Source organism: Heteronotia binoei, chromosome 4 (assembly GCF_032191835.1).
Source record: "Heteronotia binoei isolate CCM8104 ecotype False Entrance Well chromosome 4, APGP_CSIRO_Hbin_v1, whole genome shotgun sequence".
Lineage (NCBI taxonomy): Eukaryota > Metazoa > Chordata > Lepidosauria > Squamata > Gekkonidae > Heteronotia > Heteronotia binoei.
This window is the reverse complement of record NC_083226.1, coordinates 22,181,238-22,253,326: the sequence shown is the minus strand read 5'-3', so window position 1 is coordinate 22,253,326 and position 72,089 is coordinate 22,181,238. Positions and strand designations below refer to the sequence as shown.

General features: G+C 43.9%; 2 protein-coding genes across 2 annotated transcripts in view; both read right to left on the bottom strand.

Moving 5' to 3' along the window:
- Nucleotides 1-28,238: 28,238 nt before the first annotated feature.
- Nucleotides 28,239-46,774, bottom strand: CASP2 (caspase 2). The gene is made up of 11 exons (XM_060236929.1): nucleotides 46,667-46,774; nucleotides 46,265-46,415; nucleotides 44,960-45,127; nucleotides 43,009-43,090; nucleotides 39,057-39,151; nucleotides 37,820-37,996; nucleotides 35,220-35,348; nucleotides 34,927-35,017; nucleotides 31,738-31,887; nucleotides 31,539-31,648; nucleotides 28,239-31,205 (listed from the first exon to the last, which is right to left on the bottom strand). The coding sequence occupies exons 2-11, from the start codon at nucleotides 46,412-46,414 to the stop codon at nucleotides 31,071-31,073; spliced, it is 1,287 nt and encodes a 428-aa protein (XP_060092912.1). The 5' UTR covers nucleotide 46,415; nucleotides 46,667-46,774; the 3' UTR covers nucleotides 28,239-31,070.
- Nucleotides 46,775-63,781: 17,007 nt separating this feature from the next.
- The window catches only part of TMEM139 (transmembrane protein 139), a 10,765-nt gene continuing 2,457 nt past the window's right edge, over nucleotides 63,782-72,089 (bottom strand). The window contains exons 2-3 of the mRNA XM_060236353.1: nucleotides 65,570-65,866; nucleotides 63,782-64,903 (exon numbers count right to left, since the gene is read on the bottom strand). Of these exons, the coding sequence (XP_060092336.1) occupies nucleotides 64,495-64,903; nucleotides 65,570-65,823 (663 nt within the window). The 5' untranslated portion in view covers nucleotides 65,824-65,866 and the 3' untranslated portion in view covers nucleotides 63,782-64,494. The remainder of the gene's footprint in view (nucleotides 64,904-65,569; nucleotides 65,867-72,089) is intronic.

Here is a 72,089-nt window from a genome sequence, read left to right as displayed (position 1 = left end):
GATCCAGTCAGCCCAAGCAGGCCTAACTTGCCTGGGTCTCTCCTAGGCCGCCCCCACCCCCCACAGTCAAAAGGCCAGCGAGCCACCCAAAATCACGTAAGAAGTGGCAAAAGGATGGTGTGGGCTTTCTCCAGGGGTTAATGAGGGCTGCTGGGGGTGTGGCAAAGCTCCTGGTGGCTGGCTGGCTGCCCATTCTCCTAATCCAGGGATTGTTATGCAGCTTCAGCCATTATTCAAGGGACAAGGTAGGTGGGGAGGAGGAGGGCGAACCTTCAGAAAGGTCCAGGAGCTGTGCTCCTGTGAGCTCCTGCTGAATTCAAGGCCTGGACATCACACACACACACTTCAGGCATCATATGAACTTGAAAATCTCTGACCACCTTGCTTGGTTCTGCACTGTGGGTCAGATCCGGAGGATCCATTCAGCTAGAGGAGACATGCATGTCCAATGGAAGGGTCCTTCCATTGATGCAAGATGAGAAAGAAATGGGTGGGGCTGTTCGCTCTCTCTCATTTCAATATAAGGCAGCTTCGCATTCACCAAACCTAGGCTGTACCCTAGGAACATCAGCAGTGCAGGGGAAAGAAGACCCAACAAGATCTTTGTGTGGGTTTGGATACTGTGTATATGACCACTCCTCTGCCCACTCCGACACTCAGGTGGTCCACGTGGGAACATCACAAGCCTGCCTAGCTAAGGGACTATGTCAAGGCTTGCGAACTAGCGGGGGGGCGGGGGGAGGGAGGATGTTGTATATATGAACTAATGTTGTGGAACTGTAATGGTGTTCCTGCCTGGCTCCTTGGAGCCTTGAGGACTGAGCTTGGGGACTCAGGAACAATGGGCAGTAGGATCCAAATCCCTGCTGCCCTCCTCCAATCATGGGCCCCTGCTGGTTTGAATGATCCAATGGTGTCCCAGCGCGGGAGACCATTGGATCATTGTTGTGTATACCTTGATGTGTATATAGTTGGCCGAGTCCACCAGTCTTAGAGTTCAGCCATTGCCATGCTGTACTTAATAAAGCTAGAAAGAGTCCTGTGGGGCAGAGTGGTAAAGCTGCAGTACTGCAGTCGGAGCCCTCTGCTCACAGAAGCTGGTTCAGATAGCCGGCTCCAGGTTGACTCGCTCTTCCACCCTTCCAAGGTCGGTAAAATGAGTACCCAGCTTGCTGGGGGGAAAGTGTAGATCAGGGGTGGCCAACGTTAGCGCTCCAGATGTTTTTTTGCCTACAACTCCCATCAGCCCCAGCCAGCATGGCCAATGGCTGGGGCTGATGGGAGTTGTAGGCAAAAAAACATCTGGAGCGCTAACGTTGGCCACCCCTGGTGTAGATGACTGGGGAAGGCAAACCACCCCGTAAAAAGTCTGCCGTGAAAACGTGAAAGCAACGTCACCCGAGTCGGAAATGACTGGTGCTTGCACAGGGGACTGCCTTTACCTTTTACCTTTACTTAATAAAGAGCTATGATCACAACTACCTTGTCTCTTCCATGCGTTGAACCCGCTATAGTATAGTGGTGTTTCCTTGAAAGCAATTTCCAGCACTCTAATAACTCCCGGGCAATGTTTTATTTTCTTCCCTCTGGTCTTTAGCAAGCGGGGAGGGCAACGCACCGTCCTCTCTCCACTTCACTTGGCACTACCCGGAGCAAAGCACCTGGTATTTGTTTATTTCCCAGCTTGCATACTTTGGCCCCACATTCATCCGGCTGTGCTATATTCTCTCCAAGGCCAGAATTAGCGGTGGGATCCCCTGTCAGCGCTCGCCCTTGGCCTCCTTCCCTCCCTCGTGGCCTGCCTTCCCTACTCCCCGCCCCCCACCATGCTCAAACGCTATTATGTGGGGTTCAGAGAAAGAGGGAGCTGAGAGCCTGGAGCACCCCCGTGCACCTCTGGCACTGCCCAGAAGAAGAGCCGAACGACATATTTTTAGAACTGATTCTTGCAGCAGTGACGCAGGACGGGAGAAACACAGCAGTGAAACCTAACACTCGTCTATGCTGACACTTGGGCGGCCGGGTGCAGATGGAGAAAAGTCTTTAGGGAGAAAGTGGGAGAAGAAGGGAAAGATTAACAGACCATCTAGTGAGAAAGTGAAAGACAGATCACAACAGGATGAAAAAGAACCAGGCCCTGTGCTATGTCAATAATTAGGATCTCTTTCAGGACAGAGGACAAGAACAGATCAGCTGGCACAGTTCATTTCTTCCCATTGAGATTTTTCCTGGCACCTGACAGAAGCATCACACCCTTCCCTTCCACTGTCCCTCCTTCACAGTGGCATTCTCGGTGACCTGTTCTGCCCTCAGAATCACTTACTATTGCAAATTTGACACTTTGCAACATGCTCTGAAATGTCCAGGCAGTTGTAAATATGCACTTCAACAAGGTGCAACAACATTTTAAAGTACTGCAGCTGCCTTTAATATGTGCATGCTTTTCTCCCTAGACGCACAACAAGGCCCAGCTACATATTATGTTTTTCTTGCTTCCTTTCACTGCATGACCAGATGCGTGCCAGGTGTGCAATTCTCAGGTAGGCATGGGCCCAAACTGGGTTAGGACCACAAAACCTGGGCATAGAAAAAGAAGGCGACTGCAGATTTATACCTCATCCTTCCCTCTGAATCAGATATTCAGAGCGGCTTACAAACTCCAATATCTTCTCCCCCCACGACATCCTGTGAGGTGGGTGGGGCTGAGAGGGTTCTCACAGCAGCTGCCCTTTCAAGGACAACTTCTGCCAAAGCTATAGCTAACCCAAGGCCATTCCAGCAGGTGCAGGTGGAGGAGTGGGGAATCAAACGCAGTTCTCCCAGATACGAGTCCACACACTTAACCACTACACCAAACTGACTCTCCCAGTCAGTGTCCCTGTACTATTTTCAAAACAAAAGCAAAAAACCCATGGGTTAACCATCAACAATGTAAATGCTCTTCCCAATATTTATAAACAAATTATTGCATAAATACAGATATACAATAAAATGAACTGGATTGATGGTCACAATACCAGACACTAATGTATTGCAATAAGGTCTCCATTAATGCAATAAGCGAGAAAAGTCCACAAATATGAATAAAGGTACAACAAGATAAAGGGGGAATTCCTCCTACAATTGGCAGTGTCCAAAAGACCTCAGTAGCTCGTATATGTCTGAGGACATTCCCAAGATGACAGCAGCCAAAAATGCCCTTTCTTGGTGTTTCAAAACATCTCTTTCTCAGTAACGACTGTTTAATGGAACCTGATTTCACAAATGTGTAAGGCACAGCTCAAAATTACAAAGGAATCAATAGGTTTAGGACCCCAAAAATTTTCAGCAGATCATCTTGGAGGTACATTCCTGTTTGCCTGATTGGGGCATCATGTGCATTGATGGAATACACCTCAGGGGAGGGACGGTGGCTCAATGGTAGAGCATCTGCTTGGGAAGCAGAAGGTCTCATGTTCAATCCCTGGCATCTCCAAAAAAAGGTTCCAGGCAAATAGGTGTGAAAAAGCCTCAGCTTGAGACCCTGGAGAGCCGCTGCCAGTCTGAGAAGACAATACTGACTTTGATGGACCAAAGGTCTGATTCAGTATAAGGCAGCTTCATATGTTCATATGTACCTCAGTTTTCATATGGCTAGAGCTGCCAGCCTCCAGGTGGGGTCTGGAGATATCCTGGAATCACAGACGATCTCCAGGTGACATAAATCCATTTCTCCTGGAGAAAATGACTGCTTGGAAAGGTGAACTGCATGGCATTATACCTTACCAAGGTCCCTCCCCTCCCTAAACCCTGTTCTCCCAGGCTCTGCCCTCAAATCTCCAGGTATCTCCAAGCAAAGATTTGGCAACCCCACTTATGGGCTAAACCAGGGGTGTCGAACATTTGTTATGAGGGCTGGATCTGACATAAATGAAACCTTGTTGGGCCGGGCCATGTCGGGTTGGGCCAAGCCATGTCAGGCCGGGCCGTGTTTGTTTGTACCTATTTAAGATTAGGTAGCAGAGATATATGAGCCCTGTGGCACAAAGTAATAAGCTGGAGTACTGCAATCCAAAGCTCCACTCACAACCTGAGTTTGATCCCGGTGGAAGCTGGGTTCAGGTAGCTGGCTCGAGGTTGACTCAGCCTTCCATTTTCCGAGGTCGGTCAAATGAGTCCCCAGCTTGCTGGGGGGAAAGTGTAGATGACTGGTGAAGGCAATGGCAAACCACCCCGTTAAAAGTCTACCGTGAAATTAAATTAAAAACAACTAGAGAACAGGCCTTCTCTATAAAGGCTCCCCAATGGTGGAACCAGCTGCCGGAAGAGGTGCGGGCCCTACGGGATTTTAATCAATTCCGTAGGGCGTGCAAAACCGCCCTCTTCCAACTAGCCTTCTAAGATGGAACCTGGCATAAGCATCACGCCATCTTTAACACAACTGAGATAGAAGCACCACTAAATTATATTGTTTTAGACGGGTTTTAGATTATTTAATGTTAATTGTGAATTGCACTTAATTGTATTATCCTGTTTTTATTGTTATAACATGGCTTATGCCATGTCCTGTAAGCCGTCCTGAGCCTGCCTCGGCGGGGAGGGCAGGGTATAAATAAAATTTATTATTATTATTATTACCGTGAAAACGTCGTGATGAGATGTCACCCCAGAGTCAGAAACGAGTGGTGCTTGTACAGGGGGGACTACCTTTACCTTTTATAGCAGAGATATAAACTTTATACACAGATAAACACAAATATTTTTTTAAAAACTTAAAGCGTTGGCACTCATTGGTCTTAAAGATGCTTTCTTTGTATTTCTCCCATGGGATCCAGAGAACTGGGCAAAGGTAGCTCTGGCTCTTTCCTCCTTCCCCAGGGTAATGGGGAGGGGGAACCTCAGCCAATAGAAGGAAGAGAGGCTTGGGCTCAGTAGCTTTACTGTGCAATTGAGAGAGCCTGGCAAAGCAAGGTATTCCTCCCCAAGGGAGGAGCCTCAGCCAATGGAGCAAACAGAGGTTTTGCTCTGTAGCTCCCTGCAAAATAAGCTGTTATGCAGAAGGAAGCAAGATATAGGGAGAAGGAAGCAGATGACAGCCAGTTGCTCAGGGGCCTGATAGGAGCCCTTTGGGGGTCTGATTTGGCCCTGAACTGCATGTTTGACACCTCTGGGCTGTTTCAGGTCAGGAAACTGATGTGTGTGGAGGCAGGGGGGGGGGGGGGGGAAGAGGGTAGGTTGAAGCACTCTCTCCCAGCAGGCTGTTTTGCAGGTCGGTATATGCCTGGGAATTAAGTTCCAAACGCAGAATTTACGACATGTTAGATTGCACAAAACCAGAGAGCACATGAGGGAAAGGGGGGATGTAGTTTGACCCACCAAGAGTTCTCAACAAGCCGGTTCAGACCAATCTGAGAAAAACCAGGAACCCCTCTGAGTATCTCTGGCAAATGCTGGATTGAGGGTTGATTTTACATTGGTCACATTCCTATAGGCAAGTATCTATGAGGTTGCAAAGGCCAAGTTATCCCCCCCTTGCTGAAGCAGTATCACAATCCTACTGTTTTCTTAATAATAAAACCCATATATGCACATAAGGCATCAGTGCCTTTTTAATGAATTCCTGGAGAATTTTTTTTTAAAAAAGTATTTTATTCCAATGGCAAAATGCTTAGATTTCGGGGGTTTCTTTTTATCCCGTGAACTTTCTATTTACAGAAAGAAAACTGTAAGTGATAACTGGCTATACTTTGGGAACATTGTTTACTATTCTATAGATGACAATGTCCAAAGGGGGAAAGTTCCAGAAGTACCGTATTCTGTCCCCCCACCCCCCTCCCCTCTGCATGACCAGGGTAGGAAACACAACCTAAGTTTATTTCCAGGTTTAAAAAATGTACACAAAGTTACAGCCTTCTCACCCCCACAGCACTGTCCCACGACTTAAATATTACCAGGCCTCATTTTGGGCAGGAGCTAACAAAACCAGAGTTCTGGAACCTCTAAATTTTATTGTGCTCTTTCTTTCTTACAACCCACCCCCCAAAAATACTTGCTTCTGGGCTCCATTGTTCAAACCCCCTGTATTTTGCTGAACTTGTTAGATTAGACAAACTTTCTAATATTCCCCCCCCCCCAAAAAAAAACCACGGGGAAATAATCAAAACATATAAAGCAGACAGATGGAAATCTTCATTATGCCACTGCGGCCACGCAGGAGAAAGTAATTTTAAAAGTATGATGGGAGTAAGGTTTGATGATGACAATTATAATTAAAGAAGCGTTTTAAGGGAGATGCTGATGAGCTGATATAATTTAGAACACCTTCCAGCGATGTCAGGGGAGTGTGGCATATGCAAATGAGCAATGCAAATGAGCTCCGGCACCTCTTCTTCTATGAAATGACCCCTGAATATTACCTTGGTTTTTCTCATTGGACTGACAATGCTCCTCTTTCCCAGCATAGGCAAAATGTAGTTGGTTCCTTTTGGCCTCACCAAGGCTGCCCTCTTAAAGCAAGACTCCCACTTGGGAAGCCAGTTTTTGAGGTTGGATGTGGGGGGTGGGGGAGTACAGCCACCACAGCAGTTTGACAGGATCTCAGCTTCTAAGTGCGATTTATTTAACAAATCAAATTAAAATATTAGTCTAATCTAATCCAATGTTAGAGTGTGTGTGAGAGAGAATGAATGAATGGCTTGCAGTTTTGCCTTCAGAGGCCAGAAAACTCCTGATGAGATTGGATTTGGGGGGTGGGGTGGGGTACAGCAACCACAGCAGTTTGAGAAAAACTACTGACAGGATCTCAGCTTCTAAGTCTGATTTATTTAACAAATTACAGTACTAGTCTAATCTAATCAAACGTTAGAGTGCGTGTGAGAGAGAATGAATGAATGGCTTGCAGTTTTGCCTTCAGAGGCCAGAAAAGTCCTGATGTCCCAGAGAACAGACAGAGATGAAGAAAGAGGAACTTCCTATGAGTGACTGGTGAGCATTTCAAATGTAGGGCAACAGACTTTGCAATCTTGAGGAAGATTTCCCCTCAGGAAGGACATCCAGAACAAGATGGTCTTGACAAATCATGTTCAGATTGGCTAACCGGAAACAAAGACTTGACCGCTCCCTGCTCCAAACGAAAGAATGTTGACCAACCAATTTCAGGTCCTGCTGAACTTCAACTTTTTGCAAGGGAGATTTTTGAACCTTGGGGGTCTCCGAAAGAGTGAGCAAAAACAAGGGTCGGCTTCCATAAAAGGGGAAAAGGGAACTGGAACTCTTTGTGGAAAGGTGACCATCAAGGAAGCAGTAATGATCTAGAAGGGAACTATATAAGTGCAAAAAGGTCCACCCACCTCAACAGAGAAGACCATCAGGGTAACAGCAGAAGAGACGGACAACCATCGGGACTCCTGCCTCACAAGGATTAGCACCTACAGATTTAAACCGACCATCTAAACCGAGTATGCTTGCGTAAGTTGAATGCCAATTTAGCTATAGGATGATTGAGATGTAATATCACCCTGTTGATTTAAAATAAAATTTTTAGAGTTAACAATGTGCTGCGGTCTGAGTTCCTTCTTTAACGACCTGCTCCCCCACCCCACCCCCTTCCACTGACCTCAGGATACAATTGGAAAGATTTAGCATTTTTAACCATTTTCACTGCATCGGTCTGAAACACGGTGTGTTTGGGGCCCCTTTATTTTTCACTGAGAAGAAAACCTGCCTATTACCACCCAGGCCTGTGGGAGCACTGCCCCGACTTGCAGCCAGGGCCTCCGACTTCTGGGGGGCCTCCGGTGCGCAGTCTGCTTTTTGCATTTTCTGTTTGCCATGGCTGAGCTGGCGACGTGTCATCAGTGGCAGCCAGAACAAGGAGAACTGAGCAGGGCACAGTGCACTGCAACAGGAGGCTCTGAATGTGGCCAAATTGAGGCAGCCAACCCTGAAACTTTGAAGTGAAGAAGGGGCTGCACCTTGTGAGCTAGCCGGGGATGGGGGGAGAGTTCCTTCCACCTCCCTCTCCCCCACCCTGGCACTTTGCAGCAAAGAGCCCCAAAGAGGTTGAGAGAAGGGTGGCAGAGGAAGCCATGTGGAATGGGCTTGCAAGGGGGGGATGCAGGGCTTTTTCTGTAGCAGGAACTCCTTTGATTATTAGGCCACACACCCCTGATGTAGCCAATCCTCCAAGCGCTTACAAGGCTCTTAAGTACAGGGCTTACTATAAGCTCTCAGAGGATTGGCTACATCAGGGGTGTGTGGCCTAATATGCAAGGGAGTTCCTGCTACAAAAAAAGACCCTGGGGGGATGGATGGGGCTCTTTGCTGCAAAGTGCCAGGGTGGGGGAGAGGGAGGTGGAAGGAACTCTCCCCCCATCCCCGGCTAGCTCACAAGGTGCAGCCCCTTCTTCACTTCAAAGTTTCAGGGTTGGCTGCCTCAATTTGGCCACATTCAGAGCCTCCAGTTTTTGCCCCTATCCAAGAAAGCTTCCGAGAAAAAGCAAGCCCTGCAGTGGATGGAAAAGGGTGCCCCCTGACTTTTCAAAAAGCCCCCCGACTTGTAAAATCCTGGCTACAGCCCTATTACCACCCCAAATGAAAGGCTTTGTCTGTAAGTAGAAGTCAGCCTCCTTGACATCTAGTTTTCTCTGGGAAGAGCGCTTTCGGGTTGGAGGGGCATTTTTAACAATACCTTTAAACCTGCAGGTTTAATACTTTTGTCTCCCATTCCTAACTTTATTCAACTTTTTTCCCCCCCCATAGCTTAACTTTGTTCAACTTTTTTTGCAAACACAGCAGAGGAATAATTACTCACACGTTTCCAAATCCTGCTTTGCGAAGCAAGTTGGCCCTCAAAAGGTTTAAATTTAAAATGGTATTTAAACACCACTGGGAGCTGAGCTCTTCCCTGCAGAGCAGCTGCAAAGAAGTTTCAAGGAGATTCTCTAGAGACATCAGGCACGTCAAGCCCCTGACAGTTGGCCAGCAGCGGTTCTGCCTAACTAACCTTGGCACGACCGTGATGGTCTGTGGCAGGAACCGTGAAATGGTGTCACATAAAATCAGTCTCCCGTACCAACGGTGGTGAAAAGATACTGTAAAGACGTGGCCAGATATGTATTTAGGGTATACATATACCCACAGGGCAGACAGTTAATGACACGTAGCCACTTTAGGTGTACACAAGAGGACTTGTGAATGCACAATGGAGGACTTGTGAATGCACAATGGAGGTTTCCCCCTGGTTCCCCAGAGAGCACTAAGATCTAGCTCCCAAGGCCTTTTAAGGATCCCTGGACCAAAGGAGGCCAAACTGAAAGTAACAAGAGAGCAGGCCTTCTCTGTAATGGCCCCCCACTGGTGGGTGGAATCAATTACCGGAGGAAGTGCGAGCCCTGCGGGACTTTAGTCAGTTCTGCAGGGCTTGCAAAACCGCCCTCTTTATGCAAGCATATAAGGAGCCCTGAAAACGATACCTAGCCATCGAAATATATCCACTGAACACAGCACCTTAATTTATTGTAGTTTTAACTTTTATGTAACCGTTTTTAAATGTATGTATCAACTGTATTTTAAAATTGTTTTATGTAAATCATGGGATACCATGTCTTGTTAGCCGCCCTGAGCCTGCTTCGGCGGGGAGGGCGGGATACAAATAAAAGTTTATTATTATTATTTTGCTTCTTTTCCTGTTTATGAAGTTGCCGGCAGCCCCATACTGGGGAGGAGCTGCTTGAGGGAGGGAAGGATCCAGAAGCTTCTCTAAGTCTAGGGAACAGGAGACATAGGATGCTACATCGCAGCCGAAAATTAAACCTGGTACTTGGTTTGTTGAAATCCCATGGATGATTTGTAAATCACTGTAAACACAAGAGCCTTCCGTGGGAGCCATGAACTCATACAACATGATGGCTCCTCGTCTGTGAAAACACAGGGACCGCTTTTCTTTTTCATGGAAGTAGAGCCATGACTTTGCATGGGGTGGTATCTCCCTTGTTCCATTCCTTACACAAGCAGACCTAAGTGAGGGGTGGGGGTTTAAGCACAGGTAGGCCGTGGGGCAACTGAGACTCTGTCAGACTCTGAAATTTTCAAAACCACCATCAGAGACTTTGCTGTTGTTCCCTCTGCCATTAAGAGTAGTTTAGGATTTCCCCCCTCCCAGTACTATATTCTCATAATTAATTTTGGGGTAAAGCTGCAATACTACAATCCTAAGCTCTGCTCATGACCTGAGTTCAATCCCAGCGAAAGCTGGGTTCAGGTAGCCGGCTCGAGGTTGACTCAGCCTTCCATCCTTCCGAGGTCACAAAATGAGTACCAGCTTGCTGGGGGGGAAGTGTAGATGACTGGGGAAGGCAATGGCAAACTACCCCATAAAAAGTCTGCCGTAAAAACATTGTGAAAGCAACGTCACCCCAGAGTCGGAAACGACTGGTGCTTGCATAGGGGACTACCCTTTACTTTTTTTTTAAACTATTATCATTGCTTTAAGCTCAATATTTAGCTCAATATAGACAATCACTGCTCAGTACAGACTATGATCGCTAAGTGTCTTCATATGCATGAAACACAGGCAAGGTAATATTTGATCCAATCATAAAAAATTGACACACCCATACCACAATATCTTTCCTGCAAATTTATATTGGTTTTGAGCTATTTAACAACCAAGAATCATGGGAACTGTAGTGCAGTACATTTATTTGGTTATAGATATCCATAGCTCCTTTCCTTTGATAGATCCAGATGGACAGCCATGTTGGTCTGAAGCAGCTGAACAAAGCAGGAGTCAAGTTGCACCTTTAAGACCAACCAAGTTTTATTCAGAACGTAAGCTTTTGTGTGCTCTCTAAGCACACTTCATCAGATCCTGATCTGATCCCCTCATCTGATGAAGTGTGCTTAGAGAGCACACGAAAGCTTATGTTATAAATAAAACTTGGTTTGTCTTAAAGGGGCACCTTGACTCCTGCTTTGTTCAACTCCTTTCCTTTGAACTATAGTTCCCAGAGATCTGTGGGGAGAGGAAATAACCATTGAAGTACCTTAAGTCCAAGGTTCTGACACATCCAAAACACCATCACAGATGTCCCTCATTCAATAAAAATAATTTAAAAAACTCATTTATAGAAATCGGCATGAACTGGGAAATGCATATCGGGGTTTGGGAAACGCCTGGTTCACAAACCACAAACTGTCACAAACCTTTAAGCACCAAACGAACCAGTTTGGTTTGTGAATTGGCAGAAAGCCCAGTGTGCTAGAGGTACCAAACTTGGAGGGGATCAGCAGGTGACTCTCCTCTACTTGCCCTCCAAAGGTTTAGTAAGGAATGGATTTAGGGGGGCCTGATGGCCCCCCAAAGAAGGTGCTTTTTGGGGAATTGACAGGTGCAGGTTCAGAAGCATGTGAAACTTATCCTGTACAAGAGGCATGAAAGCTGCAGGGGACCTCCCCCAGGTTCTCCTCCACATGCCTTCCAAGTGATGTGCAGATTGGATTTAGAGGGTCGGAGTTATAACTCCCCAAAGAAGATGCCCCCAAGGAAATGCTTTTTGGGGACGTCAGGTGCAGGTTCAAAAGTGCAAGCTACATACATAAAGTGCACAGGGAACTTATTGATGTTTCCAAGGTTGGAGAATTCCACCACCACCCCAGTTACTTCATAGTTTGGTAAACATCTTGCCTGAGTGGAGACAGTCTGCCTGGAAATGTATCCATTCACTAACCAGTACGAACCTCCACAAACAGCTTGAAAATTCATGGAGAGTGGCCCATGAACTGGCCAAAATTCGTCACGAACTTTAGTTTGTGAGCCAGTTCATGCCACATCCCTACTCATTTATCAGCATAACAAAACTAAGGCTGGCTTGACTAATTTCAAAATATTTTGACTGCTCTTTTAAAACCAATTTTTAAAAACATCTTAAATCCCCATTTCTTTCTAAAATAAAGAAAAGCAACAATGTTTGAGACAATGCTGTGCCAAACCCAGCATGGTATATTGGTCAATGTCAGACTAGCACCTGAGACACACAGATTGAATCTGTCCTGCAGTAAAGAGTCTCCATTATGTTATAGGGAGTTATGGAATAAAGATGGATTATTTACTGCATCTTTAGGGTTGAATGAGGTAGCCCCAGCCCCACATGGGTATATGGCTGAAAGCAGTTAATGTAAACCACCCACCAGCTGCTTGCAGCCTGTAGTGTGGATTCATTACACCACCCGTCAAGAGAACTCTGTGCTATCATTCCTCGGGTCACAGAAAAAGTGATACGCCCCTCGTGAGAAATATATAGCTTAGCACATGGACAGCTGTATTTGGTTCCAGCTAAAGTTTCCTAGCAGGCTTAAGACGCCAAGGAGTTCCCTGTAATTTTGGAGAAGCAAAAGGAGTGACTGCTAGGATAAGGTGTTAATCCTGAAGGAAAAGTGATGGAGCTTAAAAGAAACAACAGCCACCTCATCTATCTCGTTTTTAAAAGGCACCCAGCAGTCAAAAAGGAAATATTATTGTGGCCTAGTGCAAATGTAACACTGCCAGATCAGTTAATTTCTTCCCTTTCACCCACATGTTCACCATCCTTTTTTTTCTGGTTTCAGAGCTAACTGAAGTCCAATGGCACATCTGCACTGGCATTTTTTGCTAATCCAAAATGCTGTTTGCAAAGTCCTTTTAACCATGTTTGCATAACAGTGGTCTGGCACCAACTTGGGCGAACGAAGATGCTTTGCAAATTTTATACTTACAGCCGTTTAGGGAAATGGTAATTTTTGTGTGCAGTTATTGGGGTGGCCAGAGCTCGCATGAAGTCTTAACTAAAGATAAATAGTTTCATTATCTGGAACAAATACTTTGGAGAACACAAAGCACAGCATCCTTGCTAAAGCTAGTAGGGTCCAGGTGTTGTTGAGAACACAACACCTCCTGGGAATGTTTCACAATGCAACGGTGGGATATCAAGGCACTCAAACAAAGCTTAAAATGGACTCCCTGTGATCCATACTGTTAAACAAGTCTTTAATATTGTTCTTGCACGTATTATGGATTGTAATCCAAGGAACCTTTTTTGCTAACCCCAGTGCCAAAGGGTGATTAACACATGGAATTCACTGCCACAGGAGGTGGTGATGGCTGCCAGCACAGACAGCTTCAAGAGGGGATTGGATAAACATGGAGCAGAGGTCCATCAGTGGCTATTAGTCACAGCATATTAATGGAACTCTCTGTCTGGGGCAATGCTCTGTATTCTCGGTGTTTGGAGGGGGGGGCGCAACAGTGGGAGGGCTTCTAGTGTCCTGGCCCCACTGATGGACCTTCTGATGGTGCCTGGTTTTTTGGCCATTGTGTGACACAGAGTGTTGGACAGGATGGGCCATTGGTCTGATCCAACATGGCTTCTCTTATGTTAGTGTGTGCCTCCTTTCAGTGCAAGGTGTGTTCTCCTGAAACAAGATGAAGAAGATGAAGATATTGGATTTATATCCCGCCCTCCACTCCGAAGAGTCTCAGAGCGGCTCACAATCTCCTTTACCTTCCTCCCCCACAACAGACACCCTGTGAGGTGGGTGGGGCTGGAGAGGGCTCTCCCAGAAGCTGCCCCCTTTCAAGGACAACCTCTGCCAGAGCTACGGCTGACCCAAGGCCATTCCAGCAGCTGCAAGTGGAGGAGTGGGGGAATCAAACCCGGTTCTCCCAGATAAGAGTCCGCACACTTAACCACTACACCAAACTGTCCCACCTGGCTCAAACAAGTGGCTTGTCTATCAAGGGAAGCACCTTCCACTGGAAGGAAGTACTGCTGTTAGTGAAACAGGTGCACTGGATCCAAAGGCATCATCTTAACAGATAGTGTGAATGGGATTATTGGCTAACATAATTGCCCTTTAAAATGGATTTTAAACGCAGCTTATGTATGAAAAGAACATTGTGTAAAATAATAATAGGAGTGGCCCGTGCTACTGTAACGGAGATGTTTTTATATTGTACCTTTGAGACTCAGGGTAGCCCAATCTCATCCGATCTTGGAAACGAAGCAGCACCAGCCCTGGTTAATATTTGAATGGGAAGTTGGGAGTCCCAACATAGAGGCAGGCAGGCAATGACAAAGCACCTCTCATTTTTCCACCTTGAAATCCCTAATGGGTCGCTGTAAGTCAGCTGCAACTTGATGGCAATCTCTACCACCATTGAGGAAGGGCTTTTTACAATTTACTTTTCAAACATTTTGTTCAAAAGCCCTTTCTGAGTCCTCCTTTCTTTCGTTTTTTTTTTTTTTAAATTAAGTGCCGTCATGGGTATCAGTCAGGAATCACGTTGTGAAGCTGAACACGACATCACATATGGACCAGTTCTCCAGTCAAAACACTCAAGCGACTGCTTGGAGCAAGAGCATTTCTTTTACAAAAAGGGTTTCCACCTGACGATGCCTCTCTTCTAAAGAGGGCATAAACAAATTAGCCACACTGGGAGCAAAAGGAATGAACACTGCTACCCCTTTAACTCGATAATAAAACTGCTCATCAAAACATAATTTTTTTTTTCTAAGATAATATCCACTAATTTCATGAAGAGGAGGAGGTTTCAATATTGAACAAGAGTCCAAAACTTTTTCTAACACAGTCTTTGTTTCCTCATGAGGAATACTAGTATACAGGGCTTTTTTTTTGTAGAAAAAGCCCAGCAGGAACACATTTGTATGTTAGGCTACACCCCCTGATGTCACCGTTGTTTCACATAGGGCTTTTTTTTGTAGAAAAAGCCCAGAAGGGACTCATTTGCCTATTAAGCCACACCCCCTAATGCCAAGCCAGTCGGAACTGCGTTCCTGCTCAAAAAAAGCCCCGCTAGTAAACAGTGAAGTGATAACCGTGGATACTGAAACAGAGCATTCAAGGGCACTCACCTTTCCACTTTAAGTATGAAATCCTTAGTATCTTTAATATAGGGAGGAGATTTACCTACGAAGGGCTTTAAAAAAGAATCCACTATAGTGATGATGGTTCCAAAGTGAAATTCTCAAACCAGAGGTAACGGGTCTGCCGGTCAATGGGAAGCCCTGCTTATGTACATACCTACATATGTATTTTAGGCAACACAAAGAACAGGGATCCTGGGATGATTTATCAAAAACTTTTAAGAGGCAGACTTATCAATACGACCCAAAATGCAAGGCTCCATCGACTACTATACATATTAAATGTAAAATATGATCTGTAGGATCCCTTGCAATGGCAACATAACAGGCATGATTGGGGCTTTTTCCATAGTTTTTCGTAGCAGGAGCTCTTTTGCATATTAGGCCACACACCCCTAATGTAGCCAATCCTCCAACAGCCTACAGGGCTCTTCTTACAGGGCTTACTGTAAGCTCCAGGAGGACAGGCTACATCAGGGGTGTGTGGCCTAATATGCAAAGGAGTTCCTGCTACACAAAAAAAGCCCTGGGTATGATCTTCTAACCGACGCTGAACCTCTTTATGATAATTCTCTGTGGCCATTATGACTATTGCCCCACCTTTATCAGCCTCTTTAATTACAATGAATTAATCCACAGACAATTTTTCCAAAATTTCACATTCTCAAGCCTAGTCCTCCAGCCGGTGGTGACATGGGCCCAAAAGGCAATGGGTTCCCCTCGCTTGGGGAAAGAAAACATCTTAGACTTGCCCTGCACTACCTAGCCCACCAGACTGGGCTACATCGTGACATGGCTGATAAACTAACTGCTTGACAATGTTTTCATCAGCAAGGGTTTTGTGGCCCTTCTGTAGATACGAAATGAGTGACCATGCCTCAAGTCCAGCAGATTCTCTTGGAGCTGCAGTCTCCCTCACCACCGCATATACTGTAGTTTGGAATTCAGATCAGGTCTGTCAAAGACAGCAGACGTCTGAGATTTAGCTTCAGGCACTGAAATGTTGCAACTCAGCAGACTGACCTATCTTCCCTGAGTAGCTGGAGCCCTGAATCACCTTCCACAAGCAGAGTCTTGTGGATATGCAGCTGTACCTGGTGTGCTTCTAGTGAGTTATTTCCATTTCCAGACAAGGCATGATCCCTCAAATAGATCCCACCAAAAACAATTTGGCCTGGGCTTGCATTCTGGAGTCCAAACAAGGTATAGCCTGTCAGCCTGTGGGACATCACTGAAAGGGCCTCACTCCTCCAGTTAGGCCACACACCCCTGACGTAGCCAATCCTCCAAGAGCTTACAAAGAAGAGCCTTGTAAGCTCTTGGAGGACTGGCTAGATCAGGGGTGTGTGGCCTAATATGCAAAGGAGCTCCTGCTAGAATTTCACCCCTGGATAGTGTGCCCACTGGGAACTACTTATGTTACTACCATATTCCTCATTGGCAAGTAGGCATAGAAGACCTGGCATGTGTCCCGTGGCTCTAGTCAGCAAGGTCTGAGCCACCTCCATAGGAGGAAGGTTTCTCAGGCAGGAGGAAGTCTTCAAACTTTGCTCAGCAGAGCGATAGATAGATAGATAGATAGATAGATAGATAGATAGATAGATAGATAGATAGATAGATAGATAGATAGATAGATAGATAGATACAATTATTGTCATTGTTCTCAAGAAAAGAGAGCAACGAAATGAGGTGCTCTTCCACAAACATACCAACACATCAAACACACATATTCATAAACTATTTAAATACATCTAAAACCATTTAAACCATTAAAACCATTTAAATCCATCTAAAACAGATAATCATTCATAAAACCATTAAAACCATATAAACCATTTAAATACATCTAAAACAAATAGTCATTCATAACCCTGCATTTAACCTAACCACAGCACTTGGATAGAAACTGTCCTTAAATCTGTTTGTCTGCCCTAATTGTGAGAAATTTCTGTGGATTCCTTCAGTCTAAACAGGAGTGGATTCCTAGTGTTACTTACTCCCTTTTCTGGTGCTGAAGCCTGCTCCCTGCCCCAGAGGTGTTGACCAGGATCCAGGTAATAGAAAGAACCTCAAGCATGCAAGAGGACAAAAGCGACCATGCCTAATTCAGTCATGGTGGTTGACAGGTCAAACTTGCAGCTATCCAAACTCACAGTGACATCTCACAGCTCCACCAAGGATTATTATTGTAGATGAGTGTTTTTACTATCCTCAGTTCTGGGGAAGTACATTAGAGCAGCGGTTCCCAATCTTTTCAGGATGGTGACTCACAAGTTTAAATTTGCTCGGTATGATGACCCGCTTAGAAAAGAGAAAGAGAACGCACAAATCAGTTAAGACGGGAAAAACCTGGGACCTAATTTCAAAGTCTTCATGAACTTTGAGGTCAGGACGCACAGGTTGGGAAATGCTGCACTGGAGTATTTCTCCCTGGGACATCTTGCTTCAGCCACTATCAAAATCCTGGTCAGAAGCTGTATGGTCAAGAATATTGCGAGAAATTGCAGAGCATAGTTTACATACACTGGGTTTTCTGAGGCCACTTTTGAGAACATAAGATTCACTCAAAGAGTAAGACCATACCCACATATGCAGTTTTCCAAGTAGCTATGCTTACGATTGCAGCCCTAGGGCTTGTTCACATGCAACAACAGCCCACATGCAACCAATGGCTCAGAAGAGATAGCCGTTTGTGCAATCCAGCACTTTCACATAGTGTAAGCACAGCCACTGAAATGCACGCTTCTGTTCTTGCATGCAGGTTAAGGGCTGCACATACAACACACCATACACCATGGGAACTGGTCCATACAAACTGTGTCCCCACAAATATGGCTGCCTACAATCACGTGCATAAGATCGCTAGCATATATGCTGCACATACAAATTTAAAGAAGGGCGCTGCAGTCACCTAGCTATTTTTTAAAAAATTGTCTTTTATATTTCCTCTGTATCTAATATTACTGAAATATTTGCTCATTCATTCTTAGCTGAGCATGCTGAGTCAATAGCAATACAGCTATACTCAGATTAAATGAAGGGGGGCACTGAAAGGAACTCCTCCTAAGCCAGAAGACTGAAAGGGGTACACAGTCTCCTCCCCTCAGAACAGTTCTTCTGTATAACCCTTTTGTCCATGGAGTTAAGCTTCTCATAAAGTGATGGCTGAATTTCCTTCTGGAGCTTGAAGAGTAGAGTTTTTACAGGTCTGCACAGGCTGGGGACATGACCAAGTTGGAAATAAGTTGATGATCTATTGCGTACAAATATTTAGCTGACCTCAAGAGACATTCATCTTTGTGCTTTCACTGTATCTTGCTCTATGAAAGGGAGGGAGGGTTCCCCTCAATCGATTTTCCTGATTGCAGTCCTCTTGAGGGAACAGAACCAAGAGAACAGACTTGCACTTCATCCCTTGAATGGAATAAGGCAAAAAGAGATGTAATTAGGAAGACTGTGCTGAAGGTGGAAAGGAGACAGAACTCCGCTACCCGGGAGCTGTCTGTACTGTCCCATGGGCTTGGCTAACCCCAATTTAGTAGAAAAATCTAATTTGTGGTGGAAACACCTCCATTCTCACTACAATCGGCACTGCCGTTAAGCTTTGTTCAGTTAAACGAACCAGCTAAACAGAATTCCAATCAAGAGATTTCAGGTTATGGATCATCCTATTTTTTTTTTTTAAATGAACCAAGATGTCAATTGGCACCAACTGCCCTCTGCTTTTTTGGGCATCTGGATTTAACTAGTGCAATAAAACAATGCTGAGTTACTGCCCTCTTGGTTGATGTAGTTATATATTGCACACTTAGGTTCCCTGATATAAAATAGTCTTTCACTAGTTCAGCTAATATGTTCATTCTGGAATCTTTTCCATGCAACACATCATGCTACTGAAGACTTACAGGAGCACCATGGTGCCCCCAAGCCTCCTTTGCTCACATGTGCCAAGGAATCCTTTGTCCACATTCAACACAGATCAAGTACCTCTGCTGAAGCGAATGTGCATTGAAGAGCTATTTATTTATTTATTACTTCCCATTTATATCCCGCCCTCTCCGCAAGCGGACTCAGGGCGGCTTACAACATTATAAAAACAATCCGTCCAATAAAACATATAAAACCATAATTTACATATATTAACTTTAAAATATGTAAAATATGGAAGAACATTAAGACTTTTAGAACAATGCCTACCTCTCGGGCTTAAGAATGCCCCATTTGATCCCTTATTCGGCAAAGGGGACTAGTATCCATTGGCATTTTTTTTAGTAGAAAAAGACCAGCAGGAACTCATTTGCATATCAGGCCACACCCCCTGCCATTAAGCCAGCTAGAACTGTGTTCCTGTGCATTCCTGATAAGAAAAAAAAAAGGCCCTGGTTTCCATAATGTTTAATCCAGAACCTTTTATTTGAGTGGACCAGCAAATACCTGAAAACTTTTGGCCTGAGCTAATATATTACTGAACAGGTATTACATAGAAGTCCAGTAGTTACTGCTCTTGCGGACCAATCCTATGTTATTAAATCGCAAAGAAAGTAACATGAGTGGGCTGCGGATGATATTTGCTTACCATATACTTGGGGCGGGAGTCAATGGCATAGAAAGTTTCTCATGATCTTCCCATCTTACACTATCATTCCAGTGATGTCTGAATGAGAAAGCACCACCCGTCCCCAATGACAAAGATTGCAGTGATTATTATTTGTGGCCTAGGAAGTATACAGTTTGAAAGAATTTTACAGTTTTGAAGCATGGGGATTACATGGCTAAACGTATGTCTGGCTCAACTGGTCCACTGCCAATTGGTTTTAAACTATGTTTGGGAGAGACTGCATTTCCATAGTAAGTAAGCAGGTTAACAGTGAATAAACTGAGTCCCATGGAATAGTCATCACGTAACAAGGTGCGTCTCATAATTATAGGATACCGGTGGTGCTATGGTCATTGGAAAGTTCTTAATTGTCTTTCAACTTAAGCCCGAAAGGTAGGCATTGTTCTAAAAGTCTTAATGTTCTTCCATATTTTTATCAACTATTACAACCTCTGGAAATCAGGAAAGAAGGGTATCGACACTTTGAATCAAGTGTTTTTATAGTAAAGAAACTGTTTGTACCCAATACAGAGAGGCTTAATATGACACAGCACTTGATGCACACACGTAAGTTCCTAGACCTAATTCTTGTCATCTCCCATTAAAAACACCTTGAGAAGTAGGGCTGAGAACTCCTGCCTGAGACCATGAAAAGTCATTTCCTTAAGAGGAGACAATCCTGGGCTAGATATTCAGCAGTTTTCTACCACTTAGGCTCAGAAGTCGTTTTGTAGAAAAACAGGTGGCGGAGCTCATTAGGATATGCCACTCCGTCCGCCAGCCAAAAGCAACCTGAGGCAAAATAGGAGAGCCCCAGGAAAGAGAAGCCCGCTTGGACTGGCTAGAGATCCAGCCAGCCAAAGCAGGCCTCGCTCACCTGGGGCTCTCCTTGGCTGCCCACCCCCAGTCAAAAGGCCAGCAAGCTACCTGCCACCCAAAATCACATAAGAAGTGGAGAAGGAGTGGCACGGGTTTCTCCAGGGGTTAATGAGGGCTGCTGGGGTGTGGCAAAGCTCCTGGTGGCTAGCTGGCTGCCCGCTCTCCTAATTCAGGGATTGTTATGCAGCTGTACCTACTATTCAATGGACAAGGTAAGTGGGGGGGGGGGGGGAAGAGGGGAAACCCTCAGAAAAGTTCAGGAGCTGTGCTCTTGTGAGCTCCTGCTGAATTCAAGGCCTGCTTAGGCTAGGGATTTCTCTGAAAACAGCACCAAATACCGCAAAAGTAACCAGACATCTCTAGGTTGCCTATTCACAGACTTCACTAAATATTTTCAGCCTGACAAACAACCACAAAACCCTCATCTTTCCCAGTTCAATATACAGATCACTGAGGACGATTATAGCAGCAGCAAACACACTTGCTGTAATTATTAAGACCTGAGAGATACCCCAGAGAGATATGTCGCCTAAAACAAAACAACAAAAAATGTTCTCCAGAAATAAGCAACTGAACTTTCGGCAGTCCAGCACAGTAACAGAACCGCAATATGCTATAAGGTTACCCACGTGGCCTATAATGCAGTAGATGGAAAGCAGGAGAGGAACACCATTGCAAGTTTCCTAAGAACAAACTAGGATATTGAACTTTCCTTTTCGGATCTTTTACAAAGCACTTTGTCCTCTCCTCTGGCACCCAAATTGCACTATTTCTACCAGTTGGATAACCTCACCACCAGACAAAATTCAACCTGAAAGCTCTTCCTAAAGAGATCTTAATTTCTCAGACAACAAAATGGAAGACAAGGTGAGATAACCACTCATCTTTTCTGCCTTGAAAAGTCATATGGCTTTCACTTTCTAGATGCGGGAAAGATACCACCATAGCTTTTCCAGTTTAAGGAACAATCCATGGAAACACCTGTACTCACCAGGGTCTGCTGATACCGTAATGTCTTTTTTGGAGGGGCATTCCCAGTCATATCCAATGTTTCCAAATGGGGGAACTGGGCATTGCTGGGGAGGCACTACACCTTCTGCCTCCCCGTCACAGGCTCATGGAATGGGACAGAAGACGTCTGTGCTCTGAGTGCTTCAGCTAAAAGCTCAATGTGTGTGTGGTGGTGGTGGGGGGGATGTGTAACCAGAGACCCCCATTCTGATCATGCTGTGACACAGCAGTCGTGTCTCTGCTCTAATACCTCTAACTGCTACTCTGGCACTGAGTCAGCCCAGTAAATTAAAAGCTGATAAGATTTCTCTTTCCTGGCTCTGTCCAAGGCCAGTGATTCCAGAATGGAGGTAGCGCACTGGAAGGACTGAAGGGGATCGGGAGGAGGATATTTGGCTTGAGGCACGGCATCTGGAAGCAGAAAACGTTCAGGAACCAAGATGAAGAATCACCAGAATTCATAAAGCTATGGGGAAAGGATGTCTGGCAGCATTGCCAGTTTTGCTCATGCGTGTGCCAAGGCAGGATTACCACCGCTGCAGCCCATAACCTAATGCTCTGTATAATTTGAATTCCCCTCTCGACAGACTCCCAGTGGTGTCTCTTGGGAAACTCTATTCGAGGCCCAAAGACTTCATCTGAATATTCTCCATAAGTAGACCACAATCCTGACAGTGAAGAAATTCCAACAGGATACAACTGCAAATTAAAACGTGGGATAGCAGTGCAGAACTTTTGAGAATCCCCTATTCCCTAAGTTTTGTGGAAAAGATTGGAAAAAGTTATGCTGATCCAGGCTTCTGAGGGCTGAGAATTTCACCCATGGAATAAAAATTGAGTATCAGTGATGCATGGGATGACTAGCATGAGCTATTCTGGGCTCTTTAAAGGCCAACGCCTCCCAGGCTCTTTAAAGGCTGACCATCTCCCGCCAACCAGCTGATTGGTGGGGAAACCACGGCAGCAGTGGTGAGCGAGCAGCTGAAAAAGCGGCACTGCCCTTGCCTCCTCCCCACTTCCTTTCCATGCCCAGGAAGGAAGTGCGGAGGAGACAAGGGCAGTGCTTTTTCAGTGGGTCGCTTGCTACTGTTGCTGTGGTTTTCCCCGCTGATCATCTGATTGGGGGGGGGGCGGTTGGCCTTTAAAGAGCCTTGGAGGTACTTCACCGCCCTTTCCTGGGCCTTAAAATTGTGAAAAGAGGGGGGGAGGAGGTGCCGTGGGGGGGGAGGCCGAATTCAGTGCCCCCACCCTGCTGGCCCTGGGGCCGCGGTGGGTGGACCAACCCCAGGGTCGGACTGGTGCCAAAAAGGTTGGGTGCCACTGAGCTAATGAATACATTCTGCCTCTCCAGGTCAAGCCGGTGGTGATGCAGAGGCCCCAAAGGCCAGGAAACCAAGAGACAAAACAAGCCAGTGCAGAAGGGTTTTAGTGGGTCTGAGAAATCGTATATATATTTCTTTAAAAAGACAACACGGCTACGTCTAATCATTTATCAGTGTTGACAGGTCCATTATTACCTCATTTTAGATTTCCTTTACACTCCACAATTATTTATTTTAAATAAGCAACTTATGGCTGCAATTAACATAATAAGGCTCATTATGCCCACACCTTACTGCAGATTTTGAGAGCAATAAGCCTTTAATCTTGACTTCAGATTCTGTGCCCACCTCATGCACCATACTTTTTTCTTTGGTGTATCTATTCTGCAGCTATGATTTTAAAAATCCACTTTTCTAAATCTGAATGGAACTTCACTTGTGATGTGGGGGAGGGGTGTCCAAAGTTTTTTTTGTTTGTTTGTTTTAAATTACAGTTGCCCTATCAGCAAAATGGTAGCATCCAGCAAGCACCTTTCCATTTAAATCCTCATGGTTCAGGTTTTGTGCATGAATTCAATGAATGAAAGGGAACAGAAAGGAACAAAAAGAGGGAAGATGTTGAAACTGACTAGACTTTTTGAAACTGACAAGCAACTGCAAAGCCCCATTTTCCATATTGTTGAGCACTCTGCTGTGTTATTGGCCACTGTGAAAAATGGGAAAGAGTCACACAATCTCATAATATGGGGAAAATGTTGAATGTTCAGAATGCACAGTAGAACCCACTAACACTGGCATTACAAGCTGTGATCACTGGAGACGCAGCGATCGCAGTGCATGTGCTTGCCTGTGCAAAGTAAACCACAACTCCACCACGCTTTGCAGAGGGCTGCAATATGTATGGGGGAAGGAGTTCTCTGGTCATGAGCCACCAAATTGAAAAAAATAATAATGGGGGGGCAGGGGGATATTTCCTCTGATGCCCTAGAGCAGCTGCATAATAACACTAATTTCCTGACCTTCCTTGCATATTTGCATGGTTTTCTCTTCATGATACACTTATTTGATCCTGCACAATGATTGTGATCTTGGTAGTTTTTAAAAGGCCTGTCCTGTGTGGATTGCACTTTGTCCTTCAAATGGAACAATCCCAAGGAATTCTTAAATTTGGTGATTTCTAGAAGGTCCATGTGGCTCAGCTGCTATTTTAGTGTTTTCCAGAGACTGCCAGAATGCACCCCCCCCCAACTTTGTTCACTAAAAGACTAGAGAAAAAATGTTTTTAAATGTTTTAGGCTTCCCATTCCAGTCTCTCTCTTCCTCTCGTCAATTTCATTCTGCGCTGATGAGACCTCCCCACACACACACACTTAATTTTGTTTGCACGCAGCACTGAAATCTTTTTTTTTTTTTTGCAACAAGGACACCGTTGTTTGCCTCTGATCCCACTCCTCCACTTGCACATGCTAGCATGGCCTTGGGTCAGCCATAGCCCTAGCAGAGGTTGTCCTTGAAAGGGCAGCTGCTGTGAAAGCCCTTTCCAGCCCCACCTCACAGGGTATGTCTGTTGTCGGGGAGGAAGGTAAAGGAGATTGTGAGCCGCTCTGAGACTCTTCGGAGTGGAGGGCGGGATATAAATTCAATATCTTCTTCTTCAATACTAGCAAGCAGGGCTTTTCTTTTTTGAGCAGGAACGCACAGGAACACAGTTCCGGCTTGTTTGGAATCAGGGGGTGTGGCCTTTTTCTATCACCTATGTGAAACAATGGTGATGTCAGAGGGTGTGGCCTAATATGTAAATGAGTTCCTGCTGGGCTTTTTCCACAAAAAAAGCCCTGCCAGCAGGAAACTAAACTTGCAGCTTTTTAAAAATATTCCCCACCCCTGGTTGTTTTCATGGGTTTTTTTAGTTCAGTTATTGGAGACTAGCAATAGTCTCATATCACTAGACTAATGCTGCTTGTAAAAATATATATTAAAAACTAAGGAAAAATGGAGCTTGTACACTGATGAGTGAGGGGGAGGATGGCAGAAGGTGCGGAGTGGGCAGAATGACCTCAATGTGGACAGGGAAGTGACCGAGGGGTGGCAAAAGGGGCAGGGGGAAAATCCAAGGGAATCTGTATGCTTTTGAATTACTTCAGCTTGGAAGCAAAACGAGAGAAAAATCAGAATAAAAACTCCCTCAGTAAACAGCAACCAGAAAGCGAACTGAACACTGGAGGAAAATCAATGCAGAACAAAGAAAACCTGATGGACATGCATGGTGAAAGTGAGGGAAAACACCCATGCATAACTGGCCGAAGATGTAATGCTGTTGTTTAGAGGGCATGGCTGTGACTCAGCAGTATAAAGGAAGTCCCAGGTTCAATCCCCAATATCTCCAGTCTTAAAGATCAGGTAGTAGGTGATGTGAAACACCTCTGCCTGAGGCACTGCCAAATAGAACAGACAATGCTGACCTTGATAGACTGATGGTATGACTCAATATCAGGAAGCTTCATGCGTTTAAAAAACCTAGGAGATGATTCATACTAGATGAGGCTCAGAGCTTGAAGGCAGAAATGAAATCTATTATTGCAATTGCTGCCAGCAGGCTGTGGTTAAAGAGTGTGACACTTGTTTTCTGGAGGCCTTCCACAGTTTTTGTATTTTAAAGTATCATAAGGGATTACTTCAGTGGAATGGAGCACCAACAGATTTGGATTTATGCCATAATCAAAGCTCTCTGCTGCAGAAAGACTCAGAACATTGTATATCTGTTTTTCACTGTCATTGTTAGCCAGACCGAAAGCTCAGTGGAATTAAAAATAGTACGTTTAGAGGCACAGTATGCCTACCTCCAGCTTTATTACTTAAACAGCATGATCAATAATGAATGGCACTTTATGGAGTATAACAAAAAAAAAAAACAGGTCCCAACTGCAAGGAGGTTATGATCTAAAATATGGCATACAGGAAGCCAAAGGAAGGAAGGAAGGGAGAGGGATACAGGAATAAATAGGAGAGCTATGTGCTCAATCCAGTTACACATGTTCAGGCTTTGTTTTACTGTGCAAAACAAACACCTTATTTTTATAAACGTTAATCATTTGCTTATCTGCTACTGCTTCATTTGAATTTATATTACATCACCAGAACAAATCTGAAATGTTGAACTCGATTATAAACATATTTTAAATAAAATTGATAGTTGATATATGCCGATTCTCTGAACCCAACAGAAACCACAGAGAGCTATAGATTTTTATTGTCGGCAGAATTCTTGAACACCCATCCAGTGGAAGAATTCAGACCACTAACTTTAAAAAATGGGTACTGCTAAGGCACTACTGAGTCTGGATAGCAAGAGTGTCTTTCAGTTATTCAAGCGCAGTTATTTTCTCATGGACTATTTAATGCCATATACTTCTGAATAATTACAAAGCAGACCTTTTCTGAAATCTATCATGTGCTTACTCTAAAAATGGTCCCTACCCACTTGGCCTTCTACAGTGAAGTAACTATTTTACTAGATGTCTTTCACTTCAATTTCCTGACTTTGAATATGGCCACAGAACAGCTCATTATCTCTGCAGTATGAACATATTCAGCAATTTTAGTTTTGTTTTCACTTATTAATGCAATTATTTCTGCTTTGAGATCTTCTTTGTAAAGGCTTTTTCTCCTCTAAACCCCTTGAAGCTAGTATTAGCCCTCTCTTTGGCTGCTCCCCAAAATGTCTAATTGATTTATCCTGCTGCTTAAAGAGAAATACATCCACAGTAGCTGTAAGCAGCCTCTGGATTCAGTATTCTATGGGCGACTTCTCCCATAATCGTTACCCTGTATTCATCCACATGGAAGAAAGAAACGGATCCAGGACAACATTGACAAGGCCTTCCCCCTACTTCCCGCAAATGATGCATACAAGCTCAGGTTTTAAAAATCTGTGTGATCTTAACACCACTCCCTTCCCATATATACTGGCATTTTGTTCTTTTATATATTCTCCAACACAACGCTAAACTACTAAACTAGAGAGATGATTTAATGAGCTCGTTCTGGGGTTGTGGGATCATTAAGGAAATTATCTGCACATATTCAGGAGTGTTAAACATACAGCCTGGGGGATGGAACTGGCCTGCCTGGGGCTCTTATCTGGCCCACAAGCAACTGATGCAAAGGAGAGGGCAGGAGGTGGAGGAGGGCCGGTGAGTGGATTGGGAGGCAACTGGGCTGTCTTGTGCATGCTGCTCCGAGAGCAAAGACATTCTGGTCTCAGAAGCAACTGGAGGCGCGACAAAAAGGGGCACCACTGTTGCTGCTGAACATCTGAACAGCCATGGAGCCGGGAGGCAGAGTGTCATGGCGGCCTCCCTTCTTTCCCCCACCTGTTCTCAACCTGAGGGAAAAGGGGTCATGGGAGGACAAAAAGTGCCTCCTGGAGGTTTCAGAAACAAGCTGCCCATCAGGCCTTCTCCTCTGCCCTGTAGCTTCTGTGGGAAATGAAGGAGGGATGAAAACTGGGGGGTTCTGGGAGACCCAGGTTCAATCCCCTCCCATCAAGTCTGGACCTTGTTGTCCGGGTCACTTGGGGCCAATCGCTCAGGCTGACGCAACTTACAGGGTTGTTGGTGGCGGTGGTAAGAATCCAGTGTGTCTCCTCAAGATCCTCAGAGACAGGAAGAGAGGAAACAGAGCGAGAGATGGATCACAATGTTGCTCAGCTGCTGAGGCTGGGCATATGGCTGTGTGTGCTAAAAAACCACCTAATTTACTCACATGGAAAATGATTAATCTCCTCAGAGTGTTATATATGCAAAAAGTAACTAATCTCTAGAGAAGTATAAGATACTCCCCTTTTACAGTATCCATTGGGAAAAGCCTAGTCTTGCATATGATTAAATATATTTATGGGGGCTTTTGTGGGTCCCCTAGTAAATCAATTGCTCTCACTGCTAGGAATTAATCGCTTTTGTTATTATTTTGACTAAAAATAATGTTGTTCATTGGGTTTCCCTGTGTCCTTTATGAAGTTTATACCTCTAGTACCTGGCATTACATTTTATGGCACACCTGGCCTGGCCCGACAAAGCGACACTGATGTCAGTTCTGGCTCTCATAACAAATGAGTTTGACACCTGGCACTGACACTAAAAACAACGCCCAACTTTGAATTCTTCAACGGTCTCCAAACTTTTCACATCCATGTGCAACACCACAATCTACAACGAGAATCTAAGTACTAGCACAAACTGTTTCCTGTACTAGTGTTTTTTATTGGCAGTAGGCCTGTTTCTAGAAGCATGGTTGGACTCAAGCTAAACCGACATTTTCTATCAACTCCCCCTTTCTGCTGCAGACCCCCCCCCCCATCTCATTCCTCAGAGTCCTCATCCAACAGCAGCAGCATTTTGTTGAGATCCATGAGCTGCCTTTGGAGCAGGAAAGTTCTATTCCGTTGATGGGAAATTAAGCTAACCCTCTGGTTGCATCACAAATCCAGAAACGGGAGGCAAAGACTCACAAGACGAGAGGAGACACATCTGTTAGGAAACTGAATCACTTTATTTTTGCCCACCGAGGCAGTCAATATACAAACATTTATTATCAAAAATGGCAGTGATCAAGACATGGGCTCCCCTTTTCCAAACAAAGGGAGAGACAGCTGCACTGACACAAACATCAAGCACCAATCTGTGGAGAAACAAGAGCCCACTCTGCTTCTCCTTTTGCCAAAAATATGAACTCCTAACTGGCATCCTGACCTCAAGTGCCCACTGGCCCTGAAACAGGAATTCCTCTCCATTAGCTTTGGAACACAGGCCAGTTTTTAGCGATATGGCAAAATATGATCATCTTTAACATTCAACCAGGAAGATACAAAGAACATAACTATTGAGAGTTCTGATTTTCTCCAACAGATGCTTCTACTTTTTTGCTTTCTTAATTATTTTTGCTTTAAAACTACAGCATGAAATACTGGGCAAGGAGGAATCACAAAGCAACCAGAGTGGAAGGACAGTTGCTTCACTTCAAGGGCAAGAGGCCTGGTCCTTGGCTGCATGTTTCTTAGGGTACAGTAATGTAAAACACAAACAATGGACAAACGAACCCAAAGGTGCAACAATATTGAGAAAAGCAGAAGGAAAGGCAAGCTTCTGGATCTCTGCAACATCTCAAACAACCACAGTTCTAATTCTTCAGACACCAGTAACTAATGGGCACTGGATTTCACCACTGGAGTACACTTTTATATGAATAAATGAAACAGACTGACTAATGATACTTTGCCCTTTATTTAAATGGGATCTTCCCCAAAAGAACTAAGAACTGCTTACAGTACCCATTAATGCATTAATAACATTGTTAGTCATGCCATACCCCTTGTCTTTACCCCTGGCTACATACAGTGAGGTGTATGTAGTAGAAAAACAAAAAGATTTCCTTTCCATGACATGCCAGCTGAAGCTATTAATTCTCCCTGACTTTAAGGGATAAATTATTTCCAAGTAGTAGTATTTTTAAATCACTGTAAAATTGCTAAAGCAGTGAAGCACAGAATGCATGGCCACTGAACAGCTAATAGCAAAAAGTGCACTGCAAAGCCTGTGTCCATAGGGAGTGATTCCAGTGAGCCACATCAACAGTCCAACCTTCTGTTCCACCCCTCGCCTAAAAGCTAAGCTAGAGGGTACCTGTAACATAGGTTGGGCCAGGGCTCCACACGCTGCAGCTGGTTCATCTACCATCCTATAGTAAGGCAAGTATCACCCCCATGGCTGTTTTGGCTCAGAATAAGACAATGTAGGAGGGAAGGGTGAAGGTCCTCCTCCCGTGCCACCGTCCTGAGCCAAATGGTATGCTTGAAAATGTGAGTGGTCCAGCAACGTGTCTGTCTGCAAAAGGGACAGCCAGGCTGGGTTTCATGTCACAGGTAACTTCTACATTGGCCTAAGGCGAGCAGCAGCTACTCCCAGGCCAGTCATCCACAGGAGACCAGCACATACACATGCCTCCTCATTCAGAAGAAAGCAGTCGGTGCTACCATAAAAAAGCAAGACTGTAAAATAATGTCTCTAAAATAATCGTCTAACTTTTTGCAGCTAACAGCAGGAGGCAAGATCAAAGTCAAGTACTCCCTGATAATACATGAAGGGCTCAGGAAGGGAGAGCAGGGATTAAGAGTGATAGGAAAAGGCAGGCAGAGAGTACAAGCAAGCAGAACAAGGGGGCATCCCTTAAATGAGATTGCGAGTCTGCATATAATACAGCTCATTATCCTAGACTAACATTAGAAATCACCACTCTGGATCTCTGAAACACAACGTTAGTTCTGACGCATGCAGTCAAAAGTCTTGTACAGAATGCACTGCTTTCCTGACAGCATCAAAAGTCCCTGCTGCAAAGATTTTTTTCCTTATGACATTGTTTGTATGCAGAAAGACGCCAGTGGAGCCTCAACTTCACATACTCTCTCCCTTCCCCACCCCATTCAGCACAGCTCAACAATCAATCATTTCCACTTTCCAGCTGCTGTTTCAAGGGAAGAAAATAGCTTTGGTCTGGCTTTTAACAACCAGCTATGGTTTGCTGCATGACTAACAAGGATGAGATTCAGGGGCCACTCAGAGTTAGCCAGCCACACCAGAGGTAGGAGTCAGTTCAGCTGCTGCACTTTCCTGCATCACTACCAACAGGTAAGCAGACACCTGTGCAAATACACTTCCTCTCATTTTTAGGGCAAGAGTCCCTTTTCAGCTATCTTGCCAGTTGCTGCACAGACAACCAAGTGGTGAACATGAGTTTCTCTTAAAGCGTAGAAATTTATAAAACTATAAAAGACATTTTCAAAAACTATACATTTTTACTTTTTCTAAATAGTAACTTTGAGTAACTCCCCCCTCCCTTCATATTCCTATTTGTTGTGAATGCCCACAAACTGGTCATTGTTAAGGTCCTGCCCACCACTCACAAGTTTGGGCACACAAACAGAAAAATGAAAATTATAAAAACCTGATCTGTGTTATAGGAACCCACCGCTAACATATTCTATTAGAAAGAGCAATGTTAGTGAAGCTTTCGCAGGCATTAAGAAAACCAGCCTGGCTAGCCACTGTCTGTGAACTTACCACTGTTATATGCTGCCTTTTTCAAGGCTCAAGGTGGCTCATATAAAAAATGGCAGAAGCGCAAAAGAGACGCTGCAACACACAATGGCTCATCGGCCAGTTTCGGAATAAGGTGGGCCTCTGACGCTTCCTGCTAGATGCCATGAGGAAGTGCACCTCTCAGACCACCTCAGACAGGTAGTTTAATAGCCTCAGGGCTACAAAGGAAGCTGTCCTCATTACTGCCTTTAGAGCAAGAACGGCAGAGTTAGTTCCCAGGATAAAAGCCTGGGAATAGGTAAAGATCCTGGCAGAGAGTACTGCAGTACTCCGACATCTCCTTGCAGCGGTGGAACTCTGTGCCAGGGGCATAGCCTTCTCGGTGCTTGATCAATCTGTTCACCTACAGACAAAGAAGATAAGGCAAAATAAAGGCTGAGAGATTTAATAGTATTTAAAACATAAGGCAAAATAAAGGCTGAGAGATTTAATAGTATTTTAAAAAATCATTTTTATCTCTGTTCAGTTATAGCTGAACTTATTCAAGGCAGTTTTTCTGTTGGAGGTATTGGACACAAAGCTATACCCTCAGAAGCTGTTGTGGGAAAGAGCAAACTCGTTTTTAAAATTGGTGGTTCTTCTAGCAGGGGGATGCACGCACATGCATAACGACACAAAACATGAGGCTCAGTGGAAAGGGAAGCATTCACAGCCTTCAAAATGCAAGCCTACTCACCTTCACAAGCATGTCCGCTACATGCATATTTCGTGAGCTCTCTGCAAACACAGAGGTGAGTGCCTCAACATACCAGGATCCACGCTTAGTGTTCCGCATGGCAGCTGTGCCTGTAAACAAATTAACGAAATTTAGCCTTCAGTTCAGCTCAGCTCAAAGATGCAATGTTTGCACTGTTCACAGTTCTTATCCCAGATACCTTTCAAACAGGCATAACCACAGATCATATCAGAGCATGTGGGAAGGCGCAGCTTGGAATTATCCTGCACCTTAGCATCACTTTCTTCGCAACCTGGAGAATCAGCACGCTCACTCCCATCTATTTGGTCCACTCCTCGGTCCGTCTCATCTAATAAAAGGAAACAGAAGGGCAGAAACATAATCACATGCAGCTCTGTTGGTCATCTTTAAAGACACCATTTAGTATTCAAACAATTCTTGTGACTACTGTTAGGCCAAGATCCACACCTTCCCAGACCATTCCACTCTTTCTGGCAACACTGATGTATTTTGGCCAGGACAAGACCCTCACAGCCACTTGTCTACATTATATCCCAGGGAGATTAGCTGATCAATGGACCCTGGGAGGATGCACTGCTACCATTGCACATGGGATTAAGAGTCTTATACTCATTGCATGAAAAGGAAGCCATGCGCAAGCCAGGATGACTCCTGAAATTTCCCTTGGAGATTGGCAGAGGAAGCTAGAGGAAGAGGAGCAGGGAAAATTAGCTGCTGAACAGCAATAATATATGCAATGATACAAAGCAGAAGTCAAGTTGCATCTTTAAGACCAACAAAGTGATCCCTTCCAGCTTTCTCTCTCACCTGTACATGTGTGAAATGTTAGTAACAGTCAAAAATAGAAAATTTGTGGGAGGGAAGATAAAATTCAGAAGATCACAAGTACTGATACCTACAGAAATGTTAATCTTTGTTGGACAGGTACAGATTAGAAGCAATGGTTCCAACAGCAAGAGAAGCAAATATGAGAGTGAAGTATGAAGAAAAGAAGTTTTTAAAATCATGAACACTGTGTGCCAATCACACCTTCTTTATAATCACCACACCCCTCACACAGTACGAAATATCCAAAATACTCCTTATATATAGCAACATATGTATATGCAGTTTAAAGGTGTTGGGGTAAATAGGACAGTAAAAATCCAGGCTGCAGCACTTTCCTGTTAAGGAATACATGAAAAATGTGTGAAATAAGACCTAGTAGTTAAGGCAGGACTCTCTGGGATTGCAGAATACTCTCTGGGATTGCAGAATACTCTTCTAAGTACTGATTATCCAACTAACAGAAAAAAAGCCAAGAGCAATAAGGAATGCCACATTGGAGACACTATTTCTCCAAAAAGGAAAATTACCATAATTAGTAAATCCTGCATCACTGGACTCTCTGGCGGTGGTTCTACAATGTCTACTTCAAGAAGGGAGGTCTTGATTCAAGTCTCTCAAGTCATGCAGTAGAGACCCAAGAGCCAAACTCCTGCTGACACATGTGGAAGGCAACTCTGATTGCACATACCATGCATATATTAGAGAGTTGCCCCTTCCAACTGTAGACTTCTATGCCACATGCCATCCATGCCCACAGGTCCCTCAGGAGTGGATTTTCAGTGGAAAAGAGGGCTGTAAGCAGGAAGGTGGGGGTGGCGAAGCCCCACTGGGCAAATAGCTCTGCTCACAGTTCTCTGGATCATGCCTGAATAAAATCATATTGATAAAGTTCAGTCAACTAACACCCGCACATTTACACAACTGCAAACTTGCAAAACAAGACTAAACTGCCAACAGTTGCATTTTGAATTGCAGTTAAGTTGCCGGCAACAGCTCTCTTCAAGGTCAGAAACTCTTGTTTCGTCTCAAGGAGACAAGCTTAACCTCAAGCTGCTGCAAAGCTCATCCCAATAGCCCTCTCTTCCGAATCTATTCAAAGCAATTTCTTCTAAGGCTGACAGAAAACTCTGCAGGCACGCCACCCCAGGATTTGCCTCCTGTAAGAGGCTTTCCGCTGGAGACAGAAAAGATGCCTTTTGCTTCCAGGCTCTGAATAGTTCAAGTTGTTGCGAATTAGCCCAAGTTAATAATGAATGCCATGATGAATTGTTCCCTTAATAGAAATCTGTTTTTTTCACAGTCAGGTAAGACTGGAAAGGAAGCTGAGGCAGGAACAAGGAAGCCGACACATTTCTGGACACAAGGGGGGAAATGGCTTCTCCCTCATTATGCACTGTGATTAGCTGTGCTGCTCATGTCTTCTTACACTGATTTCCCTCTAAAACAACTAGCTTTGGCCTATGCGTTCCATATAAACACTCCACGCATACTTTCTGAAATTGACTCCAGGAAAAGAAAATGTATTTTCTAGAGCATGCAAGAATCAAGCAACATACAGAAGTAGTTGCATGAGCTACCTGTTTTACCTGGTTTATCCAGGTAGGCTTACGTAAAATCTACATACACAGCTGAAGTTGAACCCTTTGATGAAACAGACCTTACAGCTTCCTTCTCTTCACTCATTTGCTGGCAGAGAAAATGTGATGGAGCAAGCTTTCCACTTGTACAAGAGCAAGGCATGGTGATTTCACCTGAGATTCTACCCCCCCCCTCCTTCATTAAATCCAACAGGGGAAAAGCCTGTGCAGCCATAGGGCCAAAAACATAGTCTTCCTGAAACAATATATAAATTAGCAGTGAAAGTTATAACCCATATATGTTTCCTACTAACTTTCACCCCCAACTTCTATCTCTAGGTTAGTTCCACCCACCACCACACAAGAAAAGAGTCTAACACTAAAAATTAGTGGAGGAGAGAACATCCCAAAGCCTGCTTTTCTGAATCTTGTGACGTTGCCTAGATATATCAAGAGAAAAGTAGGAATCTCAGAACCATCTTCTCAATGGAATTTCTCTTTTCAAGGAGATCATAATTCTTACAGATGAGATTCCAGAAGAAGCATTGCTGACCCTCATGCTGCAGTTAATTCATTCCCTGAAGACCAGCAAAGATAAGAAAATGTCATCGTTCGGAAGATGAGAGTAAGAAAGAGTAGCTGAGATAAAATCCTCTGACTGCTGGACTGTGATTAGTGTGGTTAGGCAATCTACACCACACATGCATGACAATGAGAGTTGTTACAGAGAGTCTCCCTGGTCCTTCCCCATGGTGCTGCAGGGTCTGTGATTCATGGACCAAATGCCATGCAGAGTGAGAAGCACTTACAGAAAGAGGTAGTGGCAACAGCAAGGCAGGGAGGTGAATGTGGGTTCCGCTTACACCTGAGAGAAGCAAAGAGGAGAGTTGAGAGCAAGCTGCACAGAAAGGGGGGAATGGTTTTGTGAGACCCACCCAGCCGTTCCTCATTTGGTCACTTACCTCCCCGGCATGCCTGAATGAAAAACATTTTGGGCTTGTTCTGCAGTCTGGGGCAGTTTGCATTATCAAAGAGCCTGAAAATTTCCGAAAGCTGTGAAAAAGACAAAGCGGTAAGCAACGTTCAACGTAATACCAACACCCACTCTTTCCTATACATTTCCTCCTCCAAACACCCTCAATTCTACTTCAGGCCAGCTTCTGTCATAACTATATTAGCCAATGGTTGTCAATTTCATCTTCCTTACATGACTGACCCTCTACACTAAGGAAGAAACCCACATATGATAAGGTACCTGAAGCAGCTTGCCATCTACTCCATAGACTCCACCCTCTATGCCATGGGAGAGAAGCGACACTATGCAAGAATCTACTTCTCTGTGAGCCGGATTCTTTGAAAATTTTTCCAATTCTTCCTGCATTTCCTGAAGAGATAACTAAAATCAGTAATTCTAGAAACAGATCATTCTAGCTAATGACAAAATATAAGCTTCTGACATAGCCAACACAACAAATAGATACAGTCACAAAGGGAACCTATTAGAGGGGGAAATGAGGAAAGATGAGAGTGAGGAGCCCCACTGTGGTGGCCGTGAGCACAATGGAACCCACTGAAACCTTTCCTGGCACTCACCAAGTGTTCTTATAACGGAGCAGGGCCAGATGGGACTTTTGCAGCAAGGCTTCTGATCTGCCATTGGAAATCTGATTGCCCATGCAGATTTTTCAACGTGTTGCTTTGGCACCAGGTGCCACCACAGTACATGGGATTGTCACTGTGTGACTGAAGGTAAGCTGCAGCAGCCATTTTTCGTGGCTGTGTCCACTATGCTGTGCCAGAATTCCAAAGGTACTCACAGCTTCCAAAAAGATTGGGGACCTCTGGATTACAGGGTGTTGCTTTCATACAGCGAAGTAATTCCAGAGGAATTGGAGGGTTTATGAATGATAAAAACCTGAAGTCACTAAGCTGGAGGAAGATGCTTATTTGACATATGACAGAAATGTAGAACTTGGCTTATTGAGCAACTTTTTGGAAGCAAAACCGCAGGAGACTTGACTGCATAAAATATTGAATATTATGCCAAGAAGTTAATGATTAAATATCAATGCAAAAGAAATTCTTAAATTAAGGAGGGTATTTATGGAGCAGTGGCATCAATTTACGGCATACTGGGTAGTGAGAACTTGACTATGAAGTTCGCTACTAATGAGAACAAGTTGAAAGCCTGTATGAAATTGCAGGAGTGGAGGGAGGTGAGGAAAGACAGAGATGTGACTGAGAAGCTTTTCGTGCATGCATATACTCAAAAATTTCCCTCTTCAGAATTCTACAGGCTCTTGGGCAAAGCAAACAGGAATTCTACAGGAGCTTGGGCAAAGCAAACAGGAATACACAGTACAAGTAGAGGAAAACCAAACTGTGCACACAAACTGCGAAAAACAAACTTGTTTACAAACTTGAGGATTTGTTTCATTGTTTCATGGAACAAAACAGAATACCTAATATAAATCAATAACAGCAATTCATGAAAGCATTCTCAAATACAAAGAAAACAGCATGAAAATGCTGCATAATCACAAAACTTAGTAATTTCACCAAAATGCTCATTCAATGCAAAGTCACTTAAGGTCCATCTAAAATTTTCTCACTCAATATTTTGCTAAAAATTTTAGAAGGACCTTGCATTGAATGAGCATTTTGGTGAAATTACCAAGTTTTGAGATTATACAGCATCTTCAAGCTGTTTTCTTTGTATCTGAGAGTGCTTTCATGAACTGCTATTATTTTATATTATTCTATTTTGTTCTATGAAAAAATGAAACAGAAATTTTCAAGTTTGTAAACTAGTTTGCTTTCTGCAGTTCGTGTGCACAGTTGTTTGGTTTTCCTCTCCCTTCAAGGGCTTGAACTGGTGTCTGCATTTCTGCGTCTGTCTTGCTTTTAAAAGGATCTCAGCACAGGATCTTCCTCCACCACTCCCATTTTCCTTATGGTTGTTTTTCTGCCTGTCTGGGGGCTCCACCTAACACACAGAAACATCTTCTGAGGTTGGCCTTGTTTTGCTACTTTCAGGACTGGGATTAGCCACCCACTTTACCATTAGATACAATATTCACAAAGATTTACATTGTGCCACCAACAGATCCAGGTGGGCACAGGATGCTTTTCAGAGTACCAGATGGCAGGCTTTCATTTACAGTATAGACATGAACATAAGGACAGTAAATGCTGCAGGTTATTGACTTTGGAAACCATGTGCGTACAGAACATTTATAGTACAATCCTTTGCATGTTTACTCAGAAGCAAGCACTACTGAACGCAATGGGCCTTACTGTCAAATTAAGTGTGCACAAGCTTGCAATCTTAGGCTGCCATCATATGCACACTTACCAGGGAGTAGGCTCACTGAATACAGTAAGATTTACTTCTAAGCAGGCAGAAGACATGGAAAGAAAATGTATTCCTGCTGCTGTGCTCATAGCCCTTTCCCAAGCACAATGAGCACAACCTATTTTGTTCTAAAATAACTGGCTTAAGCTTGCCTAACTTCAACTACACTTTAGGCTGACAGTAACTCTGGGGCTTCAGTCACCAGTGTTGAAAGCCATCATCATTGCTGGTATATAGGCAAGGGCTCTTGTGGAAAAATTATTTCTATATCACACCCCCACACACAAACAGCACCTAAAAATGTGGTTTTTAGACAGAGTTGATTATAATTCCACTTAGAAATGAGTGGAAACAAATGTTTGCATAAGCATAAATTAATGTTTTTATGATAGAAACTGTGCCAGTTCCATCTCCCCTGAAACCAGGTGCTTCTTGAAAATAAGCTAAACTCTAGATACAATGCAGGCGTTTGTCATACTTGCTCTGTTCTCCAGACTCACCTGCACAGTCTGATCATGCCGCACAAACACCTGGTACCCAAGGTATTCAAATAGTTTCTGTAGTGCAGCATGGTCTACATCCCCACCAGAACGGAACTCTAGATCCTTCTCACCACTGAAATGCACATTGCTAAGTATAAGTGCCAAGCCTCTTGGGCGCGATATCAACCTGTATGCCTGTGGGACACAGAATCTGATTAATCCTGTTTCCTAGTACATATGAAATTATTTAAATCACAAGATGCTAATAAAATTCTCCACTATCAGCCAGATGCACCTAGGCAGTTTTAGACAAATGCAAAAGATACAGGTATTTAGGAAGCCAGTTTTATTATTTTTGGTGTGCTTGAACTTTACATTGGAAATATATTGTTTTTAAAATCTCCCCCCCCCTCTATTTTCTTTCTAATAATGCTGTATTTTGCTTTAAGGCGTGTTGCTGTGAGTTCACTGGTCCAAACCCAGGTTACACTTGGTTATGTCATCACAGAGAGGCTTGCTCTAAGGTCTCATGTTCAAGACAGAACAATTCTCCCAGACCAATGAGGGTCAGCCTTGATACTTGCCTCACCACGCAAGTAATACTGGAACGTCAAACCTCTGAATTTTGGTAGGTCTCAGGTCTACTTGGATTAGATACCTAATGCTGTAAGCCACCCCCAGACACCCCTTTTCAGAAAAGGATAGGTAATACTTCCTGTGTTCTCTTGCTTTCTTCCCCCTCTTCATCCCTCCATTCTCTGTAATATACACTGCATGATGTTGGTGAATACTATATGAATGCTGGGGCAAGGTACTGGTATCAATGAGCCCCTTAATACTTTGGTACTATAAATTATCTGAATATTACTTTGACAGCATGCTTTTCTGATATTCTGCTAAATTCCTGTCTTTGTTTTTCCTGCAAACTTTGCACTGGAGTCCTATTACTTTGTCTCTGATTCAGGCCCACAAAATTACTACTCCATCTAACTGACTAATAAAACCCATTACAGAAGGAACCACAGCAAAGGAGAGGCTCCTCTTCTATGGCTGACTGTTTTTGTGTCTCTGGGTTCAGTTTGGAGCAGTAGACCTGTTCACGCAGGACGTGGGTCTCACTGACAAGAGAACAGATCACACATGGTAATACTGTTTAGGCCATGTATGAAACTGTTTTTGTGAATCATCTATACAAGAATCCCACTTCTTTAGCAGTAAGAGATGCTCTCAGCTTCTACAACTTTTAATTACTCACCAGATGCTGGTGAGCATGGTAGAATTCTGGTGTGCACGGCTTCACTTGAGGGTAGTGGGGACCGTCTCCATTATCCCAGGAATAATCCATTGATTCTGCAAAGAAGAAATTTAAATCATCAGGCAAGATGATTTTTTTTAGCACAGGGGTTGGCGAGACTGCAGCTCAGGAGCCACATGTGACTCTTTCACACATACTGTGTGGCTGTTGCAGCCCCCACCAACCCATTGGCCAGCTTAGAGAATGCATTTAAGTTGCTTTCTTTTCACCTCCCTCCCCGCTCCTGCCATCTATTTGCCTGCCTTCCACATCTTATGGCTCTCAAAAATCTGACGTTCATGTCTTGTGGCTCTCAGACATCTGAGATTTATTCTGTGTGGCTCTTACAATAAACACGTTTGACCACCCCTGTTTTAGCAACATAGCATATAACTCCTGTGCAACTACAATAATCTGGTAAATACCCAGAACCATATAAGATGTGAAAATGGATAACCATTGCACTTTAATAGAATTTTTGAAGCACCCCATCGTGACATTTGTATTAACCTTGATAGTGCAGGATGTTTTGGGAAGAAACTGTTTCTAATTAATGGAAATTGTTAAGTGCTTAACAGCTTTTAAATGTTTTATCTAAATTCAAAGCTAGATAATGGCTAAGCGTTTAATGTTAAATTTTCTATAACTTGCTTAGCAATACTATAATCTTGTGTTATTCACCAATATGCATAACTTTCATGGTGAGAAGCTACCTTATTAAATCAGTTTTTGTCTTATTTGGAAAACACATTTTTAAAAGAACAGATACAGACTTAAGAGTTAATACAGCAGCAGGAAGAGAGATCAGAAGTGGGAGGTAGATGGACCCAAGATTGAGACTCCACCTACCATCAGGAGCTGGATCAGGTCTTGGGAGGAAAGTTGGGCTGCTTATAAAGACCTATCACTAACCTCCTTCAAAATCACACCCCATTATATGGAATGGTGCGTTTGACAAACAGATCAGAGGTGGAGAATGAAGGTCAGCCAGAAGACTGTCAGGGGCTTACATAGCTCTTTCTTTAGTAGTCCCCAATAACATAATCATATGTATATTTATTCAGATTTAAGCTGCTCTGGACTCAGCATGATTTAACTCTGAATCTATGAATAAGCATGCACAGAACTGGCACTGTAAATCTTCTTTTAAACAACTGTTCTGGAGTACTGCATAATTTGCAAGGTATGTGCACTTGGGAAAATGTCTTGCATGTTTATGCATAACAGTGCAGCCGGTTTGAGATAATTAGATATACCAGATAAGCCACACCAATATATTGTGATCAGTTGCTTCGGGTCCCACGTAGAACTCAATGATCCCAGTGCTTCTTATCCGGAACTATTAAAAGCACCCCATTTTGTTCCTTGTTTTGTATTATCTAGAGGGGAAAGAGGCGCTTTTAAAAACTGAAATCATGTTGCTACTATGTTCTGTGAAAAAGCTTTTCAATGCTCAGTGGCCAAGGAACTTCAGTGATGCACACTGCGTATTTTCTGTCATTCAGTCCCACTGGATTTAACAGGGCTAACCCCCATGACACTGAATAAGACTGCAATCTTGGAACATAGTAGGTAACTAATAAACGTTCCAGAGTATAGACAGATCTAGAGTCTCTGTGCAAAAGAATAAATCTAGACACAGAGTTCGGAGAACAAAATTAATTAGAAATACATTACATTATAATTTTAACTTTTCTGGTGTTCAAAATAATGACCATCTTTCTCTCATGGCAATGATACACGTTTAGATAGGTTTTCAATCAGTATTAGTTTAAAATTTGATTCAGATTATATCACTGTCTTGGTAAAAAAAGGTTTTACTATAACCACTAAAAAGAAAAACTTTTAATAACAAAAATACATACTATTCATGTATCAAAACAAGTATTTGCCACCAAAATTCATACATGCATGTACTCTTTCTCTGCTGATTTTTCTTCTCATTCCTGTTCAATTATCTGAAGCTAAATTTCCATAATTTGCTCAAACCCAAGCACCATGTCCTATGCAAGTTGCCAAAGACGACAACTAATGGCGGCCAATTATAACTTTGTGCTATGTATGTGTTTCAGACACAGATGGCAAAACTACCCACTGAATAATTTATTTAGTTACTGGTTAATAATGAAAGAGTTTACAATGTAAAAAATCATCACGGTACAGCTGAATCTCAGAGAATTGGGTATAAAATCTGGACTTGGGGTATAAAAACTAGACTAGCTTTTCCAACACCATTTTACTTCACTCCTGCAAGGACACTGAAAGAACTTCAAAAAAAAGATACAGTAGTAATCCTTTTTCTAAAGGGATACTACCTTCCATGCTGTGGTCTGCAAACATATTTTGCCGCTTACTGATGAGGCTCCACAAAAGAAGTGGTTGCCATCTATTACTAAGGATTTCTATTAGGAGGCCTGTACATGTCTTCAAGAGTTTGTCTTGAACAGGCAGTTTATCTGTCAAAGAACTTGCATGAAATAGCAATGCAACAAAACACAGGGGAAGAAAACAATAAAATCCACTGGTTTTCATTTGTTCTGCAAATTGGAGTAGCTTGGAGCATTCTATATGCAAATATATAAATACAAAACCTGTTGCCTATTCCTAATATAGCTAAAATCTAACTTTGCACTCAAAATTTCATAGTACATATTGGGCTAATATCTACCTTCCAATAATCTATCTTCAAAGGGTCTATACAACCATTTGTTTTGTGGCTTCCTCAAACCATTCTGGCTACTCCCAAGCAAGCAAATATACTGGCTGGAAGCAGTTTCTGTGATTTTGCAAACTGAGGAAATGTCTTTAAAAATCACAGATGTTGAGAATGGTCACTGACCATGACTCTTTCACAAAATCAGAAGGGACCAATTCAAAGACATGTCCAGAAAAGTCAGCTCTCCATGACAGAACAAATTCTAGCAATTCCAAAGGTAAGCTACAGTAACATACTTCCTAACATTGATGCTTAAAAGGCTATTTGGAGAGAGCAAGAGCAGGCTAGATGCGAAAGCGGTCTTTTAACATTAACTTCCTATTTTCAGTCTTTCAAAACATTGCCCATGGCCTAGCATATTTCCAGGTTTAATCTCTGCCTAAAGGTAAACAACCCCTTTCCTAACACTGAGCAGTGTTTGAACTTTATTTAACCGGAGGCAGAATAGGAAACACACATTTTTTTCTCCTTCTGAGGCAGGAGGTCAAGAAGGAAATATTGGGAAGAGTATTTAGATGTATGGAAAAGAAGGTATTAGGATTCAAGGATCAATAGAGATGGGCCTATAAAGACATGTCTGACTTGCCTAGTTATTGGCTCATCACAGCTTGCTATAATGAAATATTTTAGCTTGGGCTTTAAGCAGAAGCTGGGAAGTAGGAGCAAAAATAACTTTAATACATAAGGAGAATAAAACAGGAACAGAGAAATTAACACAAACGAAACCAGCAGCGGTTAGGGTAAAACGCCGGTGAAGCACAGATGGTGATGGTTTGTGGTTAGGGTTCCACACTAAAGGGCAGTTGAGTGTCATTCAGTATTTTAATGTCATCAGGTTTCTATTTTAATGTCATCAATTTCCTCAGTTCTTTAAGATATAATGCCTATGCAAATGTAGAAAGTATATAGGGCCTGCGTGCCCCAATGTTCTTTGCTCAGATGCCCATCCTGGTCTGAGCCCGCATGTGTGTATCAAATAAAGCTTGGCTGTTTTCCTGATTTCGCCTCAAGCCTCTTTGTCATAGCACCTGCTTTAATTGACAGAGCGGGCGTTTCCTGCTACACTTCACAACAGAAGAGTCACAAAATGCCCAAAATCTGGTGTAGAATATGGAACTCTTCTCCTCCTCCTTCATCTCTTTAAAGGGAAGTTTTAACCATCACAACCAAAAAAGTCAAACTGCATTGTAAAGTTACCATCATGCAAGCGTTGTCTTTTCTGCAAGGTTCCTGATTCAGGGACAGGAAACGATGAACTTTCCTCACAGCCATGATTCAACTGTAAGAGACACAGATCCATGAAATCTCCAACAAGAACTCTCCCAGATAGTTTTAACTAGCTGTGCAATCTTAAAACATGATTGCAGTTTCACAGAGAGAGAAGCTGATCCCACTACTTTCCTTTGGGGTGACTACATAAAAGGTACATTGATCAGTCTCCATGGATTTTACCCAAAGTGTGGAAAATACTTAAATGATAAAAAGAAACTGGAACACCACATAAATCCCAGAGCCACCTATGATGGACTATTAATACCAAGTCAGGGGTATGAGTGAGTATATGGTAGTGTCTATGTGGATTTCTTTTTTCTTTTGATGTTCATTGTTAGGGATGGGCATGAACTGAACCACAAATTGTGATTCAAGTTGAAAATAGCCAATTTGTGGTTCATTTCAAACTGGTTCCTCTTAACCACTGCATTCAAACACGAACCAGCCTTTTTTCTCGGCATGTCATCTGGTTTCATTTGTATCGTTTTTCCAGGCAGCCTGGCTCTGGCATGATTCCCCAGCCCCTGAGCTCCTGGTCAGTTTCCAGTGACACTAACTAGAAGCAGCAGCTCCTCTCCCAAGGCCCCTGCTTCCAGTTTCACTGGAAACTGACAAGAAGCCCAGGGCTGGGAGAGGAGCTGCCCCTTCTAGTCAGTTTCCAAGCTTCCTGGGGTGAAACAAGACCAGAAGCTGCAGGATGGCTTCCCTTTCCTTCCCCTGCTTGACATACTCCTTGGAGGGCAGTTTATTGAGGGCACCTGCTTTGGGGGGCTGTAGCTTCCCTCCCAATCCAATTTACACCAAACTTGAAGAGCAGATAGAGGAGACTCTGCTGAAGAGTTTGCCCCAAGTTTGGAGTCCTTAACCCACTCCGGGGCCATTCTACACCTTCACAAATCGAATGAACCACAAATCATTTGGGAAATTGGAAAAAACATGAAACAAAACGAACCACTGATTCAGGCAACCCAATGAACCATGAAACAAATCACTATTTTCATATTCCATGTCCATTCCTGCTCATCATATAAAAAACAGATTTTTGGGGTTCTGTTACATACACACACAAATGAAACCTACAGTGAAGCTACACACATCTCAGTGGTTCTCAGTAAATGCCATTACTTCAGGTTTGGCTGGCACCTGCTAGATGTGACAACATTCCATTAAATTCTACTTCTGCTCAAGGATCAGTTCTGTCCCAGTGCCTGGTGAAATCTGGAAGACTGCTTCTTAGGCAATATTCAATAAGGCAATGTTGTTCTTCTGACAACATGAAATTACAACCCTTAAACAATTATGTAATCCTATCACTCATGGTCTGTTCTTCACTACAAGTCCTGTTCTCTGCATAAGAAAAAAAAAAAAGTCCTAAAATCAAGCCAAAAAACAGGACAACGCATGAGGCCCCATTCATTTGAAAGTGACCACAGACCCAAGTCTCCCTACTCTTGGAAAAATAAAAACACATAGAAGATGACGACGACTGCAGATTTATACCCCACCCTTCTCTCTGAATCAGAGACTTACAATCTCCTATACCTTCTCCCCACCGAACAGACACCCTGTGAGGTGGGTGGGGCTGAGAAGGCCCTCACAGCAGTTGCCCTTTTAAGGACAACTCCTGCGATAGCTATGGCTGACCCAAGGCCATTCCAGCAGCTGTAAGTGGAGGAGTGGGGACTCAAACCCGGTTCTCTCAAATAAGAGTCTGCACACTTAACCACTACACCAAACTGCAAGAAGTGTTTGCCAGCTTTTTGATTATCAAAAAATCAACCCACTTTCTAAAACAGGACAATCACATGAGAAGACAATATGAGATCACTAACTCCAGGCGTGCTCCTTTCTCATTTTTAATTTGGTTTTTCCTTACCCTGGCAGTTCCATTGCTCTGGCTGGGGATAGTGCTCAGGAGCATTTCCTCCAAGTGCTGCTGTTTGGTTTCTCGTAAAGCTTCACAGAAGGACGAGAAGGCTTTGGGACCTCTTTTAGGCAGTAAATTTAGAAATTCTACATTTTGGCTAAAACTCCCCTCCTTGGCCTGAGTCCAGGAAAAAAACATAAAAACACATGACAAAATAAAAAATACGTCACCATCACATCTGCTATCCTCACAAGTCCTAGTCAGCAAAAGCAAGGCTTCAAACTCAAACCCTAAGATGCTTTTCATTCGGACTCTTACTCTGTATTTCACATCACCCATCTTTCAGGCCACTTAAAAAAGTCTCAGAGAATAACATGAATAGTTTGACAGGAGAAGTAACAGCCACAGCATCAGCAAAAAGCTGAATGACCATCACTGAGATTATGTAATCATATTATCCTCTAGCATACACAGATGCTGACACAAAAATTAACGTTCCTTCCTTTGGGTTATGTTGTTGTTCAGTCGCACAGTCGAGTCCAACTCTTTGCGACCCCATGGACAAAGTCATGCGAGGCCCTCCTGTCTTCCACCATCCTTCGAAGTCTGCTCAAATTTGTGATTGTTACATCAGTAACACTGTCCAGCCATCTCACCTTTTGCCGTCCCCTTCTTTTGCCTTCTGTCTTTCCCAGCATCAGGATCGTCTCCAGTGAGTGCCCCCTTCTCATGTTAGATCAGTAACTCATTTGATTACTTATGGCAACATAAAAGCTGTTTCAAAATTGAAACGTTCAACTGGTCAAACATCTAGCTGGAATGCATTCTCCATTGATTGCTATCCAGATTTGCAAACAAATCCACAAGTTATTAGACCACAATTTAATTAATTTATTGATATGAATTTGTCTGCATTAGGCACTCAGAACACACTGGTATCTGACAGAGCAAACAACGGGCACTGCAGTTTTATGTAGAGTCACTCCAGTTTAAGTACACTGATTTCCAAGGACTTAGACTGGAGTATCTCTGCATATATAATTGCATTGTAGCTCTCTTCCAGTGTGCAATGGCTTCCATATCTGCTGGATGTAATTCTTAGTTGACTAAATAAGTGGCTTGTTACAAGTTGCTACAGTCAGTGAAACTATGCGATCATCTATATTGCAAAAAAAAAAAAAAAACCAGCCCGTATTTCACAACAGCATGTTACACTTATGAATATTTTGGATGTTAGTGGGATGTACGATAATGTTAGAAGATACGTTTGGATAATTAAAAATTAATTCCAGTTACTGACAAGAGTTAATGTACCTGTATAATCTCTACCATCTCCATAGTGATAACATCTTTTTCTATGAGATGTTCCAGCAATTCCTTCAGCACCAGCTGTTTTGCTAAGGACACACGATTCCTTTTCAGGGCCTCTTGGTGACACTTCTGCATGCCACAAGCCCCCAGCATTCTAGATGTTAAGAAAGAAGCAAACCCCAGTCAAAACTCTCCACACTTTGCAGTGTTCAAGGCAGAAAGGCACACAGTTTACAAGGCAGAACTTTTTAAGTGCACTTATGCAGAAGTCACTGCCTTCCACTGAAATCAGTGGGGCTAAATTCCAAGAAAAGTGTTTATGATCTGACATCTAAGGCAAAGATATTTGTGCTAAAAGTATCTTCAAACAGTAGATTAGTGAAATTAGTATCCATGTTAACTTACTTTTAGTGATCTCTTTCACTCTGAGGACGGACTCCACATTCTTTCTTCTCTTCCTAACTGCAGCTTTGCATCACTCATACTCAGCAAAAACTGCTGCAATCACTCCTGGTAAAAAGGGGAAACAAACACCAAGAGCAGTCCTGTGTTAACAAATCAAAAACAGAGACTGACTCCCAATGGAGGCTCAAACTTCCATTCACTAAAGTGGATGTCCTTCACAGCACTGTTGCATTTGATGGTTTTCTTAAGATATTTAAATTACAGGCTATAAAGCCACAGACCACTGGGGCTGACGTACTTTGGTAATTCTTGTGTTTAAGTCTGTGTTCCAGCACTAAAAACTGTTAATTCTCCAGCAGAGATGATACCAATGTAAACTGCTTCGGAACCCCACTTGGGGGGGGGGAGGTAATGTATCAATAAAGTTAATAAAACAAAGACTGCTCATATTTGTAAGTGATTCTTGGTATCTTGATTTTACTCCCACCATCCAAGCAGATTACAGAATAGCAGCACTGTAACCTGCTGATCTCAGTTCTTGTTCTAGTTGAAATACAACATCTCAACAAGATTATGCCCCAACAAACTCTACAGAAACTTAGGAAGCATATCACAACAATGTGCTTAATAATTCCACACAAAGGCAGCAAGAACAGAGCCTTAAGACAAATTATATATGGAGATGCCATCTATTCAGCAAAATTACTTGCAAGACCTGAAACCTCATCCTCAAATTACTTGAGTACTTTCCCAAGCACTGTCTCCCATTTCAGACAGTGGATACCTCTCACACATCAGGCCTTCAAAGGTAAGCCTTTACTTGCTTCCAGACAACCCTTCAGTCTAGAACAGTTACTCAACTAACACAATGGAGTATTTTATAGACACACACAGCAACAAGCCAGATACCAACTCTGTCCCCATATCCACTCAGCCTGGTGTAGTGATTGTGTGCGCAGATGCTTAGCTAGGAGAATTGGGTTTGACTCCCCACTCCTTTACGTGCACCTGCTGATGTGACTTTGAGTCAGTCACAAATTCTCGCAGAGCTGTTCCTCTCAAGAGCTGTTTCTGTCAGAGCTCTCTCAGCTCCACCTACCTCACAGGCAGTGTTCCCTCTAAGCTGAGTTAGTGTGAACTAGTTCAGTTTTTTAACTTCCAGCTCACACACTTTGTCTTAGCTCAGGAAAAAGTCCCAAAGCAAACTAATTTATGCAGCAGATCACAACTTTAATGCCAGTAGCTCACAATATAGAATTTCTGCTCACAGGACTCCACAGCTTAGAGGGAGTATTGCTAACAGGGTGTCTGTTGTGGGGAGGGGAAGGGAAAGGAGATTGTAAGCTGCTCTGAGACTCCAGGCAGTAAAGGGTGGGGTATATATCCAATCTCTTCTTCTCTAAGCAGCAGTATTACAGGACACACTTCAAGTCCTACTATCACAGACTCACTCATATTCCCATATTTCTTGTGAAATCATAGCTTTTGTGTACTTTTATCAACCCTATTCTCATGCCAAGGACTATTGCCAGAGCACCCTCCACACAACAAATAGGCTCTCTCTACCACTGTTCATTTACTGCACAGTAGCTTGCCCTATACTATCTTGCTGAAACAGTAAACTGATGACACACAATGCTACCTTTTACTAAATCAGCCTACAGTTCCATCAAGACTCTCTACTCAGTCTTGTCTGCTCAGAGTCACAGCCCCCTGCCCCCAGATCTCAGGTCAAGGGCTTTCACATCACCTACTACCTTTTAACTGGAGATGCTGTGGATTGAACTTGGGGCCTTCTGGGCCCTTCTCTCATGAACAATTTCCATTAAATGCCTGCTTAAAGCATACGAAAGCTTACATTCTGAATAAAACTTAGTTGGTCTTAAAGGTGCCACTTGTCTACTGCTTTGTTCCATTAAAAGTAATACATGTTTGTTGCAGCAAAAACAGAAACTTTGGGGTGAGTCTTTCAGCTCACAAGTTTACCTTAGAACATAGTTTACAATTTTTTAACTCTTTAAGGTGCCACAAGACACATTTATTTCTGCTGCACAGCAGATTCTCTAAATTCCTTCCTACTTGAAAGAATTTCAGAACTTTTCATGGACTGTATTACGAACTTTATTTACTGAAGGAATTGTTGAAGACTACTAATCCCTCTATTGGAAACTGTGGAAGCAATTGATTTGTAATGTTTTGTAATGAATTGTAATTTTTTTGGAGGGAAGGTATGAAGACATTGTATACACTGGTTTAAAATTATATTAAGTTTGAAGCATTTGCATTGTTTTTCAGCGGTACTGCTTGTAGCAGTTTTTGCTTGCACAGCAGATTCTGGCAGAGATTCTGGCAGAGGTGCCACAAACTGCTTGTAAAAGAGGGGGTTTCTAAGTTTATGCAACACGGTGAGACTTCTGCTAGTCTTTAAAGTACCATAAAATTTAAAATTGTGCAAGCTTTGGAGCTCATCAGGACCTGGTATGCTTATTCATCTATTACTCTGCAAATACTGTTAATGTTATATGCTACGTATCGCTCATGCTATTTATTTCCACCAGGCTTTTAATTGATCCGGCAGGTGTTCCCTGAAGTCACTGCTCCCTCCAGCATCTTATTAGCACCTTACCATCAAGGTGCTTATGTTATGCTGAATACTACCAGCCTATATGTAGTTTATGACTTGTTGCCAATGATGTGGAGAACATGGTTTCTGTTAATTCTGTAATTATAATATCTAGTCTGGATGTGGTTTTTTTAAATGTTTCCGTAAGGTTTTTAATATTGCAAGCAGCTCAGAGCCCACTTGCGGGATAGCACAGGGTATTAATTAAAAAAAATTAAATCAATACCCCGCCCTATCCCACAAACGGGCTCTGGGCGGGGTATTATTACTATTTTTAATGTAAGATTTTAAAAAGAGCCTGGCAAGCTCGGAAGCTTGCAGAAACATCCTATCCTTAGGGTGGGTCTTCACAATAAAGCTATTCCACGGATTTCCTTCCTCGTTCCGGGTTCTGCAAGGGAAAATACAGATGTTGACAACTCCCTTCCCTCCTCCCAGGCCTGGGCTGCGCTTTTCCTTGCAGCCACGGGCGCTGCATCTCAACGGGCATTTTGTTTTCAAACTAGGACAGGCATCTGTTGGGCCAGAAAAGGAGCCATCCCTAGCGCATTATTCCCCCCTAAGCCCGCCTCTCCAAATTTACCCAAGAGACAAAACCAGAGCGTGCTTGTCTACTGGGGGGGAGGAAGTCTGGCGACGCAACGCCGAAGAGCGAAAAGGCCCGAGAGGAACCCCCGCTCTTCCCTTTCCTCTGAGGTGCCGCTCGGCTGCTTCCACCCCACCATCTTCCCGCCCGCCCCCTCAGCCACCAAGCGGCGCCCTCTCTAAGCGAGCGCCTCTCGCCCACCCGCATCTCGGCGCTTTTCTTACCTGAGGGTAAGTCCTTAGGGCGGACGCATGCGCGAGCACAGCAGCGCGCGCCGCCGCCGCCGCGCGCGCGCACGTTTCCCGCCTAAATTTTCCCTCCCCCGCCAAACGACGTGAGAGGGAAAAATGATTCCATACAAAGGGAAGGAGGGGGTGTGTTTTCCGCGCCTGCGCACGATGGTCGCCCGGGTCCACGGCCCAACGAGCTTCGCGAGCGCGTGCTTTGAAAAGAGAAGCCAACGCCGAAGCTCCCGGATGTTGTTAGCGCATGCGCATGCTGGGATGGGACCTGTAGCTTTGCGTCTGCAGTGGGGGAGTTCAGTTTTGTGTTATTTTAACCCTTTATTCCGGCGTAGGAAACTTTTCTCAGGGTGCGTTCACACTACACTAAATAATGCGTTTGGCAACTGGATTTTTACTGTATAAGAATAGCAAAAATCCAGTTGCAAAACACATTATTTAGTGTAGTGTAGTGTGAATGCACCTTCAGATTGTTTCCTCGGAAAACTCTGGTATCTTCTCTTCGGCTTCTAGAGCTGTGGGCCCGTTCATATTGGGTGGAGAGGAGGCAACAATTCTGGCACAAGCTGCTGTTAGCTGAAGAAGTGTAAACACACCTGAGATGGGAGGTGAAAATAGCACGTACCAACAAGCACTCTCCCAACAACATACTTGACAAGAATAACATCAAAACTGATGTAATGTAATTGAAGTCGAGAGGTGGAGGCTGAGAGGTGATATGATCACCATCTTCAAGTCCTTGAATGGCTGTTATATAGAGGATGGTGTGGAATTGTTTTCAGTGACACCGGAAGGTAGGACCAGAACCAACGGGTTGAAATGATATCAACTTTAGGAACTTCCTGACCATTAGAGCGGTTCCTTAGTGAAATAGGCTTTCTCAAGAGGTGGTGAGATCTCCTTCCTTGGAGGCTTTTAAACAGAGGCTAGATGGCCATCTGACAGCGATGAAGATCCTGTGAATTTAGGGGCAGGTATTTGTGAGTTTCCTGCATTGTGCAGCGGGTTAGACTAGATGACCCTGGAGGTCCTTTCCAACTCTATGATTCTATGAATATGCAGTGCAAGTAACATCAGCCCTGGCTGGACACCATTCTGGGGTTGCAAAATCTGGGGGAGGGAACCCTATTTTTTTTTTTTTACAATTTAAATTTTTATTAAATATTTTTATCTTTAAACAGTATACAACAAGTACTTTTACAATATGTATATAAATATATTTGCCTATATATATAATCATTTTCTCTTTACATACACAAAAAACAAAAATCACCCTGAATAAACCTCAAACTTAACAAAAATCAGTGACCTATAAAATATATGTCACTGTTAACCTATTATCCCATGCCACGTATCAAATAGGCTGAGACTTTAAGAAACATAAAATTGCCTTTTTCTCAGGTCATAGCCTAATTACTAAAGGTATTCCATTACAGAGTTAATAAATCATAATACTTAGAAATTTGGAGGGAATTTTCCCAATAATCGTCTCATTGTTATTTATATATTCAAGAAAAGGGTTCCATTTTTCAATAAACCAATCACCAGCTTTGACATTATCCTGTAGCAAAATATTGATGGTTAACTTGTCTTGAATTAGTATATCCCAAACTTTGTTACACCAGGATTTAAAATTTGGAACCCTATTTTAAGCTGCCCCTTCCGCTGCGAAAAAGACTTCCACATCCACACCGATTTACTCTGCTCTCACACTCCTCAATGGAGCTTCTGTCCTATTTCACACTATCTGCCCCCGGGGCTGCAAGTAGCTTCTGCTTTTTCGCGCGGCAAACAGAAATCTCTAAAAACCAGTTTCTGTTTGCCACGTGAAAAAGCCGAAGCCAGTTGCAGCCCCGGAGTAGGTAGTGTGAAATCAGATGGAAGGCCGGCTGAGAAGAGGAGCGTGAAAGCCGGCGTAGGGCGAGTAGGAAGACTTCTGCTGCTCAAGGCGATGTTCTTTGCCCGAATGAGGCAGATTTGTACAGCGAGCTGGAGGAGCTCACATTAACCAACCCATGCCACTGCTGCCTCCGGTAGCTTTGCTGTCAGCAGCTTTTGAATCCTGGCTCAGCTGCAGCGCAAAGGTGTAGTTGGAAATTGCATTGAACGTGTGTGATTGCAGCATAGGTCTGGGCGACTGAAAATATACGCCTGCAGAATACTAGAGCAGAGACTACCTCATCTTACATGCTGAGTTTTTAAAGAAGCTAATTGAAAAAGCAAAGTATCATTTGGTTCTTCTCCATGAATTTTTTTTTAAAAGCTTGACTCTGTGGTTGACCGCTAGATGTCCTCCATGAGTACAAAAATATGTCCATAGATTTTCTGTTTCAGTGTTCTTAACATACAGTCCGAGAAGGAGCAAGCACAAATAGGTGGTTAAATATTCTTTTAATGGTATCAGTGTTTAATTTCTGTATCTTGTAGTACCTCACAGAACACATTGCTCTTTTATTTATTGAAGAAGTATTTTTCTGTATCATTCATAATGAAACAACAACAATAATGGTTCTTTTAAATGGGTAATTTAAGAGGTCTTTGCAGGCCCCTCCCACTGGGGTGGAATTCTAGCAAGAGCTCCTTTGCATATTAGGCCACACACCCCTGATGTCGCCAATCCTCCAAGAGCTTACAAGAGCTTATTTCTACATTCATATAAACCAGGGCTTTTTTGGTAGAAAAAGCCCAGCAGGAACTTATTTGCACATTAGGCCACACCCCTTGATGTCACCATTGTTTAACATAGGGGGTTTTGTAGAAAAAGCCCAGCAGGAATTCATTAGCATATTAGGCCACACCCCCTGACACCAAGCCAGCCGGAACTGCGTTCCTATGCATTCCTGCTCAAAAAAAGCCCTGATATAAGCTATAACAAGAGGTTATTTCTGCATTCATATAGCGGAAACAGTTTCAGCTGTCTTCCAGCAGTTAAATCTTATACTTCATAAATTTGATCCAACACAGGTAACTCTCTATAAACTGCACATAGAAGGTCTCAGGTTCAATCCTTGGCATTTTCAGTTAGAAGGGCTAGCAGGTAATGTGAAAACTCTCTACCTGAGATCCTGGAGAGCCACTGCCAGTCTGAGTAGACATACTGAACTTGATGGACCAATGGTCTGATTCAGTAAAAGGTCACTTCCGGTGTTCCAGGTGTGCTCTCTTTGAAGGCTGTAGCCAGATATCAAGCATATATGGTGCTGCTTGAAGCATGAGGTTGGTATGAAGTGATATCCTCTTGGCTGAAATTAAACTAACCCTTCTGGATTAACTTCATTCATTCTTTCAGACAACTGCTGCTCACACTGGGTGAAAACTATGATGGAGAATCCACATTTCTGTGGGCTTATGCCCTCTTGGCCCTATGCCGCCTTGGATCTATGAGAGACAAAGGTACAATTAAATTGTGAATCTGGGATAAAACCTCTCAAGTAGACAGAGCATGGGCACAGTCTTGTCAAGGTAAAAACTTTGCTTCAGCAGGCTACATCTTTTAGAATTCCTTAAATACCAAAGAGCCTTCCCCTTGGCCTGTATTAATACTTTACAATTAGCTCTTTGGGAAGGGAGATGTACCTGTACGATCCCTTACTCAGGAGGACTAGGGTTGCCAATCCCCAGGTAATGGCAGGGGACCTCCTGGTTTGGAGGCCTCCCCCGGCTTCAGAGTAATCAGAAAGCAGGTGCGGGGATGTCTGCTGGGCACTCGTTATTCCCTACGGAGACCAATTCCCATAGGGAATAACGGATAATTGATCCTTGGATATCAGGGGCTTGGGGGGAGGGCTGCTTTTTGAGGTAAAGGCACCAGATTTGCATCATAGCATACAACACCTCTCCTCGAAAGACCCTCCAAGTTTCAAAATGATTGGATTGCGGGGTCCAATTCTATGAGCCCCCAAAGAAGGCGTCCCTATCTTTCATTATTTCTAATGGAGGGAAGGCATTTAAAAGGTGTGCGGTCCCTTGAAATGTGATGCGGTCCCTTAAAATGTGTGCGGTCCCTTGAAACTCCCTTTGGAGTTCAGTGACGCTTGTCACAACCTTGCTCCTGGCTCCACCCCAATGTCTCCTGGCTCCACCCCCAAAGTCCCCAAATATTTCTTGAATTGGACTTGGCAGCCCTACTCAGGACACGTTTGCCCCCCGCCAATTGGACATGGTTGAAACAGTCTGTCATATGTTAATATATAATTGCCCTTTGAATAGGGATGTTCCATCTCTGTAGTAGCTCCAGTCTTACAAATTTTACAATGCATTTTGTATTTCAGGTTGTTCTAACGAAACCACCTTTAAGTTGGCTAAATTTAGCACCTTGGTATGCTTGACTAGGAAGCAGCTGGTTAAGTCTTTTTATTAATGATGTCTGCAATATTGAAATCAGCCTATTGCCTAATTTATTACATGTATATGTGCTGGTGACTCTGTGCATGAGTCTTGGTTAAGCAATAGGTGCATTCCCACTACACTAAATACGTCATTTTCCAACTGGATTTTTGCTAGTAAAAATCCAATTGCAAAATGCATTTAGTGCAGTGTAAATGCACCCTAAGACTATTTGCAAGTGGATTTTTCCATTTCACATAGTAGAATCCAGGGCTTTTTTTGTAGCAGGAACTCCTTTGCAGATTAGGCCACACATCCCTGATGTAGCCAATCCTCCAAGAGCTTACAGGGCCTACTGTAAGCTCCAGGAGGATTGGCTAATCAGGGGGCATGGTCTAATATGCAAAAGAGTTCCTGCTACAAAAAAAGCCCTGTAAAATGTAATCGCAAATTGCATTTAGATTGCTTTTTGTATGTGAATGCACCTTATGACTGTCAAAAAGACTGATTGTATGTTAAATCTGGGCCTTCCCACACATCCTGAGCCAGTCCCTTTCTGTCTAGTCTACCGCTTGCAAGAAAAAAAAATTGCAGGGGAGAGTTTTCCATGTGTGACTCTATGTTACATGAGTATTGTTCGTTCCTTCCTGACTCATTGGAGCCAGTAGGTTTGAGCTTGGGGGATATGGGAACAATGGGCAGCAGGATCCAAATCTCTGCTTCCCCGGACCAAACACTGGCCCTCTGTTGGTTCAAATGACCCAATGACGTTCTGGCGTGAGAACTTCGGTGTGTATATAGTTAAGCCCGGTTGGGCCCGAAGCGCAGTCTTAGTTTAACCATTGCCATGCTGTAATCACAATAAAGAGCTTTGATTCACCACAACCAAGTCCCCTCATGTATCAAACCTCCTATTAAACAAAGCAGGAGCCAAGTGTACCTTTAGAGGTGATACTTGACTCCTGTTTTGTTCAACTGCTTCAGACCAACATGGCTGCCTGCTTGGATCCCCCTATTTAACAGGGAGAAATTAGCTTTTTAATGGTTTGTTTATAGATGGTATTACTCTGCTTATGTTCAAAGGCTTGTGTTGTAATGGCTTGTGTTCTATATATTGTGGCCTGTAATTGTAAGCCACCTTGGACAGGACTCTGAAAAGCCAGCATAGAAGTGAATCAATAAATATGGAGGGATGAAATTAAAATGCAGTAGGAAAGACACAGGGGAAAAAATGGTTTGCTATATAATGCTAGCTGAATTGTTTCAAAATCAAAGGCTTCCCTTGAACTGTCATAAGGCTTGCTGGGAGACTTGCAACTTACCTGTTTCTCGTAGAGTTGCCAGCCCCAGATTGGAAAATTCCTGGAGATTTTGGGAATGGAGCCTGGGGAGGGTGGGGTTTGGACTGGGGAGGGATTTCATTGGGGAATAATGCCATAGAGGCCACTCTCCCAAGGCTCCTGTTTTTTCCAGGAGAACTGATCTCTGTTGTAATTCTGGGCAATCTCCAGATCCCACCTGGAGACTGGCAACCATAAGAGACAGGTGCTTCAAGGCGGGAAGGAACCTCTAGAAGCCGCACCAGGCAAGTGCCTTGCTCTTTTCCCTGAAACGCGGGGCAGGTGCCACATTGGGGAACAGTACTCAGAAAAGCCATAGGTAGCATACCAAAGAGCCTCCCCACCTACTGAGTATCACCAGTCTAAAGGGCATGGGGGAGATAAGACTCATACTGCTAGAGTCTAAAATTCCATCACGGCGCGACTGGGTCAGAGGTTCAATGTGATATCAACTCTACCCATTGCCTTTTAAATACGCAGAGATGTGTAGGATGAGGATGAAAGCCATCAGTGACGTGTCATTGGCCTGAAACCATCTCGGTGTAGTGGTTAAGTGCATGGACTCTTCTATGGGAGAACCGGGTTTGATTCCCCACTCCTCCACTTGCAGCTGCTGGAATGGCCTTGGGTCAGCCATAGCTATCACAGAGTTGTCTTTGAAAGGACAGCTTCTGGGAGCGCTCTCTCAGCCCCACCTACCTCACAAGGTGTTTGTTGCGGGGAAGGAAGGTATGAGAGATTGTTAGCCACTCTGAGATTCGGAGTGAAGGGTGGGATACAAATCTAATTTCTTCTTCTCCCCTCTTTTTAATTGAACACCCAGGCTAATAAAGAGATCTGGAAAACTCAGACGCTTGCCCGCTGCTTTGTGCTATTGATTAGTCTCAATAAGAGACAAAGAAGAGTTGGTGTTATACCCCACTCTTCATTAACCTAAGGAGTCTCCGAGTGGCCTTCCCTTCCTTTGCGAACAGAATTCAGTGAGGTAGGTGGGACTGAGGGAGTTCTGAGAGAACTGTGACTGGCCCAAGGTCACCCAGCTGTTCATGTTGAGGACTGGGGAATCAACCCCGGGTCACCAGATTAAAGTCCGCTGCTCTTAACCACTATGCCAAGCTGGCTCTCCATATTAGGTATTGCCAGGGCTGTTTTTGTAGAAAAAGCCCAGCAGGAACTCATTTGCATATTAGGTCACACCCCTGATACCACCATTGTTTCACACAGGAATTTTTAAAGAAAAGGCCCAACAGGAATTCATTTGCATATTAGGCCACACCCCCTGGTGTCAAGCCACCTGGAACTGCATTCCTGTGAGTTCCCGCTCAAAAAAAGCCCTGGGTATTGCACAGTTTTACTCTGTGGATTTTTTGTGGACTGACAAATAGGACAGAATTAAGACTAACAAATTTTGCTGTAGCATAAGCCTTTGAGCAACACAGCCATCTTCATTAGAGCTGTGCTTCTTGAAAGTTTATGCTACTGGATTCTTTACTATTTTGCAGGGACAGACTAGCATGGCTAATTCCTCTGGATCTGTGGTCTGACACTAAGCAAACTGGCACTCAGTGGAGTTCTTTCGGACCTCTGTAATCCACCCCAGACTTGTATAATCTGTGGCCTCTACAACCTGGCTGTACAGTTTTCTCCAAATTATTGTCAATACATTGCTGCAGTACTTAGGTTTCCTCATATGCTTGCTGTGTACAGAAGGCTGCGGTCCTAAGCAAACCTAATGTTTCAGAAGCAGATCTCAGTAAGTTCATTGGCTGTTGTTTCCAAGACTGCTTGCTTAGCATCTGGTTGGAAAGTCCCACTTTGTCACTATTACAGAGGTCGAGAGAGAGAAGATGAGCGGGTTAAATTTTTGCTCGAATTCTTTTGGAATCTGCGGATATTTTTCCAACTCCCTTTGGAACGGATCATAGAAGAAGCCCATTTCTATGTATTCATGGACTGAGTGTATTAAGATTTGAGTTCAGTAGCACTTTAGAGGAGGAGATGATGATGATATTGAATTTATATCCCACCCTCCACTCCGAATCTCAGAGCAACTCACAATCTCCTTTATCTTCCTCTCCCACAACAGACACCCTGTGAGGTGGGTGGGGCTGAGAGGGCTTTCACAGCAGCTGTCCTTTCAAGGACAATCTTGGGCCAGAGCTATGGCTGACCCAAGGCCATGCCAGCAGGTGCAAGTGGCGGAGCGGGGAATCAAACCCGGTTCTCCCAGATAAGAGGCCGCACACTTAACCACTACACCAAACTGGCTCACTACACCAAACAACAAGATTTTCAGAGGAAAAGCTTTTGAACGTCAAAACTCCCTTTGTCAGATATGTCAAAATGGAGATCCCTAAGTCCCTATTTACTCCGCCCCCAATCTTGTGGGCCTGCAAGGTGCTGCTGGAGTCAAATCTGCAGTCCAACATGGCGGCCCTCTGCAGTTGTCTGCATGTATTCAAGTTCAATAACCTTTATTGGCATAAAAGAGTTAAATAAAAGTACAGAGAATTACAATAAAGTCCAGTGAGAGTTACAGTGTGTAAAAATGGTTAAAAGAATATCATAAAAACAGTGCATAAAAGCAAAATGTTTGTGGTCTATGCCTGGGAATATAATGCCCCTTGCGCAGCACGATGGCCCAATACTCATCTACTAGTTCCATCAATCTGTGGGATTTATCAGCGGGTAAGTACTGAATAGTTTTTTTTTCTGGAGGGCCAGAGAAATTGGAGATGACAGGGTCAAGAAGCTGCTGCTGAATCTTACAAAACATGGAGCAGCGGAGTAAAATATGAGTAACTGAATCAGGTTCTGATCAGGGCTTTTTTTTTGAGCAGGAACGCAGTTCCGGCTGGCTTGGTGTCAGGGGGCATGGCCTAACATGCAAATGAGATCCTGCTAACTTTTTTTTTTACAAAAAGCCCTGTGTGGAACAATTGTTCCATCAGGTGGTGTGGCCTAATATGCAAATTAGTTCCATTTGGGCATTTTCTACAACAAAAGTCCTGGTTCTGATAAACAGTACTTACGTGGTCTTTTCTCAAAGAGAATATTGCGGTAGCTGCATGTATTCAGAGTGGCTGTTCCTGAGAAATAGGATAGACCATAACTGAATAGGAAAACCATCTCCTTTTAATATGTTTCCAGGGCTTTTTTTTAAAAGAAAAAGCCCAGCAGGAACTCATTTGCATATTAGGCCACACCCCCTGATACCAAGCCAGCTGGAACTGCGTTCCTGCTCAAAAAAAGCCCTGCATGTTTCCAAGTTAATGGAGTGAAAGACTTTACTCATGTTGCTCAAAGAAATTCTTACCCTGTTAAAGTTCTGTTGTTGTTTTCTTCAAAAGGAGCCATAACCTCCCTGCTTCCCCTGTTGCAGACAGCCTTTTTTGGCTTGTAATTCTGACAATTTCTCTCTCTCTATAGAAAGTAATAGCTAAAACCTGTTACCCTCCTCCTCCTTTATGCTACCTTTTCTTCAGTTTAATGAGACCTGTTAGGAGCACTAAAGCACGCTATCACTGGCAGCAGAAATAACTGGCTTGATTTACTGACTGGGGCAAAGGGACTTCTCATACTCCTCTCCACCCCACCCCACTTATAAAATATGCCTTTAGCAGTTGTGAAGAGCATGTTGCAAAGAGAAAACGCAGGATGGGCCGACGTTGATGTTGACACTCCAGTGGAAGAATGGCTGTGGTTCTTACAGCCATGCCACTGAAGAAAAGTGAACTCAAAAGCTTATGTTCTATAGCTGAATGGCTGTATTTTCAATCTCCTTTACACCGGCTGCATTTTCAACCTCCTTTACTTCAACCAGAATGAGAAAGCAGACAAGATACCTTGTGGGTGCTAATCTTTCACCCCCAGAGACATGGATCACCTGTGCTCCGAAAAATCATAAAGAATGGAGAAGCTCAATCCTAACCAGAGTTCCCCCTTATAAATCTGTTGAAATCAATGGGCTTAGGAGGGCGTGATTCCATTTAGGACTGCATGTAAGTCCGTTGTTAGAATAGTTTCCTAGTAGATCAAATAAAATTAAACTTGACTACCTCCTGTCTGACAAGGACCATCAGACAACAGGACCGGATTCTGTGCCCAGGTTCTCAAGGAACTTAAAACACAAAGCAGATAGACCAAGTTTTAATTTTCTACCTAATTTTTAAATGAATTTTTGGCTGTTTTATCCTTTCTCTTTGTTAGTCACAGATACACAATTTTATTAATTTTTCTGATGGTTTTATTCCACATGTTGTAGCTAAATGCTTCGTATGAATTGATTAAGTGTGCTGGTTGCTGACTGTAACAATAAACTTGATTTGAATGTATAAACCACACATTTGTACAATTTGTACTAATGTATGCATCTGTCTTTGAGCAAATTTATCTCTGAGAAACCACTGCTGTTGCTCTTGGACTCTTTATGAGACTTCAGAACAGCAGCTTTTGACCAATGCAAGTTATAAACTGACGGAAGAACCACTTATTGGCCCTGTAAACCCCTGATCTGGATAGCCCAGGCTAGCCTGATCTTGTCAGCTAAGCAGGGTTGACTTTAGCTAGCAATTTAGTGGGGAGACCTTCAGGGAATACTTGGGTCAGTGCAGAGGGAGGCAACAGCAAACACCACTGAACATCTCTTGAAAACCCTATGAGGTTGTCATAAATTAGCTGGGATTTGACTTGCAAAACAAAGCATTAAGACGCTGCTAAGCAGGGGTTGTTTTGTAGAAAAATAGGTGGTGGAGCTCATCCTGGAATTGTTATGCAGCTGCATTCAATGGACAAGGAGGTGGAACTCTCAGAAAGGTTCAGGAGCTGTGCTCCTGTGAGCTCCCACTGAATCTGATGCCTGCCGCTAGGCAAATGTTCGTGCCTGACATCGCACATGGAATAGCTGATTAAGGAAAGATATTGGATTTATATCCCGCCCTCCACTCTGAAGATTCTCAGAGCAGCTCACAATCTCCTTTACCTTCCTCCCCCACAGCAGACACCCTGTGAGGTGGATGGGGCTGGAGAGGGCTCTCACAGCAGCTGTCCTTTCAAGGACAACCTCTGCCAGAGTTATGGCTGACCCAAGGCCATGCTAGCAGGTGCAAGTGGAGGAGTGGGGAATAAAACCCGGTTCTTCCAGATAAGAGGCCGCACACTTAACCACTACACCAAACTGGCTCTTGTAGAGGATGATTTTTGACAGCCCCTTCCAGGTAGGTTTTTATCAGGATCTTCCCTACCGAGCGAGTGAAGTACCTGTCCATGGGTGGCAAGGTAGCAGGAGATAAGCTTTTTATCAGCACAGAGCAGTCAGAAGTGGTGGTTTTCAGTTCCCCTTGAAGTTTAATCACGGAACCAGTTAGTGGTAGTTCTGAAGCGCTAAGACCAGCTCAGGAGATAAGGCCATTGCTAATTTTGTTTTATTCATAAACATGTTATGAAATTTAAATATAAATAAAAGAACGGCTCCTACAGCCTTCATAATCTCATTGTCAACATGATGACTAATGCTGATACTCTGTCTGAATCAGCCTCAAGGTGAATAACAGCCACTGTTGGTCGCCGGTTGACAAAGGCAGTTTCATGCCAGTGACAAGTGTCTTGCTCACTTGGTGGGGGGGGGGAGGCTCCATTGACTAAGGGAATCACGGATGCGTTTTGTAAAGCCAAGACTTAAGTCGCGTTTGAACAGGGAAACAACAAAATCGGTGACTTCTGTGACAGATAAGGTGTGCCTTTGTTGTGAATTCTTCTGGATGCCCTACCAAAGAGCTCTTACACACACATCAGTAGGGGATTGTGACAATCAGTAATCGTGTGGATTCAAATAATGTCTTCACACTATGGGCCCATAATGGAGATTTGCTATGCATGCAAAAATGTCTATCTGAAAGGTATAGTAGTTCAAAACTGGTGATACGCAGTAGTCCAGGTATGATACAGAGTTTTTCTTAACTACAGTACTAAGCATTCACTCTCAGCCAAGGATTTGCCATGGATTGTTCGCCTGTACCCTTCCGGCACGCTAGCAGTAACCCTTTTTACATCCTTCAAATATGTAGCAAAAGATAAATATAATAACAGAATGCCTGTAAACATGTACTTGTCCTTCAAAAAAAAAAGTGGGCCTTTTATTTCTGTCATGGTGGGACCCAGATCTTTCAATAGAGTGCCGAAACATCTGTCCAGGTACTAAATGAATTCAAGTTGCAGCTATCTTACAATATGTACAACAATAAAAATGACATTTAAAAAAAAGTTTAAAATGTTAGGGCCAGTTTAATTTACAAGTGAAAAGCCATGAAGCTCAGGCATTAATTTTTAGTGTGAGAGAAGTGGGGTGACAGAAGAACACAAGACTGTTCCTACTTTCACCCATGAAATGCTGGGAAGGCCAGGCCCAAAAGCCTGTAGTATTCAGGTGGAAGATGCTTCAGTCCTGAAGATGTTTGAGGTAAATTCCAGAACATAATATCCTTTCTTTTTTATTTGGCTGAATATGAAACTCCACTCAGAGAATTTAGTGAGAATGATTGATGAGACATGTCCAGCATGACCAAATTAGAAGTATTACCTAGTTTTTAGATGGATCATCTCACCCAGTGAACGTTTCAACCAGGAACCAACTAAGAAAACAACTATTTCATCAGTGCAACCATGCACCCACATTTTTTTTTCACATTAGTCACCACAATTGGTCCAACGGCCAGACACAACTGTAAATTGCTTTTTCTCTCATCCTTCATTGATGATGTCCTGTCATCTTCCTTCCCTGATCTCAAGTCTCGATGTTATTAGATATGATATTTGAGAGTCCATCTTGTGGGAACTCCAACCTTCCCCACTTCAAAAGAATTTGAATTAAAAAATCCACTCTTGTTCTTTTAAGCAGCCTGTGCTATAAGTCCAAGACCACATAAACAGTATTGGGAAGACACAGCGAGCCACAGAGGAATTGCACAACATCCGTTTTTGTAAAAAATAAAATAAAAACCAAAGTAGGAAGGTAGCCCTGCAATGCTTGTATGTGTGCATCTATTATGAGAGGTCGTGCCCATGATCTTAGGCCTAGTGCAGCCTACAGGCTCCAGGGAAGCCTGTATCAGAGTAGCTATACGGGGTAAAGTGTAAATGACTGGGGAAGGCAATGGCAAGCCACCCCATAAAAAGTCTGCCATGAAAACGTTGTGAAAGCAATGTCACCCCAGAGTTGGAAACGACTGGTGCTTGCACAGGGGACTACCTTTACCTTTTACAGGGCCTACATTTCCCAGGATCCCTTCTGTCCCTCTGATTGGGTGGGCAGCAGTTTTGGAGGGAAGACCTGCCCAGATGGGTGAAACCTGGGAGGAAACAATAAAAGGTCAGCTAAGAAAGAGAAGTGTGTTCTCTCTGCGAATGCTGTGTTGGGGAGAGGCTGCAGCAGGAGGGATCCATCATCCAAGGAGGCTGAGCGAATCAATTGGCATTAGAGGGCGGGAGTGTGTAGTTAGTCACATCAGGGCTTTTATTCTTTTGAACCACCTTTACTGTCTTGTTTTTTTCATATTCACTATTGCACTAAAACAAAGGTTATAAGTTGTAACTTACAACCCACTTGTTTGTTTTTTTGAGCACTTTCAATAAACTTGTTATTGCTATACTGCCTGAGTCTCCATCCGTCTTCAGTCACGGATAAAAGGTATTTGTTAAGAAGGAAGTCAGAGGTTGGCTGGGTGCTCTGGACCCTCCCAAAAAGGCCCTTATCAGAGTGGTGGCAGCCGGTAGAAGGCCTCCCCTAGTCCCCTGCTATGTGACAGGTTAGTTTAAAAAGCGGGGGAGGGTGCATTAAGACCCAGCATGATTATTCAGGCTTTGTTCTGTGTGTAATACAGGCAGTGATTTCTAAGGCCCAGCATGCATTTGAAGGAAGTGGTACAGAAACAGAGATACAAAGGATTCCACAGGGGCAGCCGTGCTAACCTGTTGGCAGTCAATCTGATCAGCAGTCTTAGGAGATCTTAAAAACAAAAACATTTATTGTGTGTGGCACAAGCTTTTGTGAGCTTTACCAGTACCACTTCACCAGCAGTGTTGGGCTGTGGAGTTAAAACAGCAGAGGAGCCAGGCAGTCAAGCTAAGTGGCCCCACCTCTGTGTGGAACCAAGCTAACTAGCCATGGTGTTGAGGTAGGTCAACTTGTGAGCTGACAACTCACAGGACTGTGGGGGTCCTGCCCGCTGAATTCCTGCCTGGTGCCCCCAACTCGGGTGCCCCTGACCTTCCCTCCCCCTGCCACTGCTGTGGGTGTGGGAGGCTGGGGGCCACCCCCTCCCTTCCCCCACAATTTTAATTGCACCCAGGAGCAGCTGCTGCCCCTCCCATGCCTTTTTAAGGGCCCACTATAGGCGCCCTAAGTCAGGCACCCTGAGACACAGCAGCAGCCAGAGGAGGAGAGCCGCTAACTGCCCCCCAACTTTTTTACATGCTCCCCCCAACTTTTAAAGTCCAGGCTATGGGCCTGCTGACGTGGATCACCATTGCTGCCAGACGCCAGAGCCAATCAGCCCCCGGAGGGCTGGCAGAGCTGCTTGCCTTTGCTTGCTTCTGGCCACAAGTGGTCCATCAGGAATGTTCCCAGTAAGTTAAAGGCCAGTCCACTCCTGTTCATCAGACGTACTGCTACAACGCAATACCAAGATCGTCAGTCTCCCTCCCCAGCCATTTCATCATAGCCTTGTGGGCTCGGTCGCTTCTTCAAAGACCTCGTCACCAGCTACGTTGTCATAAGCAGGAGGCGGTGTGAGCGGCTCCAGGCGTTCCGGGGGCACTTCAGGACCTTTGAGTTCCTGGTTCTCTGAGACAAATCGCTGCAGCCTCGGCGGGAGCACCAGTCTGAGGCGTAGCTTTGAGTGCATATCTGCTTCTGAGGCCCGCCGTGTGCCTGGGGCCACTGAGACCCTGAATGCCTCGACTACAGTCTCGCTGTGGGTGGGTGGCTCAATAACCACGCTGTACGGAGGGGGATCCCCTTGGGTGGTTGCCGTGCCAGAGGTGATGGTCCAGACTGTCGGGACCGATGCCTGGCTAGTTCCCACCACCTCCTCATAGGTCGGTGCTTCATAGGCCTCATTGTCTCTGCAGGAAAGAAAAGGGGATGTTGGTTCAAATAAGCCGTTGCAACAGTTCCCTGCTTAAGCAAGGAAGGGATTAAGTAAGACATCACTGCAGCCATATGCAAGCAAACAACAGTGGGGTACCAAAGGCGGGGTGGGGGGCATGTTCTGCTCCAGGTACAGCTTGAGGAAGGCCCTTGGAGGAGGGCGCCTGAAGCGAGCATCATGCTGCGTCCAGCCAAACATCTTTCCTTTTACTTTTAACATGCAGTTCTGGCTGTAGCCATTAGGGGCGCAGAGAAGTCTGAGCATAGCAGTCTCAGAAAGGTTGGGGACCCCCAGCTCTACCACACTATCTGCCATTTGTGCGGTCTAAGACTGATTTCCCACTCGCCTTACGCTCCTCTTCTCAGTGGGGCTTCTGCCCGATTTCACACTATCTGCCCCAGGGCAACAACTAGCTTCAGCTTTTTTGTGTGGCAAACAGAAACCTCTAAAAAGCAGTTTCTGTTTGCCGTGCGAAAAAGCCAAAGCCAGTTGCAGCCCCGGGGGCAGATAGTGTGAAATTGGACGGAAGCCCCGCTGAGAAGAGGAGCGTGAGAGCAGCGTAAGGCAAATGGGAAATCGTTCTAACTCTAAGTTGCCCGAGGATTTGTGAAGAAGAGGGGAGAAAGATGCAGGCACTCACCCTGCCTGGCTTTGTCTCCTTGAGGCCGAGCGATTCTCATCTGTTGGATTCTCCGGCGTCAGGTAATACTCGACCAGAAGGCTGACGAGGTAGCCGACCAAGCAAAGGCCCCCCACGGCCAGGAAGAAAAACCCCACAGGATTGATGTCAGAGGAGATGGCCAGCATGGTTATTCCAATGAGGAGCGCAGATGTGAAGAGCACCAGCAACGTTTGGCGGAGGCTCCTCCAGTGTGATGCGGACAACATGGTCATGTGAATGGTAGCCGACGCGGCCGGTCAATGAAGAAAGGAGCACCTGCCGAAGCAATAAAATGAAATGACACAGAGGCAATGATGCAGGCCCTGACAGCTGAAGCACACTGGGAAAAGGGGCCCTGAGTGACACGCACAAGTGAGACCCTGCTGACAATGCAGATAATCAGGGCTTTTTTTTTGCAGAAAAAGCCCAGCAGGAACTCATTTGCATATTAGGCCACACCCTGATATAACCATTGTTTCACACAGGGCTTTTTTGTAGAAAAAGCCCAGCAGGAACTCATTTGCATAATAGGCCACACCCCCAGGCACCAAGCCAGCCTGAATTGTGTTCCTGTGCATTCCTGCTCAAAAAAAAAAAAAAAAAAAAAAGCCCTGTGGACAATTATTCCTGGGATGGGATTAGGGTTAAAGAAAAACAAAGAAGGGAAAGAAACAACCCAAAAACTGGAGTGAGAAATCTAAAAGGTTAATATGCAATTAAAGGGCCGAACATTAAAAACAAAGTGTAAAAAAAAATCATAAATCAACATACATGTATTTATTGGCTCATAATACAGAAGATAATAAAACAATAGAACAGGGCTGGACCACAAGGAAATTTAGTGACGTGACAAAGGCTTAGAGATATTCTTGAGGCCTCTTGTTCTATAGCCTTATGTCTTAATCACGAGCATATCTATAGCATTCAGTGTTTTTTTTTTGTATGCCATGTGGTCCAGAATTGATCAAGTAAAGTCACAGCCTATGTGCCAAGAGTTGTGTGATAGGCTGACTTCTCTTCTGTGTTATGAGCCAATATGTGTACTTACCTTTCTGACCTTCGAAGAAGACCAATTTAGGTCGAAACGCGTCAGGTCAAGTTGAGTGGGTTCCCATTGAGGTTTTATGATTTTACATAGGATAGAGGCTTATGATGGGCCCTTAAATGGTTTTAGCTTTCAACAATAAATACATATATGTTGATTTTTTATTTTTTTTTACACTTCGTTTTTAATGTTCGGCCTTTTAATTGCAAATTAACCTTTTAGGTTTCTTACTGTGGAATTAGGGTTGCCAACCCCAGACTGGGAAATTCCTGGAGATTTGGGGGTGGAGCTTGGGGATTACACGGTTTGTAAAGGGGAGGATTTCAGTGGGATATAATGCTACAAAATCCACCCTCCACAACAGCTATTTTCTCTAAAGTAGCTGATCTCTTCGGTTTGGAGTTCAATGTGGTGCAGTGGTTGGAGTGCTGAACTAAAACCTTTGGAGACCCAGGTTCATACCCACATTCTGCTATGGAAACTGGCTGGTGTGACCTTGGGCCAGTCAAACACTCTCAGCCCACAGGGTCGTTGTGAAGATAAAGTGTAGAGAGTTATATGAGCTACCTTATGTCCCTGTTGGGGAGACAAGTGAGGTACAAGAGCAGTAAATAAGTTATAATTCTGGCTGGTCTTCAGGCCCCACCAGGAGGTTGGCACCCCTAGAAATGGGGATTATTTCCTGCCTCTCTGGTAATTATTCCCCTCCTGGGCACCATGTTTGGGAGTCCTGGTTTAAGCTAAATAAATTCTTCTTTGTTAGTACTTTGTTAGTGAACAGAGACATAAAGAAAAATGATGATTGAGGCCACTGGTGTAGCTCAGTGTGTGGCCACTTGCAGCTCATACGAACTTGCTTTATTCTCAGACAGTTTGTCTGTTGAGTTCAGTATTGCCTTCTCTGACTGGCAGGCTCTCTAGGGGCTCAGGTAGAAGTTTTCATATCTCCCAGTGTTTGGCGCTTTTAACAGGAGATGCCAGGTCCTGAACTGGGGAGTTCCTACACAGAAAGCAGATGCTCTAACACAGAGCCATGTCATTCCCCGTCCCCGATCTTGACCTCACAGCTGAAAAACAATGTGCTGTTCAAGAGATCACACCAAAATGCATGCAGAAGCCAAAACGTCCACCACTGCAACATTAGGCTGGGCTTCAAGGGGCTAATCCTGTTAAAGAGTTACAATCAAATATGAAAATTCAATCATTCTGAAGTTCATATGAACATATGAAGCTGCCTTATATGGAATCAGACTCTTGATCCATCAAAGTCAGTCTTGTCTACTCAGACTGGCAGCAGCTCTTCAGAGTCTCAAGCTGAGGTTTTTCACGCATATTTGCCTGGACCCTTTTTAGTTGGAGATGCTGGGGATTGAACCTGGGACCTTCTGCTTACCAAGCAGATGCTCTGCCACTGAGCCACCATCCCTCCCCCTCACTCCGACAAAGCCTCTATGAGCACCATCCTAAGTAGAGCTACACCCTTAACTCTGCTTAGGATGACACTGCAAATATCTGAAAAGCCATTAGCAGATTTTGGCAAATACCCCTTCAAAAAAGTCTCTGCCTATATGAATTGAGAACTCTTGACTCCCTGTCCCGTATTATTTTGAAGTGCCCTTTACTTGCTTCCCAGCGCAGTCTATTTCTATCTAAATATTTTCCATATAATAATCTCACTGATGAAAAGATGCTGAGTCAGCTTTTAGAGGATGTAAATCCCAAAACCACCGTTATTTGTTGTTGCAAAGCTTTTAGCAGAAGCCTCTAAAATCAAAATTGAAACACACCAATAGATCTTAACAAACAAACTAAGAGACGTTTGTTCTCTTTTGGCATTTTATATTTGACATGTTATTACTGTTTACTATTTTAGAACTTTCTGTTTTATATTCTTTTCTATAATATTTGTCAGACTTATGTATATGTGTACTGATAACTATATGTAATCAGGGCTTTTTTTTGAGCAGGAATGCACAGGAATGCAGTTCTGTCTGGGTTGGCGTCAGGAGTGTGGCCTAAAAGCAAATGAGTTCCTGCTGGGCTTTTTCTACAATGGCGATGTCAGCGGGTGCGGCCTAATATGCAAATGAGTCCCTGCTGGACTTTTTCTACACAAAAAGTCCTGTATGTAATCATTTGTGTTCTTATGCCAATAAAGGTGTATATATGTATGTATGTACGTATGTATGTATGAAAAGCCATTATCTGTGGTCAGATAGACAAGACCGAGACCACACTTTTCATTTTACCTGTAACAAATGAACTACAGATTTAAGGCAGCCTCAGTTTGCTCAGGACTGTGCAGGCAGAAGAGGTTTAACTTTTCAACTTCCTCTTGGTTTCAACATTTGAAACTGAGCTCACTGCTTTGTTGGTGATTGTGAGTGGGTAGTTTTTTTAAAAAGGGCCCAACTTTTCTCCTTTAAAATGCCAGAAGTGCCATTGCTGAATACCAGAACTGAGTAGAGGCTGAAAGGCTGAACACTCTGTCCCCTGTATGACCCTAGGGCAAACCAAGGCTATCCAAGCCTGCAATTAGCACTTTATGGAAAGAACAAGACGCGTTCATGTCTGCAGCACAAATGAACAGGAGTCTTGCGGCACCTCAAGAAGACCATGTGGGCTCTCAGTCAATGAAAGTGTATGCAAGAATACTGACGTTAGTCTTTTTAAGTTGATGCAAGATTTCTGCTTACGAGCTGCATCTTTCTGAAAGTCAGTTGTGACGACTGCAAATTCTGATTAGCACACATGGTGACACATGTTAATCCTGGCGTGTCACGACTGAGGTCTCCTGAATGATGCCACCCAAGATGAGTTCACACATGTACTTGAGAAGGTCAGATAAGCAGAGTCAGAAGGACACTGAATCACGATCTCAGCATCTGTGGGAGCATCAGAGGAGCTCTACGCTGCCAGACTACTTGGCTTCGCCACACAAAAAATGTAGTTATGAAAATTATCCTACATTGTCCTTTTCATCTGAATTCCCTCCTTCCTCAAGGGACCAGTTTACTCTTGAGGCAACCCCAGGATTGTCTCAAAAGCACATGTCAAGTTCATAGATGAACCCACCTGCAGGCTTTCACAGAGATACCATTTAAGTATTTCCAAACGGATAGTGTTTATACATGGTTGTCCACATTTTCATGACCTTGGATTGCTTCCCCCTGCTTATCTCTCTCTCTGTCTCTAGCCAAGAGCCAGTTTGGTGTAGCGATTACAAATGGCAGGCTCTAATCTGGAGAACTGGGTTCGATTTCCCACTCCTTCACTTGAAGCCAGCTGGGTGATCTTAACAAACAGTTCTCTCAGTCGCCCCTCCCCCATAAACCTACCTCGCCACAAAAAGAGCTTCAAGGCTGCCAGTCTTTGGATCTCCTGGCTATACTACACCCATTGCCATATGATTCTCCTCCTCCTCTCCAGCCTGGTCACAAACCACATGAAGATGCAAGCCCAGCTTTTGTGGCCTCCCAAGAAGACTACGTGGAAGTTGTCTTGTATATGAGCTGTTCTTTAAAAATGTCATTGTTTGTTTCTTTCTCCAATCAATTAATCAAGGCTGCTAAGAATAAATATATACAATATGGAGCAGAGGTCCATCAGTGGCTATTAGCCACAGCGTGTTGATAGAACTCTCTGTCTGGGACAGTATTCTTGGTGCTTTGCGGGTGGGGGGGGGGCTCTCTGATGGATCTCCTGATGGCACCCGGGTTTTTTGGCTACTGCGTGACTTGAGTGTTGGACTTGAAGGGCCATTGGCCTGATCCAACATGGCTTCTCTTATGTTCTTATGTACAGCCATCTCAAATTGCATTCTAATAATCTCAATCAACAATATTAGTTTAAAACCCATGTGGTGGGAGTGGGAAGTACCGTCATGTTGCAGCTCACTTATAGCAATCCTGCAGGGTTTTCAAGGCAAGAGATGAACAGATGTGCTTTGCCATTGCCTACCTCTGTGTAGCAACTCAAGAATTCCTTGGTGGTCTCCCATCCAAATACTAACCAGGGCAGACCCTGCTTAGTTTGTGAGATCTGACGAGCTAGCCTGAGCTGTTCGGATCAGGGTAAAAACTCATACCATATTAAATAACTAGATGACTGCCTGTATAAGGCCTTCTAAATAATTTTACCTTACACCTTTTTCTGAATGGATAATAAATTTGGTGGCCTTCCTGTCAGATCCAGGAAGGCCTGGAGTACTGGTTAAAATGTATCAGACTAGGATAGACTTGGGCCCCATTCTGTCATGGAAGCACTCTGGGCAACCTCAGGCTAAGCACTCTCTTGCAGTCTCTCTCACAAGGTTATTGTGAAGATAAAATGGAGAAGACAGAACCATGTAAGTAAACTCAAAGCTCCTTGAAATAAAGTGATAAGAGATGGACGGGCAGTTGTTGGTGGCTCCACAGAAAACATTGTAAGGACATATAGAGGCAGTCACCTGTCTGCCAAGGGGGAATGGTAGAGCAACTGGACCAAGTAACAGAAATCATCATACACGGCTGTACTGGGAGCAATACTCCCTCTAAGTTGTGGAGTCTTGTGAGCAAAAATTCTACTTTGTGAGCTATTGGTATTAAAGTTGTGAGTTACTGCATAAACTAGTTTGCTCTGGGGCCGTTTTTCCTGAGCTAAGACAAAAATGCGTGAGCCAGAGTCTAAAAAATTGTGAGCTAGCTCACACTAACTGAGCTTAGAGGGAACACTAATTGGGAGAGATGGTCTTTAAGGTATGCAGTTCCCAGGCCATGAAGAGCCTCCCTGTCTTTATTGAGACTAAATGATCCTTGAGCCTTAGCTGCCATGTGCCAAAAATGAATTCTACAATTCTAGTGACATCTTAGGTTGCCCACAACTCAGCACAAAATGGCAGCCTGCGCAGACATGGGTTGGGACACTCACCATAGCTGGGGTGCCTCAGGTTGTCATTGGGAACTGCCACAGGATTAAAGGCTTAGCCTGTCAGGATGAACAGCTCCTGTGCCGTCTGAAATGAAATGCCCCTCTAGCTTCGGCATCCTTTGTTCCCTCACACCACAGAAATGTTTAACAGGCTGATGGAATGGAGTATGCAGGCCCTCTGCTGATCGGTAATGACATACAACAGTCACTGTTAAACAGTTCCTGTCAAGGAAACAAACATGCTCCGAGGGAAACTGTTGACTTCTTGCCTGGTACATAGAAGAAGAAGAAGAAGATGATATTGGATTTATATCCCGCCCTCCACTCCGAAGAGTCTCAGAGCGGCTCACAATCTCCTTTACCTTCCTCCCCCACAACAAACACCCTGTGAGGTGGGTGGGGCTGGAGAGGGCTCTCACAGCAGCTGCCCTTTCAAGGACAACCTCTGCCAGAGCTATGGCTGACCCAAGGCCATAGTGCTGCTTTCATAGTGCTGCTTTCAAGCAACAAGGAAATCCAAGGTGCAGGAAGTTTTGCTCTCGC

Coding starts and splice junctions, on each gene's coding strand:
- CASP2 (XM_060236929.1), bottom strand. CDS start 46,414: ATGCTGGGGGCTTGTGGCATGCAGAAGTGTCACCAAGAGGCCCTGAAA. Junction 35,349..37,819: donor GGCATGATCAGACTGTGCAG/GTGAGTCTGGAG, acceptor TTATCTCTTCAG/GAAATGCAGGAAGAATTGGA. Junction 31,649..31,737: donor TGGTTATGCCTGTTTGAAAG/GTATCTGGGATA, acceptor ATTTGTTTACAG/GCACAGCTGCCATGCGGAAC.